The sequence below is a fragment of the Bidens hawaiensis genome, unplaced genomic scaffold (assembly GCF_021521415.1).
Source record: "Bidens hawaiensis isolate Kalapana, Puna unplaced genomic scaffold, B.hawaiensis_p1.1 tig00019721_1, whole genome shotgun sequence".
Classification (NCBI taxonomy): domain Eukaryota; kingdom Viridiplantae; phylum Streptophyta; class Magnoliopsida; order Asterales; family Asteraceae; genus Bidens; species Bidens hawaiensis.
The window spans coordinates 106,061-178,149 of NW_027492997.1; the positions used below are offsets into that span (position 1 = coordinate 106,061).

General features: G+C 34.9%; 6 protein-coding genes and 1 pseudogene across 6 annotated transcripts; 2 read left to right on the plus strand and 5 right to left on the minus strand.

The window, feature by feature from the left end:
• Positions 1–4,966: 4,966 nt before the first annotated feature.
• LOC143559169 (uncharacterized) lies at positions 4,967–11,762 on the plus strand. Its single transcript, XM_077047837.1, has 8 exons — positions 4,967–5,359; positions 6,740–6,831; positions 7,186–7,889; positions 9,386–9,456; positions 9,566–9,655; positions 10,376–10,567; positions 10,871–10,973; positions 11,579–11,762. The coding sequence occupies exons 1-8, from the start codon at positions 4,988–4,990 to the stop codon at positions 11,731–11,733; spliced, it is 1,779 nt and encodes a 592-aa protein (XP_076903952.1). The 5' UTR covers positions 4,967–4,987; the 3' UTR covers positions 11,734–11,762.
• Positions 11,763–12,543: 781 nt separating this feature from the next.
• LOC143559155 (flavin mononucleotide hydrolase 1, chloroplatic-like) lies at positions 12,544–20,037 on the minus strand. The gene is made up of 7 exons (XM_077047824.1): positions 19,796–20,037; positions 14,307–14,382; positions 14,049–14,100; positions 13,698–13,812; positions 13,471–13,541; positions 13,269–13,356; positions 12,544–12,705 (listed from the first exon to the last, which is right to left on the minus strand). Exons 1-7 carry the CDS (start codon positions 20,017–20,019, stop codon positions 12,576–12,578), a joined length of 756 nt encoding a protein of 251 aa, XP_076903939.1. The 5' UTR covers positions 20,020–20,037; the 3' UTR covers positions 12,544–12,575.
• A 2,453-nt stretch (positions 20,038–22,490) lies between these two features.
• On the plus strand, positions 22,491–25,379 carry LOC143559170 (E3 ubiquitin-protein ligase XBAT32-like). The gene is made up of 3 exons (XM_077047838.1): positions 22,491–22,557; positions 23,289–23,774; positions 25,192–25,379. The coding sequence occupies exons 1-3, from the start codon at positions 22,491–22,493 to the stop codon at positions 25,377–25,379; spliced, it is 741 nt and encodes a 246-aa protein (XP_076903953.1).
• A 24,400-nt stretch (positions 25,380–49,779) lies between these two features.
• On the minus strand, positions 49,780–52,684 carry LOC143559171 (uncharacterized). The gene is made up of 3 exons (XM_077047839.1): positions 52,656–52,684; positions 52,449–52,532; positions 49,780–50,635 (listed from the first exon to the last, which is right to left on the minus strand). The coding sequence occupies exons 1-3, from the start codon at positions 52,682–52,684 to the stop codon at positions 49,780–49,782; spliced, it is 969 nt and encodes a 322-aa protein (XP_076903954.1).
• Positions 52,634–56,537, minus strand: LOC143559156 (GDT1-like protein 4). Its single transcript, XM_077047826.1, has 9 exons — positions 56,454–56,537; positions 56,298–56,372; positions 54,566–54,697; positions 54,058–54,156; positions 53,883–53,955; positions 53,651–53,736; positions 53,339–53,422; positions 53,117–53,176; positions 52,634–52,983 (listed from the first exon to the last, which is right to left on the minus strand). Exons 1-9 carry the CDS (start codon positions 56,535–56,537, stop codon positions 52,795–52,797), a joined length of 882 nt encoding a protein of 293 aa, XP_076903941.1. The 3' UTR covers positions 52,634–52,794.
• A 3,612-nt stretch (positions 56,538–60,149) lies between these two features.
• Positions 60,150–63,074, minus strand: LOC143559157 (uncharacterized). Its single transcript, XM_077047827.1, has 2 exons — positions 62,981–63,074; positions 60,150–61,448 (listed from the first exon to the last, which is right to left on the minus strand). The coding sequence occupies exons 1-2, from the start codon at positions 63,020–63,022 to the stop codon at positions 60,297–60,299; spliced, it is 1,194 nt and encodes a 397-aa protein (XP_076903942.1). The 5' UTR covers positions 63,023–63,074; the 3' UTR covers positions 60,150–60,296.
• Positions 63,075–65,394: 2,320 nt separating this feature from the next.
• LOC143559172 (zinc finger BED domain-containing protein DAYSLEEPER-like) lies at positions 65,395–67,771 on the minus strand (annotated as a pseudogene).
• Positions 67,772–72,089: the final 4,318 nt, after the last annotated feature.

The window sequence follows — 72,089 nt, forward strand, 5'->3', positions numbered from 1 at the left end:
AAAGGAAAAAAAAAATACACCTGCTAAAATGGTGGCACCACCTAAGCATAATTATGTTTAAAGAAAACAAGGAAAAATTATAGAAAATTCATGAGATTTCGAAAAGGCTATGATTACATATCATTCTGTATTAATCAAACAATTATTTAACGTAGATTTTGATTATTAAAATGTCAAAAGAAATACATACAATACAAAACTTAAAACGTGTACAACCAAACACCTCCGGATGATTGTTTAAATTAATTAAAAAACAATACACTGCAGTGCTATGAAATAGCAATTTATTATGTGTTGATTTTAGTATAAAATAAAATAAAAAATTATCATTACTTATATATTTAGTTATCATACTTGTCTAATTATATATAGAATATGAGGTTTTTTTTAACAAGATACGAGTTTTATACTGCTATTTTATTGAAAAGACAACCTTATGATGACTCTTCGACTAAAAAGTTTTGGTCATGCCAACAGTGAGTGTAAACTCACTTTTAAGCGATATGATTCAATAAAAGGTAACGCTAAAGTGCTAAGCATATCCCCCTTCAAACATACATTCGTTATTTTTATTATTATTGTTGTTGTTTTTGTTACAAAAAAGTATTTCAAAATTTCTTTATAAATAATGTTTTAAAAATAATGAATTTTGAGGAAAGAATAAAACAATTTTTCATTTGATTTTTTTTTGAAAATTAAAAAAGGGATACAAGTTTAGTCAAATCCTAATTAAAATTGGTTTAACCCCACAGTGTACAAATATTTAGTCTTTCAAAATCAAAAATTAAAGTTAGTTTCAAGCAAATAAAGTTATAAATTCCCAACTAACCGTTGAAGCCTTAAAAAGACATTCATGCTTTAATTAAAAATGTCGGGTAAGTATTATGTAGGTTTGTTGTTCTTAAATAAATCAATTAACCCGATTGATCCAAATCTTAGACATGTAAAACGGGTAGCGGATGAAGTTTAAACGGTTATCGGGTAATCCGATCTTATATGTTTCATTATAGGGTCAATGTTGTAAAACTCTCGAGTAGGCGGCCAAGTACTCCCCGATTACTCCCCGCCTAGATCGAGTACTCCCCGCCGCCTCGGCCGAGTACTCCTTAGGTATTTTCCGAGTAATCCCCGACTACTCCGAGTACGCACAACTCCCCAGTCGACCGCCTAGGACCGCCTAACGACTTTTACAACATTGATTAGGGTACAAAAAACAACATTCGGGTGATATCAAGTTGTCGATCAAATTTTAATTAATTGTCTAGCTTGGGGTGGGATCCAGTGAAAACTTCTCTTAAAGAGAAAACTTAAAAACTCATAATAAACCATTTTTAACTTATAAAAAAAAAAAAATTTAAGTTTCTTTTTTCCCATTATTTTTATATGTTGTTATTGATTTTTTTAAAAAAAGGCTATTGTCGGTAACCTCGTAGGTGTAGTGCACATATGTAATAGTGTGCATTGCATATATGCAAAAGTGTTTGTATTGCATAGAATACAACACTATTGCACATATTTGATACACACTATTGTATATGTGCAATATAAGACTAATACGCACATCGAATACACATTAGTACGTATGTGTAATACAACATTAACGCACATGTGCACTACATTGACTTTTATTTTATTATTATTTTTTTCCATATAATACAACACTATTACACATATACAATACACAAATATTGAATATATGCAATTAAACACTATTAAACTTAAAAATACATAGTAATACACATGTGTAATACAACGGTATCGCACAGTAATACGTATGCGCTTTACAGCGTTTTTTTTTTGTTGTTTTTTTATTTTTTTCGAGTAAAGGGAAAGAAAATATAAGAATAATGGCAAAAACAGAAATTTGAAAATATTTTTTTATTTTTAATTACAAATAATTCTTTAGAAGTTTTTAAGTTTTTCTAAAAATGAGTTTTTCCTTGATTCTCTCCCTGTCTTGCTTAATTGCACAATCATAAAGCAATTAACTGTGCAATCATCCAATTCACATGGTATTTTGTTTACCAAACCCACAAAACATGGGCCAATAAATGGCATCAAACAACAATTTTTATTAAACCAAAACCAGATCTGAACCACCTGAAACCTAATTAAATAGAAACCAGTCAATATGATTGTAACTATGATCGTTTTTGGATAAATTTCAAACAAGAAAATCCGATTAACACGATCCAAATTACTCAAAACCCGATCTAAATAACCGAACAACACCCCTACCATTATGACTCTCAGTGGGTGTTTAGGATTGATTAATGTGTGAGTGTAAAAGTTCAATAAGTCACAAGATTATGGGTTAAGACTTATAGTTAATAGCAAAAAATGAGATCCATATTTAAAAAGACAACACCCCCAAAAGCAAAACTAAAGCAACCCACGAATCTTTGTCTTCTTAATCAACCAAACAATTAATATTCTTTTCTTCCTATTTGTACACACAAATAAATCCCAACAAAATCTTCAAAACCAACATTAAACCCATAACAGTTAGAAGCAGATGAAGTTAATTATTCAGTAAATCATAGTTGCCATTGACAACGAAAGCAAAAACTAGAAGTGTCACCGATAAGAGTACTTGTATAGACTATTATAAGACAATGTAACAAAACTTTACTAAGAGTAAGATCAAATTTGTCTTTTCTTGTATAGACTATTATAAGACAATGTAACAAAACTTTACTAAGAGTAAGATCAAATTTGTCTTATGTTATCTATACTATATTATAATATATTTGTGAATGACATATTAAGAAACTTTTTCTTTTTAAAACTTTCACAAGTTTTATTCATACAATACAACACTTGATGCGTTCATTTTACAAATAATAACTTTTTTAAAAAGGTAAAATTATCTTTTGTAATTGCTAAGAACACGCGTAGTGGTAACTAAGCACATAGGTGCGTTTTCTGACACGTGACGTTCAAGTCAGCAATGACTAGTTTTGCTAAAAGTGGTGTCGTGGTAAAAATTTATAACGCTCTTTCAATCATTACACAGTTATTACTTTTTTAATTTTTTTAATATAGATAAAAAATATAAATTATTATATAACATAAACAAGAACTTTGGTGCCGCCGGCACCGTATTGTTCGATAAATTTTGTTTTTTAGTTCAGTTATCATAATACATGTAATGAGAACCAGCCAAATGTCAATTTTTTTTTGTTTTTGTTCTGGTACCAAAAAACCTGAAAGAAATTGACCGAGTTCACGCAGACTCGTGCCTTATTTAAAGCCCATGACCGACAACGCTAGGGTTTTACCAATGCTCCAAGTTTACCGACCGACCCCCCCCTCAAAATAAATAAATAAAACTGGTCGTTGGTTCACCTCATTTTGTATATTTTTTTTCGTTTTTTAGTTTCGGTACCGTAATGTACGTAATCAATACCGATCGAATTCGTGTCACGTTACCCGCCCCAATGCTCGAGATCACAACGCTTGGATTTAACCACCGCTCAGGTTTGCCAACCAAATAAACATCGAATTAAATATTTTTTTCCTTAATGTTAATTTGACGAATTAATTTTTTTTGGGTTTTCACGCAGTCGATACTGATCGAATTCGTATCGACTCATCGTCGTAAAGCTCGGGTTTTACCAACGCTCATGTTTCAACACTGGAGTTTTACCAGCTGCCCGGCGCAACGCACCAGGCAGAAAATCTAGTTAAAAATAAAAAAGTTCAATTGATCAAGCATTCCCCCCACCATCGCGGTTGCGCCGGCAGAAAATCTAGTTAAAAATAAAAAAGTTCAATTGATCAAGCATTCCCCCCACCATCGCTGTGCTGTGTAACGTGTACACAGAACCAACCCAAAACTAGCGGGGGGGGGGGGGAGGGGGTTTACCTTGGTTTTGTGGGCTCGTTTTCCCCTCCATAGCGACACCATTACGTGTGGTCTAATAATTACCGCAGATTATTATTATTATTATTATTATTATTATTATTATCTAATGATGCACATTTAATTAATTATATTAAGTAATACATATTTAATTCATTACATTAATTTATTTAACGTGACTGACCACTAAGAATAATTATTGCTACTTGCTTCTTAGAGAGGAGGTCACGGGGCAACTGTCTAGTTTAGATTTATTGATGTAATAAAATATGAGTAATTGTTCAAAAAGATACCACGAATTATTATTATTTAAATAATAATAAACCTAAACATTACTACTTGTTTATTTAAATAATAATAATAATAAACCTAAGCAAGTGTCTTAAGGTAAGTCAGATAAGAATTCTGCTAAATTTAAGGTTTTATTTGTTTTTGCTTAAAAGGTTTACAATTAGTTTATGATCGCGGGCACGCAAACATAAGCTTTTGAAGACAGTTTTTTTTTTAAAGATCTGAAAAATGCTTTTATGGTTTTAAAAAATAAGCTATTACCCAATTTCTTCACACTCTACCAACACCCACTGCCCACCACCACCATCACCCATCGTTTGCCATCGCCACCACCACCACCTACCACCCATCGTCTGCCACCACTACCCAGTGGCACCCACCACCACCACCACCGTTCACCACCTAGAACCATCATTTACCACCAATCGTCCACCACCACCACCGTCCACTACCACTATCACCGTCCACCATTACCACCGCCACCCACTACCACAGTTCATACAACACCACCAATTATTTTAGCAGTCTACAACCGTTAAAAAACAAACAGAATTCTTCTTACAAACTACAAAAGTTTAATCAACATCTTATTCTACAAATGTACACAAATATGTTTCGCAAAATACAAACATTTTATCTTTACAAAAACAACAAACACCTTAACTCTTAGAAACCCGTCACAAAACACTGACCACACACCAGTTATTACTTATTAACATTTAATAATAATAATATAACTCCAGAATATTTTGGAAGACATGACATCCACAAAATCTTTGTCTTCTCAACAATCCAAACTCTTCAAAACCCCATGCTTAAACCTTCAAAACCATGCATTGCTCACCAAACTCCTTCACATACAACTCATCTTCACTATGTTCCTGCAACCCAGGCTTCCTGTACACCACAACAACCAACACATGCCATCCATTCACTGTCTCACGCGCTGGCGTGTTCTCAGTGGGTACAGGCGTTGACTATTTGACCAACAACCCAGAAACTGTCTTGTCATTTAACTCCATCAAGAAGTACACACAGGCTCAGGATGTGTTTCTTGGGGTTACCTTTTTGGTTATTGTTGTTTGGCTTTTGGGTTGTGCGGGTGTGAGGTTTGGGAGTGTGGGAGATGGTGGAACAAGGTGGTTTAAAGTTAGGTGGTGGATTAGTAGATTGGATGTGTGTTTTGCTACTAGTCATTGGCTGGTAATGTTTTTTTTTTTTTTTTATTTTTTTAATTTATTTTTAGGTTTTTTTGGTTTTTGAAATTTGGGTGTGCAGGGTTCGGTTTGGGTCGGGTTTGGGCTGAAACCGGACCAAGAATCTAAACTCCGGTTTTTGAGTTTTTGAAAACCGTTCGGTTTCGGTTATTTCGGTTTTGCCAAATGGGCTTGAATTTTTTTAGTCATTGGCTGGTAATGTTTTTTTAAGTTTTTAGGTTTTTTTGGTTTTGAAATTTGGGGTGTGCACTGTTTGGTTTGGGTCGGGTTTGGGCTGAAACCGAACCAAGAATCGAGAATTCGGTTTTTGAGTTTTTGAAAACCGTTTGGTTTCGGTTCGGTTTTGTCAATGAGCTTGAATTTTTTTAGTTGACAAATAAAATTTCGCGCAAAATAATGAATTTGGGCATAAATCATTTTGTTAAGCAATAACAAATGGATTATCATACATTTAAGCTAAAGCCGAACGAAGAATAGGAACTTCAGTTTTTGATTTTTTGAAAACCGTTCGGTTTCGGTTCTTTCGGTATGGTTTAGTTCGGTTTTTTCGGTTTTGCAAATGAGCTTGAATTTTTTTAGTCGTTGGCTGGCAATGTTTTTTTAAGTTTTAGGTTTTTTTGGGTCGGGTGTGCGCGGTTTGTTTTGGGTTTGGGCTACAACCGAACCAAGAATCGAAACTTCGGTTTTGGTTCTTTCGGTTTGGGCTCGGTTCGGTTTTGCCATTTGAGCCTGGAATTATTAGTCGAAAAATAAAATTCGGCCCAAAATAATGGAATTGGGCCTAATTGCCTAAATGATTTTGTTAATTAATAACTAATTGGTTATTATACATTTGAGTTGCATATTTAATATTTTCTTACAAATTACTTAAAATAAAAATCTATAAATTCAATTTGGTTCAATTTGGTGTTTTCGGTTTTTATTATATGCAAAACCAAAGCCGAACAATAAGTTTCAGTTTTACAAAAAACATAAAACCAAACCGTCGGTCTTTTTACAAATTACTTAAAATAAAAATCTATAAATTCAATTTGGTTCAATTTGGTGTTTTCGGTTTTTATTATATGCAAAACCAAAGCCGAACAATAAGTTTCAGTTTTACAAAAAACATAAAACCAAACCGTCGGTCTTTTCGGTTTTGGGTCGTTCAGTTTTTATTGGTTTCATGCATACTCCTACTTAGAAATGTTGATTTGAGCTAAAGTTGGAATTGTTAAATTCTTGGCTGAATGCTTGATGATGAATTATAGGTTTCCTCATTTTAAAATGGTATATTGTTAGAGTAACAATTATATTTTAGATATTTTTGGACTTTAAGAAGTTTTGTAATTTAATTATCTTTAACTGCACTACATTGTTTGTGTAGGATGATCAAAAGGTTGTCAGAAAGAGGAAAACCGAACTCGGGGGAGCGTTGTCAATCGCAAGTATCATTCTTTTTATCGGTTTGTTTGCCGCGTGAGTAATTAAACTTACTCAAATATCTATGATATGCAATGTCTACCCATTTATGTAAAAACAGGTCAATTACTCAGTTTACTCAGGTTGGATTTTATTTATATCTATCGGGTTCAACAGGCCAAACAAAAAGTGTAACTAAAAATGAAAACGGGCCGAACGGTTGGATTATTATTTTCAAAAAAGCATATTTAATACACTAGTTATTTAGGAAATTCAGAAAAAATGGATGAAAAAATGTTAACCCGACCCGTTTCAACTGCCATGAAAAAATTACATTTCTAGCCTTTACATCCATCACTACTGGTGATTAATAAAAAAATGTTAACCCGACCCGCTTTGCTACCATTACAGGGGAATATGCCAAATAATACAAAAAAGAAGCATAGAAGTGCACAGTGTTGTAGCAGCAAACGCACCCGACTTAACTTCGTTTAGCAACGACATGGAGTTCAACATAACCACCATTTCCACAATGAGTTGTTCAAACATTCAAAATCTTGGCACTTTAATAATGGGAAAGCCCGGTTTTTTGGATTTTAGAACCGCCCCGTTATCCGCTTTTGCCAACTTTTCTTGCCAAAACACCACAAACGGGCCGATGGTGACACTTAAATGCAACAACTGTCAACTTATTCGAGACAACTTTTACACTTCATGGCAGTTTATTGATCTTCCAAATGTTCCCGCGAGTGCAGTTGGTTTTGAGTTCAATTTAACATCGAGGGACCGTTTAAACGAAAGGCATACGGGCTTTGTGAGCGGGATTTTGAAAAAGGGAAAGAATATGAATGCAGAGTTGTTTGTTACTTTTAGAGGGAATGATCCGAATATATTGCAGTTTAATCTGTTTCCAAAAATATACCGAAACAAAAATGATTTGAAACTTATTCAGCCTTTGTTGCATGAGTTTCTTCCGGGCTCTTCTTTTGGCGAGATCAATCAGTTGCGGGCCTCGTTACAAAATCCGAGCGACGGGCTTGTTAACATCACTTTAGATGTTAATCTTCTTTCGTCTTATATTGTTGAGATCGATAACCTGAACATATTGGGCCCGGGTGAGTTATTTACCAAGATTATAGTTGTTTATGCTAATATATATATATATATATATATGGGTGGGATCTAGTGAAAACTCCTCTTAAAGAGAAAACCTAAAAACTATTTTTAACTTAAAAATTTTTTTTTTTGAAGTTTCTGTTTTTTCCATTATTCTTATATGTTGTTATTGGTTCCCAAAAAAAAAAAAACACCTTGTCGCTAACCTCGTCGGTGTAGTGCACATGTGTAACGGTGTGCATTGCATGTATGCAAAAGTGTTTGTATTGCATAGTATACGACACTACTACACATATTTAATACACAGTATTGTATATATGCAATATAAGACTAATACGCACATCGATTACACATTAGTACGTATGTGTAATACATCATTAACGCACATGTGCACTACATCGACTTCTATTTTATTATTAATTTTTTTCCATATAATACAACACTACTACACATATACAATACACAAATATTGAATATATACAACTAAACACTATTGAACTTAAAAATACATAGTAATACACATGTGTAATACTACGGTCTCGCATGGTAATACGTATGTGCATTACAGCAGGTTTTTTTTTTATTTTTTTAATTTTTTTCGAGTGAAGGGGACCAAAATATAAGAATAATGGCAAAAACGGAAATTTGAAAATATTTTTTTATATTTAATTAAAAATAATTCTGTAGGAGTTTTTAAGTTTTCTCCCTAAAGATGAGTTTTCTCTTGATCCTCTCCCTATATATATATGTGTGTGTGTCTGTATGTATATATGTATATATATGTGCGTATGTGTGTGTGTGTATATATTAGGTTGCATTTGTTTTCTTTTGTTTGTTTATGCTAATATTTACCAAGATTATAGCATGTTTTTGATACTGGTCGGGTTGAGTTGACCAAAAATACCTTTGGGAATTTAAAATTTTATAATAAAAATTTAGTGTAAACGAGCGGAACTGAGCCCGAGCACCTCTGTTTGGTAAATATAATATTTTATATTTAACATCATATATGCTATTTAGTTATGTTTATCATAATTTTATATACAAATATACAATAGTTATATTTATCATAAAATATATAATTAGTTTATTAAAGGAAGTTATATAAATAATAGGCATGTTTAGGGTCACGAGCCAGCGCGCTAGCTTGGACTTGATAAGTGAAGCTCGGCTGGTTTTATTAAACAAGCTTATTTTTTACGTTAGAGTTCGGGCTCGAGCTCGTTTAAGCTGGGCCGATTTCAAACTTTTAGCAAGCCGATCTCGAGTAGCTCATGAACAACTTGGCAGTATAAAAGAAACACAAAGTTCAACGCTAGACCTCTAAACAACAGAGAAAAAAAAATACAACAAATAAATAGGTAATAATAACAATAGTCATTTTAATAAATAGATAAATATAAATATTGATAATGGTAACAAATATTAAAACATAAAATAATATTAATATATAAATAAAATATTACAATAATATATCTTTTTTCTATGCATGCAGTGGGCTACCTTGCTGATTTAGGTGGCTTATATTGTGTTAGCATTGGGCTTTTCTTCTACTTATTGGTTCAAGTATGCTTCTCATCTATAATGTATTTTCCAAGTTAGTATGAAACCTATATGTGTAAACTATAAATATCTTTTAAATATGTCCTAACTACAATACTACATCCTCTTGTAGCTTGAATATAGATTTAAGCGGTTTCCTCACGAGGATGAAGTAATGAGAAGGATTAGAAACCGTAAGAGAGCACAAGAACGTTGGGACAAGGTAACCGTTATTCAATATATTGAATTTTTTATATAGTTGAGGGAATACGTGGTTTTTACTAGAGGTGGCAGTTTTGACCCAGTTACTTATAAATGGGCCGGTTTGGGCCGTGGTTTATCTCAAACGGGTTAACTAAGAAAAAGTAGCCAAAAAGGGAACGGGTTAAAAGTCGACTAAAGTATGTTTTTATTCAAAGGCTTCAGTTACTTTCATAATAACAATAATAAAACGTGACCTCGTAAATCGTTTTAGTAAAGATTTAGTTTATTATTGTAATCATAATTAACATGATACCTATTTATATATAATTTAAATTGTTCAAGAAAGTGTTTATGGGCCAGCCCAATCCGACCCGACCTGGTCCTTTCCACCCATATTAAAAAAAGACCATTTCAACCCGAACCCATTTCAACACATTAGTTAGCTATAATTTAAAATTAAAAATGGACACAAAAGTATTTTCAAGACTCAAGAGAATCCAACATGGCCTGTTTCGACCCGTACTAAAAATAACCCCTTTCAACCCAAACCTGTTTGGCTTCATTCTTATATATAAATGTCTGAACACATTACTTGTTTATAAACTTTTTAAAATGTTGAACGAAAAGTATTTACGAGCCAACCCAACCCGACCCAGATCGTTTCGGCCCGTACTGAAACTGGCCCGTCACCTCTACAATACTAGTTTCTCTAGTTCATTGATTTGAATGTTTTATATAGTTGAGGGAATACGTGGTTTTTACATGGGGCCGTCGTTCATTGCCTCATGAAGGAAACGTTGTGGTGACATCATGCTGCTCGAGAATATTAACCAAGTCAAACCAAAATGAAGGATTATTGTCTAAAAGAAAACAACATATAAGAAAAGATACCATCAGTTTCAACAAAAAAGTTAGCATACCTGATCATAAGGTAATACTTTATTTTATTTTTGGAATTATGTATATATGCAATAAAACTTGACACAAAATTGTGAGATGACAAAATGTTTCTTAAATCTAAAGCTTTTGTTACATATAGTCTGTCTAGAGGTGTAAAATGACAAAAATGCCCCTGAATCTTCTTGAAATAGAGTTGATTTTGTTGAATAGATTAATGGGCATTTTTGTCATTTTAATAAAAAGTTTTTTGTAACAGATTTTAATTTACCTAATTAGGAACAATAAGTATTTCTAGGAATCCCGGATATGAAAGCTTAAGTTCTTTAATATCCAGGTGGCACAAAAAGTGCGGTCGGATGACGTGGATAACCGAATTGCACATATAAAACAACCAATGAGTTCTGCTGCTAATGACATACCTTTGCCACCTTCATTAGGTAATCACTAATCACTGATTTATCGCAACAATTTTCGCTTTTTTTAATCAAAATTACCCTTTTACCCCTTAGCAACTCTACTTTTAGCTTAAATATTTGCAAAGTTTCAGTTAGGTAAATGTTAGGGCCCATTGAACTACACAATAATATTGTTTCCAACATTTTACTGGAATAATGATGAAAGTTATCATTATGCATTCTAGTACTATAAATGAAAACTAACTCAAAACTTCAAGGGTCTAGTTTGACAAACATTTTATATTTCAACCCAAAAAAAAAGAAAAATTCCAGATTTTCAGTTAAGTACTTGAAGTTTACATTTTATGTCTTGACCATGAAACTAATATAAATCAGGGGCATTTTTGTCATTTTTGGCCGAGTCTAGTGTCAATGAACATAATTGCATGGTTTGGTGGGCTTTTTGAAATTTCTATAATTGAGGGGTCAAAGTTGAAACTTTGTAAATTTGTCTCATATTTCTATAGCTTGGTTTCGCTCGGTATGTGAAACTCAGGCTTGAGCTCGTTTATTAAATAAGCAACAATTTAGGCTTGAGTTTGTTCACGTTCGGCTCGATCATTATCTATTCGTTTTCATGTCAACAGAAACCAAATCCGATTCAGAAGTAAGCGGTTCGGAAATCCAGAAAAACATTCAAGATTTATACGAGTACAACTTGATGCTTCGCGAAGAACTGATTCGTGCTCAATCTATGCTCCGTTCTTTAACCTCAAACGATTCTGCATCGAAGGGACAATAGTGTGCATATGATCACAAGTATTCGAAGCCCGTTTCAGCACGATCTCATTGAAAGAAGATATATAACCATTGTTTTGTGAGTTTGTGTAGGCATGAAATAATGCTGGTTACCGAGTATTGTTGTGTTTCAATTGTATATGGCCTGTGTGTTTTTATGTTGATATGTAACATTGGTTATACATGTATATGAAAGTAATCTTGCTTATTCATTTTTTAAATATAATTTTATTTTCTTTTGTGAATTTTAATATATAATATTATATAATATCAAATGGGCAATTTGGTCAATTCACATGAACTAAAACCGTATTTAATTCGTTAAATTATTATACAAGAAAACCGTAGCAACCTTGAGGAGGTGAATATGTTGTTTACACTCGATTACAACTTTAAAAAAACCTAAAAGAATGCGATCGATATCATATTGATCGTCGTACGCAACACTAGAGCATAAATCAGTAATTCGGTATCGTGCAGATACTTTGACCACCCGAATCGTCCAACACATGAAGCTAAGCTCCTTTAGCATTAATATTATTGGTCCTTTTCTTCTACTCTTTGGTGTTGATCCGATAACAAATGACGGTTTTGTTCATCATGATCATGTTAACGATTACCGCCTTATTGTGTTGCAACTATCAAAACGATATACCAATTTTATATGAACGTATAATAGAGGGCGACTGGCGCGCACATATATCCAACCCTTTTTAAACCTTTTTAATTTTTAGACTATAGAACCACTCGCTGCACCAATTCGGGCTGGCCCCTGTTTATATACTTTAGTCAAGAAACATCAAAAGAATAATGTTCTGACAACAAAAGACAAATTTAAATCCCATTTTATTGCCCTTTTGTGTCGCTGTTTTGAAATGTGACGCCCAAACGAGAGAGATCTTGCTGCAATGAACCTGCATTCTTGAACTGAATACCGTTTATGCCAGCTTCTTTTGCAGCGTCTATGTTCTTCAACCTGGTGCACATTTAACAGGTTAATAGTTAAAGTTTCAAACATACGCCTTATCATTTATTTAACAAAACAGATTGTTATAATAACCGATTTCATTTTATTTACTATACAATCGGTAAAACTAAATACGATAGGTGCTATAGAAGAATATATATGATTTTTATGGGATTTAAAAAATACACAAAGTGTTGAACTTAAATGGAATTAACCATTCATTAAAATAAAATGGACTACTTTGATAAACATACAACTATAAAACAAGATAAATTAATTTAAACTCAAACCCCTTTGAACAATACTATAAACAAAAAACTGATTACTTTTGTTTAGCGATTTGCTAACTATACACACCTTAAAGTTATGGATAACAACTAACTTATGGTTATGTTATTCTATTACGATTGCTTATCAACCAACTTATGGTTATTGTTAACACTATTAACCATAAGTAACCGTAAGATGGTATGTTTAGAATTTTTCATAAATAAAAAGATTATGGAAAAACTAAGTATAGGCACATAACATACATGCTATTTGACATGAAGGATATTAGATAACTAAAATACCTGTCATCGATAAAGACACAATTTTGTGGCTCGGTGTCAAGGTGCTGCAATACTTCAGAATAGAACTGAGGATCTGGCTTTCTTTTTCCTAAATTTAGAGGACAGTTAAATTTAGCATTAAACAAGAAAACAATTAAAGTCTATTTCGACAAAGATATTCAATAAAGCAAATAACTTCACGTGAATCATGTTTTATATTTACCGATTGCGCATGAACAAAACGTCCAAGATAAGTAAGAGGAAAGCTTCAGTTTGTCCTCAATCATTCTATACCTACAAAACAATTAAGTAAAGTGAACCGTCGTGTGAAAACTCAATGAAACTCATCAACAGCTTACGATCACTGGATCATATTCTTTTTTCAATAAAATAATAAAACGGGTTTATATATTTTGACAATATTAGACAAACCTTGATGTTCAGCCATACCATATTGGGTAATTTGTAAAAGCATGCATCTCATAGCCGTTATCTTTCAGTGTACTTAGAAGTTCTTCAACGCCTTCTAGATACTCGTATCCTTGATAAATACAACTTTTGAGGCCTGAAAGGAGGAAGGAATGCCACTATTATAAGATATCAATAGCATCTATTCTTCAGTCCATATGATTCTTTATTCTTATATTTTTCACTAATGAGGGTCCTTCAGATATTTGACTAATAGTCAAACATAGCAGATGTACGATTTGTTATATCAAATGAGCTAAGGTAAACTATGCTGTTAAATAACAGATGTATTGTAATAGATTTCCAGAAAATTGTAACTCTGTTATAACCTACCCTCCAAGTCAAAATGTCTTCCATCTTTGAAAAATATCCTTGCTAGTTCCGTCTGAAAAAAAGAAATATATATCTTTACTATAGAGGGATGTATTCAAATTACATGGTGGTTTATTGTTGATAATGAAACAGAATCAGAAAAAATGTCATTTATAATCCCCAAACCAAGCGTGTTAAGCATCTATACTGTGCCTGTTAAATGCTTTAATTTAAATGAAAAACCGAAAAAATAATAAGATGAACAATGTCAAACTATACCTCATCAATGAGACCCTTTTCAAACTCAATCCAAGCTGTAGGGTGCTTGCAATCTAACAGTTCCTTCATTGACATTCTGAGTAAAACATTTAAATGAAATATATGGATGATATCTTATACTAATCGATAAAAGTGTGACAAAAAGTTAATCTAACAAAAAAGGATCAAGGCTGCATTTGATAATGTTAAGAAGATGGTTGTAGTGAAAGTAATGTTTATTACTTGAAGGTGTGTCTAATACATAAGCCACTACACCTACATATACACAACTAAACCCTAGCTAACAGCCCATAAAAGGCCCATGGGCTCTATCTAACCAAATGGGCTAAAACCCTAACTAAATACAATTAACACTCCTCCTCAAGTTGGTGCATAGATGTTAATCATGCCCAACTTGTTACAAATAAAATCTATCTGAGCTTTCCGGAGCGGTTTAGTTAGAATGTCTGCTAGCTGAAAATTTGTCTTCACATGAACTGGTTGAATGGAAGGAGGATCAATTTGTGTGCCTACTACCCGATCTCTGATAAGGTGGCAGTCGACCTCAATATGTTTTGTCCTCTCATGAAATACTTGATTCTTGGCTATGTGAATAGCTGACTGATTATCACAGTATAGCCTCATCAAGTCATTAGAAACAACCCCGAGCTCTCTGAGAAGACGACGAACCCATGTCATCTCTGATGTTACATCTGCCATGGCTCTATATTCTGATTCGGCACTCGACCGGGAGACCGTGTGTTGCTTCTTACTCTTCCATGATACAAGGTTTCCCCCAACAAACACACAATATCCGGTGGTAGATCGTCGAGAAATTGGACAACCTGCCCAATCTGCATCTGAGAACCCTGATATTCGACCATCTCCTTCTTCCGTGAAGGCACCTACACGACAATGACCCTGATCAGAGTATAATATGCCCAAGCCAGGTGAGGTCTTAAGATATCTTAAGACACGAAGGGCAGCATCCCAGTGACCGGTGTATGGTGTAGCCATAAATTGGCTCAGAACACTGACAGTAAAGGAGATATCCGGTCGTGTGACGGTTAAATAATTAAGTTTACCAACCAGCCGTCTGTATCGCTCAGGATCTTTCATTGGATTTCCTTCCTTTGGGAGGAGTTTCTTTGTAGGAAGCATTGGTGTATCAACAGGTTTACAACCCAGTAAGCCACATTCAGTTAAAATATCAAGAACATACTTTCGTTGGGAGAGAAGTATTCCTTGTGGAGAGCGGGATACTTCTATGCCAAGGAAATACCTCAGTCGACCTAAGTCGCTTACCTGAAACTGAGACTGAAGAAACTGCTTGAGTTCGGAAATCCCGACCTCGTCATCACCTGTGATTATAATGTCATCCACATAAACAACTACGATAATCCTCTTCCCTTTCTGGTGTCTAAAGAAGACAGAGTGATCGTAGGCACTCCGCGTCATCCCAAACTGTCCCATAACACTAGAGAATCGACCAAACCATGCTCTGGGAGACTGTTTAAGACCATATAGAGAACGACGTAGTCTACAAACTTTCGAGGCCTCCTCCTCAACGACGAACCCTGGGGGCTGCTCCATATATACCTCCTCCTCAAGAACACCATTAAGAAAGGCGTTCTTGACATCAAGCTGGTGGAGCGGCCAATGATTAATGGCAGCAAGAGCGATGCAAATACGGACAGATGGCATTTTAGCAACCGGAGAGAAAGTTTCATCGTAATCAATGCCATATGCCTGAGAATACCCTTTTGCAACCAACCGAGCCTTTAAGCGGTGTAGGGAGCCATCCGGGTGTAGTTTAACCGTAAACACCCAACGACAACCAACAATACGCTTCCCTTTAGGAAGTGTTTCAAGATCCCATGTATGATTGGACTTTAGAGCCCCGATTTCATCTTCCATAGCCTGTCTCCATCCTGGGTGAGCGAGAGCGCTCGTCACATTTTTGGGAATCGGGTAGGAATCAAGGGTAGTGGTGTACGCATGAGATTCAGGAGATAGGTGGGTGTAGGCAACATAGTCCTGAATTGGGTAACGAGTACATGTCCGGGGTTCCTTGCGAAAGGAAATAGGTATATCGGGAAGTGGCGCACCAGGAGGATCATAAACAGGTGTGTCAGAGGTTGGTGGATCGGGTAACGATGTAGTAGTGAGAGGTGTGGATTGCTCAGATGTAGGCGGAGTATCGGAGGGTATTTCGGGGTCGTGGCCAGGTTGTGAATCAAGAGTCGCTGATGTTTGACCCCTACCCCGCCTAGCATATGTGAAAAGCAGTGGCGGAGATTCTGTCGGTGGGTCAGAATCAGTAGAGATTGGATCGGTAAAAGGAATTGACACAGGAATGGTGGGGATGAAGGGAGATGTGGGTATATCGAGGTCGGGAAACGGGTCAGAAACAGGAGTGGAACACTCGGGAAAGTAAGGAGACTCGTGAAAAGTGACATCGGCACTGGTAAAGTATCGGTGAAGTGATGGGCTATAGCATCGATACCCTTTTTGAACCCGTGAGTAACCAAGAAAGACACAACGAATGGCTCGAGGATCAAGTTTGATGGTTTTTGGACTATGGTCATGAACATAGGCGACACAACCAAATACTTTAGGTGCGAGAGGAAATGGATCATCGTTGGGAAATAGTATAGAAAACGGTGTTTTACCATGAAGAACGGTTGAGGGCATGCGGTTAATCAGATATGTGGCAGTGAGAACGGCATCTCCCCAAAAACGATGAGGAACACGTGATTGGATCATGATTGTGCGAGCAACATCCAATATGTGACGATTTTTGCGTTCGGACACACCATTTTGTTGAGATGTATAAGCACACGATGATTCATGAATAATGCCGTTGGTTTTTAAGTATGAAGAAAAGTCGGTGGAAAAATATTCTTTAGCATTATCAGATCGTAAAGTTTTAATGGTGGTGTTAAATTGGTTTTGAACATAAGCATTAAATTCTCGAAATATGGAAAATACCTCACTACGAGATTTCAATAAATAAACCCAAGTAGTGCGAGAATAGTCATCAATAAAGGTAATAAAATATTCAAAACCCAACGTAGATTTGATAGGGCAAGGACCCCATACATCAGAATGCAACAGTTCAAAACAAGAACTGACTCGATTGGGCACCCTAGGGGGATAGGGACGCCTGGTATGTTTACCAAGTTGACACGACTCACAATGAAAATTAAAAGACGAAAGTGGTAAATCTGGTCGCATTTGCCTCAGAACTGCTGTAGAGGGATGACCTAACCGACAGTGAGCCTCCCTGACAGCGGAATCACATAAGTTTGCTACAGGATGCGAAAACGGGGATATACGATAGAGACCTCCTGATTCAAAACCAGTACCAATTACCCGATTTGTTCCTAGTTCATGAAAAACGCAGTGATTTGGGTAAAAGGTCACAGAACAGTTGTTTTGTTTGGTAATCTGACTCACTGAACAAAGACTGGTAGGAAATTTAGGAACAAATAGGATAGAAGACAGTTTTAGGTTTTCCGAGTTACTGATGGATCCTATGCCGAGAACGGGACATGAAGATCCATCGGCAAGACGTACTGGTGCATGGGAAACATTTTGAAGACTAGAAAAAATACCCCGATTCCCAGTCATGTGATGTGTGGCTCCAGAATCAATCACCCATGATAAGTCAAGGCTAGAAGGTTTACCTGAATGTGCCGAGCTGGTTTGAGGATGAGGCAACTGGGAGGTAAGAAACCGTTGAATAAGATCATGCTCCTCTTTAGTAAATGTATACATGTATGTATTTTCGCCCATAGTGATACACGAAACTGAAAATTGAATGTGAACAATAACAAGTGCGGGTGGAGGGCAGGAACAGATTCCGGCGTAAACAGTTACTCGTCGTGAACAGTTAATCCCGGCAGCGAACAGTAATTCCGGCAGCGAACAGTAACTTTCCGGCAGCGAACAGTAACTTTCCGGCAGTGAACAGAAATCCCGGCGTGAACAGTGTTTCCGCGCGTGAACAGTACCTGTGAACAGTGATTTCGCGTGAACAGTGCTCGGACAGAACAACAAGGCAGGAGCTTGTTTCAGATCTGAAGGCTGCTGGTGACGGCTGGTCAGACTCAGGTTCGGGTCAGATCGCGGCTAGGGTTTGGATCGAGAGCCGTAGCTCTGATACCATGTTAAGAAGATGGTTGTAGTGAAAGTAATGTTTATTACTTGAAGGTGTGTCTAATACATAAGCCATTACACCTACATATACACAACTAAACCCTAGCTAACAGCCCATAAAAGGCCCATGAGCTCTATCTAACCAAATGGGCTAAAACCCTAACTAAATACAATTAACAGATAATAACCGAACCGAATATCAATAAACTAACTGAACCGAATGACCAAAAACCGATTTATCATAAAAAAAAAATTAACCAATGACTTTGGTTGAAACTAATAACCGAACCGTGCGCGCCCCTATTTAAGGTACTACACGAGCTCGAGCTTGAGCCGAGCTTCGGCTCGTTTAAGGTTTTCCTCAATATATATAAAAATAATTAAAAATGTGCATAAATTAATTAATAAATTATAAACCGGCCCAAGCCCGACCTTGCAAAAACGATTCGCGAGCTGATCTCAAGTAATAGAAAAAGAGCTCGAAATGAGTCGAGCTCGACCTCTCGTAAGTCAAAACAAACCAAACTCGAGTTCTCGTGAGTAAAAACGAGCTCGAGCTCTAGCTCTCTTAGGTAAAAAAATAGCTCGAACTTAAGCTCGAGTTCAAGTTACTCAAAACGAGCTCCAGCTCTCGTAAGTAAAAAACGTGCTTGAGCTCGAGCTCTCGTAAGTAAAAACGAACCTCGAACTCAAGTTACTCAAAACGAGCTCCAGCTCGAGTAAGTAAAAACGAACCTGGAACTCAAGTTGCTCAAAACAAGCTCCAGCTCTCGTACGTAAAAAAACGAGCTCGAGCGAGAGCTCTCGTAAGTAAAAAACGAGCTCGAGCTCCTGTAAGTAAAAACGTAAAAACGAGCTCGAGCTCTCGTAAGTAAAATTGAGCCAGAGCCCTCGTAAGTAAAAATCGAGCCAGAGCTCTCGTAAGTAAAAATCGAGCCAGAACTCTCGTAAGTAAAAAACAAGCTCGAGCTCTTGTAAGTAAAAACGAGCTCGGGCTCTCGTAAGTAAAATCAAGCCAGAGCTCTAGTAAGTCAAAACGAGCTCGAGCTCTCGTAAGTACAAAACGAGCTCGACCTCTTGTAATTAAAATCGAGCCAGAGCTCTCATAAGTCAAAACGAGCTGGAGATTCTTGTAACTCAAAACGAGCCCAAGCTCTCCTAAGTCAAAAAAAACCGAGCTCAAGCTCTCATGAAACAAAACGAGCTCGAGCACTCGGCTCATTTACGGTGTGGCAAAATCCAAATGACCTAATCCTATACCAGTGACAATATCCAAAGGATCTAATCCAACACTAAATAAACTGGTTCAATCATAACAACAACAAATTCAATCTCCTAAAGCAATATACCCGAAAAACGCGGGAATATCGTGGTAAAACGGATCACGAACAATCGTGTCCATAATATCGAATAACAAAACCGGAAGCTTCCGGTCACTAGTAACGGCTGCTGAAGCGGAAGCGTGCAGAGCCATTTTAGTTGTTGCAGGTAATTTTGGTGACGAATGTGAAGATCTGCAGATTAAGGGAATTAATGCTTGATAGGGTTTCAATGGTGGAATTGATGCCGCCATTGAAATCAATTCGGTTTATTTGTTTGTTTGTTATTCCGATTTTGACTTAATTTAATAAGAATCCAATAAAATAAAGTAATGCAAAATCGTCTTTTGACGGGTGACGGGGCACTGACAAGTGATTGATTGGGATTAATCGGATTTAAATTTATGTGTAAATTTTCAAATATAAATATATGATCGATTCTGGATAAATGATTAATCGATGTCTAGTTAGAATTTTTACAGCACTGGTTTGAAATAAGAGCTCATGGGTTCAAACTTATAAAAAAAAGTAAAAAAATAAAATTAATCATTCATTTAGTTGCACAAAAGAAAATAATGCAAAATCACCAAACAACCCTTTTTAGACTGTTCGTAGTAGATGGCGTTTTGGGGAGTTTTGAGGCTAAAACGACGGGGAATGGCTCCCCCTCGACGTTTTTGATGGCATTTTGGGGTGCAAAGTTATGTACATAACGTTGGTGATACACACATTTTGAGGGTTTTGTGAGAAAGAGGTAGAGAGGGGGAGGAGAAAGGCGTTTTGGTTTGTGGGCATTTTCCCACCACACCCACTTTTTGTAAAATGCCCAGAAGTTGTCTAAGTGTCACATGACGCAAAATGTCGGATACCTAGTGTTGACTATGCATGGTCTTAGTGACTAATAGTGTTAGACATGTAGCTCATTTAATCTAATTCTTGTTATATTACTTTTACTTTTAATGACTAGTGAACTGACTGCCGGGTAACCTAATTATAAAAAGCGATACGATACGTCCAAGCCTATCATCTTCAGTTTTGAGGAAATCTGATACCTGAATGTCCACTGCAGTAAAACCAAGTTGGGAACCGGGATCGAATTCAATCTTAAGAGCTTGTAGCTTCTATTCAAAATCTTCACTTATGCTTCGATATCAATTGAGCTAAAGTTTATTGGTTTTTATTAATTAATGATTTACTGGTATGAAAAAATCGAGAAAAATCAAATAAAATAAGTTATTATAAAGTTACTATAAAATCGAGAAAAATCCAACATTTTGAAAAATGTTACACGACTTTAGTGTTGGCACGTAACCAATCTTATCTAATTCTTTTTTCCTTTACTAGAGCGTCCACTCGTCGGGTTTAGAGACAATGGTTTGTTGTTAGGCAGGTTTTGTTGAAGGCAGATCAGAGAAAGTTGTTAAACATGAGAAAGTATATGTTGAGAATCAACATATTTTCATTTCATTTGTTTTTGATACTTTTGAGTTCATTGGCCTCAAACCTGTTGTGTTCTGAAAAGTGTTCAGCGCACGGTAATTCATCGATGGTGAAGAACCGTAGCTTTGTTTTTAGTAAGATCGGTTTTGCCATTTAAAAGGGATTACGACGTAACTTGTTGCCCACTTACCTGCTTTTGTATTATAATTAGAAAATATTAAGATAGGGAAAAACGGAGTCGATAAAATAAAGTATTGCATAATTTACCATATTATCCTTTTTAGTGATTAAAATATGGCGTCTTGCAGATTTTACATGAATTTGGTGTTTAAGACACTACACTTAACCCATTTCATCTATTTCTTTTTATATTTAGTTATGAAATATTATTATTATTATTAGTTATGTGGGTCAAGTTATTATACAAATGGAGACAAAAATGAGAAGGATGAAAATGATTTATAGCAAAAAAAAAAAAAAAAAAAACCTTAAAAAGAATGAAAATAAATAAATAAAAAATCATAACTCAAAATTTAATAAAAAAACAAAAAAATGTTTCCATCGTCTTCCTCGTTCTTAAAAAAAACTCGAAAAAGACACAATGTTGAGTGAAAAAAACCATTGTGTCTTTTTGTTTATCATTGTGTTTATTTTCGTCACTGATTGTGTCTTTTTCCATGGCACTGTGTCTTTTTTCTTGATATTGTGTTATACTACTCAACATTGTGTGATATTTTGTTCGACACTGTGTTATATTTTGTGATTTATTGTGTATTTTTTAGTTATAATTGTGTCTTTTGTTCATTTTCGTCATTGTGTCTTTTTTTTTTGGAACGATAATGACGAGGGAAACATTTTTTGTTTTTTTAATTTTTTATTTATATTTTGAGTTATGATGTTTTCTATTAATTTTTCAGAATTTTTTTTGAGTAATTTTTTGTATGGCCATAAATCCTTCTCACACTTCTCATTTTTGTCTCTTCCTTTGTATTTTAAATTTTCCCGGTTTTTATATTATCCAAGTCTATATATTTAGAGATCATGTCTAGCTCCTCATTGGTCAGTTGGAGATTAAGTTAGACAACTATTATATTACGTGGTTGAAAATACATGATGAGAATTGAAGATTAAGTTATTGGTCAACTGGAGACACCAACTTAGACAACTATTACGATTTCAGGTATTTTCAAATCAAGGTCTTCTTTTGCTGTCATGCCACGGCTTTTAGTTATTAATATTGGTATAAATTGCATGGAAACAATTAAGCAGCCAGCGGAGGCCAGTGATGGCGACCAACAAAGCCGATCCCGAGCTACAAGCGTCACCATATCCTTGTGGAAATCTACTTGATGGTAAGTACGTGCAATCATGCCTGACTTTCTTTTGGTGAAATTTCCCCTTAGTTTAGGTGTCAATTTCCTGACACCTTTCGTTTTCTTAACCAGGTCAACCCGAACCTGACCCGTTAAAAAACGGGTTACAATTTTTGAGAATTTAATATTTTAATTTTAGAGACAAGAAGTTTTAAATTTTAAAGTTAAATACTTAGATTTTTAATTTTTCATATATCAATTAACTTTTAAAAGTAAAACTAATTTCTTTTTACATTACTTTTATCTACAATTTATTTCCAATATTTTTATTTTACTGGTTCTAACCGTCTATTCTCTGGTAATTTCATTCTTTTCTTATCTTGAGCTAAATATGTGGAACCTAAATTTATTTATTGGGAATGAAAGATAAACACACAAAAACAATTAGATTTATCACAAATTATTAACATGCTTTATATGAACAAGAGTAATTAATTATTTAATTTATTGCTAAGTTAGTAGCTATTACTCCTATTCGTTTCGTATATGAACGTAAAGTGGGTGGACCCGAAACATAACCTGAACACCACGGGATTTAAATGGGTACATATAATTATATGGGTTGGGTTAGGGTTGAAGAATCTCAACACGACATATGGATTATTAATATGGGTGTCTGTATTGTTGTAACTTTGCCGTTCGAAAAAAAAAACTCCTCTTTAAGATATGGAACGAACGTTAACTTAATAAATCTTTAAATTGCTTAGAAGGAAGAAGAAATGATTACCTTGATATCGCTATTCCTCTCTATAGAGCATCGATCAAAGGAGATTGGGAAGCTGCTAAACTCATCCTTGATAAGGATGGAATGTTGGTACGATATAGTATCACTGAAAAAAAGGATACACCACTTCACGTTGCAGCAGCGGGACATAGCCTCAAGTTTGTGAAAAATCTTCTAGCCATAATGCAGCCGGTTGATTTGGAACTTCAGAACGCAGATGGCAATACAGCATTTTGTGTTGCAGCTATCTCAGGAAATGTTGATATGGTTAAAAGTATGCTTACACGCAACAGTGCACTGCCAACAATCTGTGGTAGTGACAACAAGTTGCCACTCTATCTGGCTGCACTCCATGGACAACGAGAGGTGGCTGATTTTCTATATAGCAAGTCTGATAAAATGACCGATGAGTGTTGGACAAATGACAACGTGGATGATGTTTTGTTGAAATGCATCCAGTCTGACATCTTTGGTATGCAATGGCTCCTTAATTCTTCAATTTCAATATACCCATTGACCTTTTTTTTCCTCCCAAAAATGTCCACAAAATCCAGGCAGCAGGGCCGTCTCTGAAAATGCATGCTATGCAAGAAAAAAAAATGGGCCGCTGAGTATAAAATGACCAAAGAACGCCCCAAATCAATCTATTTGGGCAAAAATACAAATACGACGTTTATAGGGGTGACAATCTTGACCCAAACAATTTCAAATGGGTCACTTTGGGTTCTTTTAAAAATCATATGGGTTGGTTTGGTCATAGATTTTAATAAGATGGGTCATTTAGTCACTTGAAATTCCACCTTATTTCGGGTCAAAATGGGTCGACAAATTTAAACAAATAGATCGATCTGGGTTAGTGTCTTAAGGAAAAGTGGCAGGTTCAGGTTGAAATGGGTTTTGGATTTGGAACGAGTTCGGTTTAGGTTTTGAATTGGAACGAGTTCGGTTTAGGTTTTGGCTCGGATCAGGTTTCGAGCTGACGCGAGTTTTCGCACTGGACATGTTGGGTTTCGGTTTCTTTTGTTTCTTTTTGGTCGATTTCGGATTCGTTTTTGGTTTTTTGTTTCATTTTGGTCGGTTTGTTTAGTTTCTTTCTGTTCGATTACAGTTTTTTAGTTTCGTTTTGATCGATTTTTCCGGTTTCGATCAATTCGGTTCAGTTTTGGTTTTTAGTTTCGTTTTCGTCGACTTTTCATTTTCGGTTCATTTCTCGGATTTTTTTTGTTTGTTGTTGAACGATGACAATGAAGGAAACGTTTTAGCTTTTTTACTTTTTCATTTTTAGTTATATTTGGAGTTATGATTTTTTTATTAATTTTTTTAGGGGTTTTTGATCTTAATAAAAACCGCTCAAAAAAATTAATAAAAAAATCATAACTCGAAATATAAATCAAAAACAAAAAAAGTAAAAAAGCTAAAAAGATTCCTCCGTTGTCCTCATTAAAAAAAATGACCCGAAACCCGTTCTGACCTTGACCCATTCCGACCCGGACCCGTTCTGGCCCGAACCAAAACAACCCTTTTTTTAATTGACCCATTCCGACCCTAACCCGTTCCACTTTTGAGTATAAACTTTTGAGTATGCGGTTATATATTAATATAATATATTCCACTTTTTCTTAGAAAAAAATCCAATTGGTTCGCCTGGATTTTTTTAACACATAACATTTTCTGGTTGGATTAAAATCCAATCATGTGATGAACTGATGATTAGAACTGGTTTAAGTGTGGACAGTTTGGGAAACCACATTTCAAATGGACATAATGTTTCCTTTATTTAGTCAAATGAACACATACGCCTTTTCACTATTTAATAGCTATTGTGTACTCTAAGGTCGAAACGCTTTTCTTAATATTTATTTGATCGGTGAATGCGACACCTTTTATAGATGTGGCGCTACGTATGTTAAAGGACAATGAAGGACTTCCTCGTTATCAACATCTATGGGATGTGTTGCACGTATTGGCTCGAAAACATAAAGCGTTTTCTGTTAAAAGGCTGCCTGATATCATGCAGATCATGCAGATTATCGCATCAGGCAAGCACCCTTCAATGAACACTCAACACCTAAATTAGTGATTGACCCTTTTGTAATAATAGGCTTTTAATTGTTAGAAATCAGATGCAAAAAGCACCGAGCAAAGAACAAAAGACTAACTCATAAAACTTGATTTGCTGATTCCACATATCCAATTTGTTCAGTACAATCAATGCCCCATTTAAACTTATTGTACGTGTTTCCGAACAACATAACGTTTTAAACGCGGATATAACCTAAATTACACAAGGGGGCGTTCGTTTGACAGAATTCGGGGGAATTCAAAGGAATTGGAATTAAAATCCCATGACATGGCGTGTTCGTTTCGTTGGAATTGGAATCTTAAATCCATTTTGGTGTGTTCGGTTGTCAAGGAATTGGAATTGGAATTGGAATTGGAATTCAATTCCTTCAAATTCCTTTCGATAAAGGATTCTAAATCCTTCCAAAATGTGGAGGATTTTAAGTGAATTCTTTGGAATCTTTTCTCGAAGTTTTTATTTTATTTTATTATATTATTTTTTTAACGAGAACAATGAATAAAACATATTAGTTTTTTTAATTTTTTTGTTTTCAATTTATATTTTGAGTTATGAATTATTATTATTATTTTTGAATATTTTTTAGGGGTTTTTGTTCTTAATAGACAACCCCTAAAAAAATCATAACGCAAAATATAAATAAAAAATAAAAAATCTAAAAAAATCTAAAAAAAACTAAAATGTTTCTGCTGTTATCCTCATTAAAAAAAATAAAAAAAATACCCGGTTCCAATTCATTTGTCAAGCGAATACATCAAGAATGGAATTGGATTTCAATTCCTTCAAATTCCAATTCATATTGGAATGTTCAGATTCCAAATCCAATTCCAAATCCTATGCAAATTCCAATTCCAATTCCATTCCATTCCGTGAAACAAACGTGCCCTTAAGGTGTGTTTGGGATTACATATTTAAGTAAAAAAGGACTTTTTGTTAAAAGAACTTATTAACTTATTGCTTTTTTAAAAGGAGTTTTTAAAAAAGTGTTTATGTGGTGAGGAAAGCTAAAATGACCAAAAATAATACTTTTTTTTAAAAGAAGTGAAATGGGTTTTGAAGGTTTGAGGGTGTAATAGGTAAATCAAACACAAAAAGTTAATAAGTTACATTTTTCCAACTATTAAAAACCTCCTCATTTTGCCTTGTTGATAAGTTAAAATTCATAAGTTCTTTTTATTTGCCAAACAACTTATGTAACTTATTAACTTTTTAAAAAGTTAATAAGTTACAAGGAGACTCAAATAAGCAATCCCAATCACCAGCTAAGTACAATTAGACCCCTATCTAATTACAATTTGAAATTATGACTGTTATACTAATAATACTATAATTTAGTTTACTTTTAAGCACTTGCTCCTGAACTAAATTCCAGTGTTTTCAAAACCGGACCGGTTCCGTCGGTCAGACCGGGATTCTGTCACATGACCGGTCTGGTTCTATGTAGTTCGCTCGGTTCTCTAAAACCCGGCCGGTTCGAACTGGTTCACCGGTTCGACCGGTTGACCGGTTCACTATGGAAAAAATCATTTTTTTTAATTTACAATTTTTTTAACCTTGAATGCCATTTTTGAGATAAAAGTTGCTCGGCTGGTCGGACCGGTTCGACCGGTTACACCGGCAGTTCGTTTGGTTCCCTGTCCGATCCTGTAATGAAAACATTGCTAAATTCAGTTTTAAGAAAGATCTTTAGACTAACCTTTCTTTTCTTCTTTGACCCTGTTCTTCCATCTTTGACTTTTGCCGAACCACCGACCTCTACTTTGACCACGTCCAAAGTCTTCTGGATTGTGCTGCCAAATTTTTATATACCTTTTTTGATGATGTTTGGCCTCTTGCCATCATCGATTCTTCGTTCTCCATTTTTGATGGTGTCTACCCCCTTGCGTGCATCGATTCTTAATCTTTCTCCTTTGACTAGAACAGAAAATCTTACTAACCAAATCGCATAAACTTGCGAGAACATCCTAGTCTTTGGGTCACCACTGAATTTGATCAAACCTCGGCTAAACTATTGTTGATCAATTTTATCCTGGATCGAATTCCTGACCTCCTGTAACTTGTGAGAACAACCCACTGGTGTTTTCCTTAACCCACTAGATTTGATCCAAACCTCTACTAGACTGTTGTTGATCAATTTCTTCCGGGATTGACATTTTAAACCTCTTGTTCTTTAACTGGATTTTGATAGTAAGCCGATTTGAGATGGCTGATCTCCCAAGTGATAGACCCTTTGAGCGGATTAGACTTCAAAGAAATAGAGAGAACAAGACAATAAAACTTTGCTAATTTTCTTCTTAACATTAAACACAGCAAGAAGGCCTTATATAGGCTAACAAACTTGAAGAGATAAACGTGCATGAACTGATGAGAACATGGACTAATATGCAACTAACCCACTACGCTAACTTAAAGGGAAACGTGCAACTTGAATGCAAATATAAATATCAATAAAACTAAACATGGCTTCTTGAACGTGGATAGTTGGTTGTTGATGTGTTCAGCACATATCGGATTTTCTTCCCTATTGTCCTAATTTTTCCTGGAATGATTCCGTGAATTTTACTCTACTAGATTTCACCAAATTCTGATCCGCCTTTGCATAGAACCATTAGACGGTTTCGTTCCAACCTTTGTCTTCACTACCAACCGATGTCTCACTTCCAATTGCTTCTCTTCTGATTGCTCATTCTAGTTGTTAGTAGTTTAAACGTTGTCTATGATTTAAACGAACAAAAACTTCAAAATACAATTTCGTAATCTTCAAATTTAAAAATTTTAATAAAAAAGAAGAAATTTCTTCTAATTCAACCGTGATCGCCTGCTTCTTGATTAAATCATGAAAGCCACTCTCAATTTTTCTTTCGGTTAAATTTTCGCTCTGGTTGATGATGTTCTTGAATTTTAATCGACCCTTTCAATCTCTTCTAATCAATCACTCCTTCCGGTGGCTTCTGGTCTGATCAGTGATTATAAACCGTTGCTCTCTTGATCGATTGCTATTTGAACTGATCTGATACCAATTGTTGGCAATTAGATGCAAAAATGATTGAACAAATATAAGAGATTAACATAATATACCTAAATAGAGATGTTGGCTTAGCCGGTTTTTCTTCTTTAGCCTACTTACTCATACGGCTAAAAGCTGGAATTTGTAAGCTAAATTTAGTTATACTTGAACATGCGTCGTCTTCTCATTGGTCTGAACCTAATATTTATGTTTTTTAAAAGTGCCGGATAAGGCTTAGCCTCCTTAGCTGGTTTCAACAACGTGACGTAATCTAATTGGTTCAGAGGGCATGTCTATTTTTTTTATAAAAAAAAGAGTCAGACATGACTAATTTGGTAATTTCTCCTACATTTAGACCTCTATCTAATTACAACATGGCATTCTGACCCTGATAATAATATTACATATTAAAACAAAATTTTATTTTAGTTCTCAACATTGTTGGTAAATCAAGAACAATCATATACACAATATGATGATAATATGATATGAGAATTGAAGAACAAGAGACTAAAAAAACTTTCATGAATCGATGTATCGATTATATTTTTACAACAAGATGTTGATGGGCTTATATACCCAACCATAATAACTAAACTTCAGTTCTAACTTTCAAATGCACATACTAGACCATTCTACTTTAAACAAATACATAAAACATACTTTCTACTAATGACACATGGGCCCTATATTTAGTTTAACTTCCAATACTCCCCCATTAAACTAAATACAGTTCAGAAGGTCTTCAATCTTTCTTGACTTCCTTTCATATTAGCAATGGTTCATCTTCACATGTGAAATGAGCCTCTTCTTCCTTGTCCCCCTGCTTATCCTTCCATTTAAAGCAATCTCTTGCAAAGTGTCCGTATTCACCACAATCAAAACATCTAAACTTGCTTTGTCTTCGATTTCTCGATTTGTACTTCTTCCACGTCCTCTTCCTCCTCGGAATGATCCTCTTCCTCTTCCACGGTTTTGATCATCACGCCCTCTTCCGTAATTTTGGCTTTCTAAATTACTTGCAATTGATATCAACAACCTTCCTTTATCATTGTACTCCGTTCCTTCTAAAAATTTAAGGTGTTCTTCAAAATCTGTTATTCTTCCCACTGCTTCTTCAAATGGTATCTTATCAATATCCGAGTACTGCTCGATATTTTCCACGACCGGTAGATACCTCTTTGGTACCGAGATAAGCAACTTCCTTACAATTTTCTTGTCTTTTAAGAGTTGCACCAAGACTTTTAAATTTGGACCGTATACTTCCCAACTTTCTTGCAAAGTTACTTACAGCTTTGTTTGTCATTCATCTTTAAGGATTCCAATTCTCTCCTCAAATTTTGTAAGACGCGCTCTTTGAACCATATCCGCTCCAAGGAATTGAGTTTTTATCACATCCCATACTTCCTTTGCACTTTCGAATTGCGCCACTAACATTAGAACATCTCCCGGTAATGTTTGGAAGATCATTGCTTTCGTTGTATTATTTTTCCTTTCATTTACTCCTTCCGTTGATCCAAGCGTTTCCCAAAGATTATATGCCTTCAGGATTGTTTCCATCATAATGAACCATCCGTTGAAATTTGATTATGCCAATTATGGGCCTTGAAGAGATACGTTCCTTGCTCTTGAACCGATGTTGATGGGTTTCAATCTTTATTGCCTTCTTTTCCAACCATACTTTATTGCCTTACTTTCTTGGACGTTTTCTTCCCTATCTTGGGGTTCTTGCTTTAAACTTTCTTTTCTTTCTTGCTTGTACCACAGAGGTTTTGTTTGCCACACATGTCTTTCTTTCTTGCCACACAGGACTTTACCCTAACATAAATTGGATTTTGGTTGTTGGGAAAGTTACATTTGAAAACTACTTAGTTTCTTATTTAATTGTTGCTTGCAGGTTGAGAAATCAAGGAAAGTGATGCTATACTATTATTAAAATTAATTTGGAAAAGGCTACTGAAAAGGTCTAAGTATCTTGTTGATAACATAATCAAAGGCCCAATGATTAGTGTAAATGGAAACAATACATACCCTAGTCAACTTCTATTTGTCGCTGCAAAAATGAATAACGCGGGATTTTTGATTGTGTTGATTCGTGAATATCCTGATCTTATATGGATGAAAAATGATGATGGACAAACTATCTTTCATGTTGCAGTTGCTCATCGTAACCATGATGTATACAATCTATTATATGAGACGGGCTTAATGAGGGATCTTATCACTTCAATCACCGATAAGCAAGGAAATAATATTCTGCATTTAGTTGGAAATGATCCTAAGATAAATGTTGATCATCAACGGGTTGCTTCTCAAATGTTTAGTGAATTGGTATGGTACAAGGTACATCTCTTTCAAAGCTTTCATAGGTTGTTATTCATGTTCACACTTAGAACGTAAATTCACACGTTTCGTACTCCCTCTATTCCAAACAAAAACATTTAAATCGATTTTTGTAATTTTGTATTTGATAGATAGAATTGTGGTTTGGGGGAGATGCCCGGGTGCTTTGGCAGAGTTTGTGGCTTCTGCACCCTAACGTCACTGCTTAAGCCCGACAATGGGGTTAGACCTATTGTTGTAGGCATGGTTTAGAGAAGGCTTGTATCTAAGGTGGCTATGAGGAGTGTTGGGAAAGAGATGACAAAATACCTTGGTGATTTTCAATTCGGGTGGGGATCCCGAGTGGGGCGAAGGCAGTGCTTCATAGCACGAATAGGTTTTTTTAAAATGTTCCACTGTGATAGGTCGTTGACTTTGCTTAAGTAGACTTTTCTAATGCCTACAACCTAATGGATAGGACACGACACTCACGCAAGACGCTTGTGCCAGATGCCTATCTATTTCCTTACTGGTTAATTTTCTTTACGAGCAACCAACTAGGCTATATGTAGGGAACAATGGTATTTTGTCAACTAATGGAGTTCAATAAAGCGATCCTTTAGGGCCCCTCCTCATTGCGTTAACTTTACACCCCCGCATTCATCGATACGGGATGGTTGCAAGCTACTTTTCCATGCATGGTGCTTAGATGATGGCACGATTATAGGAGACGCCATTGAAGAGCCTAAAGCCTTGGATATTATTAAGTGTGATGGGCCATGTTTGGGGCTTGAGCTTAAGATAAAAAGGACTGAAGTCTTTGGCCGTCGTGCAACATGGTAAAGGTAAAAGTAGGTTTATTTCCTAACGAGATTGGGAGGCCAGAGTTGGGTATAAAACTCCTTGGGGTGCGGTTAGTCGGGAGGCCGGTTTTATTAGTAGCTTGGCCATTACCAGAGCTTCAAGAGCAGTGGACCTAATGAGATGTCTTACTCGCTTTTGTAACCCTTAATGTGATCTTCGCTTTCTTCGCTCTTGTATAGTGGGTAGCTAAGTTGTCGGTCTCTGAAAATGTCGGCCTATGTTTGTTAAAGAGGACATCTCTGTTTTGACAAAGAGCTCAGAGGCCATCAAGGATATTGTGGTATGTGGGGGGTCAATGTTTCTCCTTTTCTTTTCAATGTAGACTAGTCTATATTCCAATCCGTTTAGGGGTCTTAAGTTTATATTCAGATAAGGATGTTTCCACCCATGATTTCGTAGTCTCGAGAGCATAATCTCGGTAGTTACAGGACCACATTTTACAAGAGTGTGGTGTTGATGGGCTGAATTCTGATTTTTGGCGTGCGTTAGATTGTTTGCACAGTTTCATTCCCGATCTTGATCTTGGTGGGCTGCTAAAAAGAGCACCCCTTAAAGCCCAAGACGCTTTAGCGAGTGCCCTTTATAGTTAAATCGTCCAAAGTTTGGGAGAGAAGTTTGGCTTATCCACTCGCTGGAAAGCGGTGTTAGAATGTCTTCAAGCTCCTCACGCTCAAGATTTCTTGACCGTCATTCCATCAAAGGATTAGTCCAACGCATGTCAGCAGTGGAGTACTGTGATATTCTTAAATACCGTTTAATGACCCCCTGTTCCCAGTTGATAAGCCTTGCCTGATCTGCCATAAATTTTGTTTTGATAATTTTGATAATCCGGCCCCTGATCCACAAACATGCATTAAGATTTCATGTCTGCAACTTGTCCGTATGCTACCGAATGAACCGAATAAATATTAAGATTTCATCATCACATCGAAAGATTTGTTAATTTTTACTTATTTTCAGTTTTACATCATAATATTTATTGTGATGATGAATAACAGTTAAATTGTAGTTATTTTCCTGACTTTTTATTTTTCAACAAATTAATTGGTTACCAATATGATCACTAAATTACTTCTTTTATTACTTTTAGATTGTTTTCTTTTGAAACCAATCAAATCTATTAGACAAATTATTTAATAAAAACAACCCAAAGGTGACTTAAAAGTGTAAGATACATTTATTTAATAATATGTATAATTTAGACCACATCAATACGAATTCAGAACACGAGTGGAAGTCACCGTGGTGCTTTGTAACAACTTGTCCGTATGCTACCGGAAGAACCAAATGAAATCCTCCTTGGGAATTCGGCCATGTCGTGTTGCATTCGATTCTGAACCTTTTGGACAAGGTTCTTTTATGTGGGATGGATTGATATGCGCCTTCCCTTGTGACCGAATTGCATGTGTTATTATTTAGGTTTATTTATCTAGTAAATCATATTGGAGGTTTCGTAGGTTTATTTTTATTTAATAGTTACATGTTCAATTTGATTTAGTTAAGGATGGGAGTGGATAGGTTAGTGTCCCATGATCAAAACCCTAACCGAAACCGATCGTAACCTGGTTAAGAAACCGGTTTCAATCCGAACCGAAACCGATTAAAAACCAGCCTTGACTTTTGTTGACTAAACACATCCGGTTTCAACCCGAACCGAAACCGATTAAAACCGGTTTTGACTTTTGTTGACTAAACCGAGCCGGTTTCAACCCAAACCGGTTTTGAATTAAAGCAGGCGTGTGCACCTCTAAGTGGAAAGAGTTGTTTGTAATCCTTATTTAAGGAACTTTTATTTTGATTAATGAATATGCAGAAATGAATTAGTAAAAGTCTAGTCTTCTCATCTAAGTGCTATCTGGCTTCGTTCTAATTCTTTAATTTATTTGATTAACGATTCGGTTCGTATCATCTTTGACCAACCACAGTACCACTCATCACCAACGCAGCTTTATCTCTTAAAGCTTGGAAGATCCTCTCCAACACATATGCTTCCCCATCCCTTGGCCATATCAAACAACTCCAACAATGTCTGAAACAATGTTCCAAACCCACAGATCAAGCTATCATAGATTATATGCAATCTGTCAAAACTCCTGTTGATGAGCTTTTTATTCCCGATCAACAAAGCTTGAGTCTCATCATCAAACTTCATTTTAGCATATGATAATCTGGGCATAATTGAGTTCATGTTGTTAATGTGAGTGGTAATTGAGCCTCCCTCGCTCATCCTTGTCATAAATATCTTCCTCATCAAGAATACCTTATTAGTTGTAGTCTGCTTCGCATATATACTTGACAAGGCCAACATCATACGACGAGCAGTGGTTTCATGCATGATGTTAGAAGCAACGCCCCTTGTCAAAGTCAACGTAATAGCCCCTCTAGCTTTCTTGTCATTCAAGTTCAAACAACTTCAACATCTTTACTCTCTTCCAAATCCACATCCAAAAATTCCTTTGACTAACCAACTTGCATCTTCCTCCACGCGAAATCAATACCATTAAACTTGTCAATGACGACATTTCCGTCTTCAGCAATCTTAAGCAAAAAACAAGAATACGAAACGGTATCCCAAAACATGTATGGTAAATCAAGTAGTCAGACCCGAATTCTTAAAACAAACTGAAACAAAACAACCCAAAGAATCCCTAATCAGAAAGAAAACAAGTAACAAGACGACATGTCTATTCCTTACTCATCGGTGACTGAAAAAGTGGTTGTAGAAGGGCGATAGCGGTAATCCAAACGACGGGTGACGAGTACAAATTCGGTATTTCGACAACAGTACGGCCCATGCACATAAGAACATGTACGAGCCATGTAGGATGCGATGATAGCGGCTTCACGGCAGACAAGCGGCGATGGAGAACGAAGGCGGCAACTCCAACAGTGAACTACAACTAGGATATAAACGACGACTCAAGGATTCTCCAAAGCCTAATCGTGAGCCAAGAGAGAAATCAATTGTCTTTAATGTATGATACCACTTGTTAGGTATTTATCAAATCAAGTACACAACGGAAATAAGAATCATGCAGACACAAGCAAATAAGTAAATCAACAACACAAGATTTATGTGGTTCATCCAAGGAGACCTACATCCACGGGCTATAATTAGGGTTTTTCTCTATTAGTTGACTAACACAAGATTACAAATACAATGATAGGGAACATATAGATATTAGATAACAAGAAAACAATTAAATGGGCCTAATTAGAACAGGCCTAAAAGGTAACGAAATAGGGAGAGTTGAGTCTTATCAATTATTATTATAAATTGATTCATTGTAAAGATATCCCTTGAAGCTTGCAAAGTCTAGTCCCTGATCATATTATGCTTATATATATATATATATATATAGGGGAAGGTTTATGTGCATTTTAATCTTTAACATGAGAACGTAGGAAATAATACCAATTTATAAAAAAATGAGAACGTAAGAGACAATATCAACTACAATACCAATTTACATAAACAATGATTTATAATAACAAAGAAAAAACCTAAAAATTACAACAAAAGAATCAAAATCAAGAATACAATAATTACAACAAATACCAGCAAATACTTATAACAGCAAAAGAAAAAATATAATACTAACAACAAAATATAAATCAGCAAATACTTATAATGTCTCATAATCGAAAATTAGCAAATATGAACAAAAAATAACAGCAAACTCTTATAAAAATAAACCTAATAATAACAGCAAATTGGTTCTCACTGTTTTCATGTTAAGAATAAAATGTATTTGATCATATTTCTATATGTGTGTGTGTGTGTGTGGGTGTGTAAAAACTAGTTTTTATAATTGTAATCGTAAAATATAGATATAAAAAGTGATAAAACTCCAATCAAATAACATTAACATACAAAAATATTTATAAAAAACATTAGTTATTAAAAGTATCTTCAAGTTCTTAAATAATTTAAGAGTTCTGTAATGATATATATATATATATATATTCAATTGTAGGAAGTAAAGGATATACTCCCTCCTCCCTGTAGAGAAGTAAAGAATGAAGCAGGCCAAACACCAGAAGAAGTATTCATAGAGAACCATCAAGATCTTTCTCTCCAAAGTGTGGCATGGATAAATGAAGCAATCACTCAAGCCATGGTGGTTGCAGCGCTTGTATGCACGATCGGGTTTTCAGTACTTTTTTCAATTCCTGGCGGGTTTGATCAGAACAACGGATATCCCGTGTTCCTCAACAAGAAGGTTTTCATTGCTTTTGTAATAATGGATGCCATGTCCTTTATCTTTGCCACAATTTCAATGCTCAACTTCCTAACCATCATCATTTCTGGTCACCGACAAAACCTGAATTCATTATACTTAAGCTGGAAGTCTGGCCATGGATTACTTTTCTACTCCGTATTCTTCTTAGTCATGGCTTTTATTCTTGGGTTTTTCGTTCTATATGAAAAGGGCAAGTGGACGTATGTAATCTGCCCATTAGCTTTTGTGCTAATCATTCCATTTGCTCGTAGGCCCCTTTCTATTGTCGTCGATGATATAACACAATTTCTTCCCAGCAAGAAGCGGCAAACACATATGCTCTACGGTGTGAAATGAAAGTTTCAAATGTTGTTGTCATTTACTAGGACTATGTTGAAGTCTATGTGAAGGACTTTCTTTTTTTCTTTAATGAAGTTTGCATCATGTGTTGTAGTACTGGTAATCAATTATGCAAATTACTCTCGTTGCAATATATTCATTTTGGTTCTTATTATCGGTGCAACAAATAATAAGACAGGGATGGTATAGACGTCTCCAAGCGTTTCAAGGATTAAAGGGTTCTGCAAACGAACAAATCGTTAACTCACCGCATGAGGGTTCTCGTGCTGATCAGCCTCCGACATAAGCAGGGGCGGATGTAGCTTGAAGGCAGGGGTAGCACCCACTATCCCTCAACTTTTCTGGTGAAGTGGAATTTTATTTTATTTTTGGCGTATAAAATATTACGTTATCCCTGAAATTATATTACGCTACCCCTCAAAAAAATTTAAAAGCTCAAAACTTCACATTTCAAAGTTTTATTAAAAGCACAAAATGATTAAAAGCCTACTGTTTAATTAAAGTTAAAAGACCAAATAAACGCGCTATCGAGTGCCGATGAGCGCGAAACAGGCAAACAGGCGCCTGGATACGCCAAACGGGTAACCCGGTGCTGGTATGCGTGTAATGTGAAACCAGGCCCGGGACGCGTGAAACGCGTAACCGAGTGCCTGTACAAGTGAAACCCGTTAACAAGCGTCAGCACGCGCGAAACACGCAACCCCCCCCCCCCTACTCGCGAAACAGGTAAAATAAATTTTTTTCTCTAAAGGTACGGTTAAAAAAATTGCTCCCCATGAAATTACGTTCTGGATCCACCATTGGACATAAGAATAAGTTGGATGCTCTTAGGATAGGAGTGAAAGAGACAAAGTTAGAATATGCAAACCTGGGATGCATGGGCATCCTTTATATAGAATGGCTGGACTAATTAAGCCAGCCTCTTGTGGACAACTTAGAGGCTTAAAGCGGTATGGCGATTTCTTTCTTTCCTTGATCACAAACAAGACTTTACCCTTTTGGGTGAGTGGAGGTTTGGTCTGCCAAACAATAGACAACCCTCACTCAACCACGTGCTACATTTGACCTTGGTCCTTGTGTTCGGCGCACAGGCTTTTGAGAGTTATGTAGACGTCCTATCAAAATAGATGCTTTTGAGCCTTTAACCATTTAAGCCTTGGAGCATTCAGAGTTGATCATAGTGAGCTTAAATGCTTATCTTTTCGTGGTGAGCCCACCGACGTCATCATCGATCAGTCAGAGCAAATAATATAGACAATAACTAACACAAAAAATATACATGTTAACATTAGATGTAATATGCACGTCTATATATTTGAAAAGCTCGATCAATGGGCTTGGTATGAATAGTTACAGATGATTTTTTATGCTTGTTGGTTTTAATTGTGATAGCCATGGTTCTTTATGAGGACACTGATAACTGATTTCAGTATAGCTTTGAAAAAGTGGAAGGATTATCCCATTGTTGATTTGACTGAAATACAATAAAAGTTTATGGATACTCTCCAAAATAGGCATTTTTTACTTTTGAATTCTTTAGAAAAAATTATGTCTTCCACAATGGAATCTGATAAGTGAGATTTCGAGTAAGTGTTTCCGTAATCTTCTTCTGTCCGAAGAAATGATTCATCGAAATAATGAGTCACCATTGATATATGTTCAAGAGTTCCTCTATGCAATCATTTTCCTTCTTGTTGTTGCATATCTCGTTTGAACACATCTTCTATGTTTTCGGGGCCTCTAGTGAGTTACAGACAGCGTTCGTAAAGGTTAAATCTTTGATGATTCCATCATCTATGATTGAGTTGCGAAAACTTCTGGATATGTATCCTACATCTTAACCGAATTCTTTCTGGTTAAAGAATCTCTTTCTAGTTGCTATAAACAATTAGAAGCTTCTCTAGACGGCAGCATGCTATTGGGTAGTGGTCCCGCTTATGGGTTCAAATCAAGATGTTTAAGAAGAAATATTTGAATATAAATCTCATTGATATCATTGATCTTATAAGTATCATACCAAATCCCATCAATCGGAACACTTTTTCAAGAAATACGAGACATCTAAGTCATACAAGTAGAGATCTATTCACTGATAAGAAAAAGAAAAAACGTGAACGGGAACTGAATTGATGACTTCTCCATAATAAGCAAACAAATTCAGCATCTAAAAATAGACAAAATGAATAGGAGGTTGGCACATAGCCCCCTTTAGGCGCCATTTCTTCCTAACCCAATTTTCCAAAAACTAATGAAGTGGCACCACCTAAAAAGTGACATGTGACATGAATAGGCTACAAAGAAGGCTAAACAAAAGGATTAAGCTAAGGCGGTGCCATATGCACTTAGGCTAAGACGAAGCCGTAAGCCTCTAGCCGACTCAAGCCAGCAACCAAGTCATAATGCCAAATCACAACCCAAGCTCGCTCAGTTCAACTAAGATGGTGCCTAGTCAGGCTACATTGGCTGAAAAGGTGCAAAATTCTTTAGGATAAAATTTTGTCGGGTTTTAAAATCTTTTCGGTAGGAAAACTACCATTTTGAACACTAAACAATCACGAAATCGATAAAGCGATGACCAGTTTCAAACGGCGTTCGTGGCCAGTCTCTAACTGAAACTTTAACAGGCACCACGATTGCCATTGTCGGAACGTTCGAAGAGAAAATCGCAAGACATATTGTGTTTGGGTTGATGGTGGACCTTCATGGAACTTCCCAAAGGGACTTCAAGTAGGAGAAATTGGCAAAATTAATATTGTGAATAATATTTGCCCATGGGCTTCAAGTTAACAAAAGTTTAGACCCACCAAATCCATTAGTTGGATCAGTGGGCTTAACACCAGCCCAAAGTTTTAAGAGTGGGCCTTCAAGTTGCTTTAGCTTTTAGCTATTTAACCGAACCACCTGCTAGCCCAGACATCTCAACGGGTACATATAGGCCTAATGACTTTCAATAGTAGGTTTCTTACTATGGGCTAACCGTGCCTAGGGGTGTTAAACGGGCCGTGTTCGGTGGTTGGAGGGTTCAACTTGACCCGACCCTGAAAGTTTGACAAGAACCTGAACATGAACCGAGCCCGAAAAAATTGTAAGACACGTGAGCCCAAACACAACCTGCAAGTTCACGCGTTGACCCGAACACAACCTTTGACCTGAAAGTTTTTTTTTTCACATATTAATGCTTTAAGTTTTCATTTTTACAACAAAAGAAAAATACAAGCTTACATAAAACAATTACATTTAGCCTATCATATAATTAATATTCAATTAAAAAAGCTTAGTATTTTTTATGTTAGATATTACTTTATAATTATAAGTGTAAAACTAAATAAAAAACAAAACTCGAATTTTGATATATTTTAACTGAATTACAAGTAATTAAGAAGTCAGACCAAATAACACATACATATAGTCATGAAGCAATTGTAGACATGCATGCCTCCCACCTGTTTTTGAAATTGTCAAATAAAAAAATCAAATGGGTTGTGATCCATGTCCACATCAATGACAATGCATACTGATCTCTTTAAGGCATCTGAAAACAACCCTTATTAATGGTCTTAAATGAAATTTACTTTAGTCATTAAGGCATCTTCATAGTTATCTAAAAGCTTAAGACCATCATAATATATGGAACTACAACACACAAGTGATGTTCGTGACTCTTTTACGTCAAATCATGAGTCAGACCGTTAATGACAGTTTTTAATCAGAAAAAATCAAATCGTTGAAAATTAAAAGTGAACCAAACAAAACAGCTACTAACGGTTTGTCCTTGGGTTGGTTTCATGATTTGGGCTTATTGTGTGTTTATATAAATGCGTAAAAAAGATTAAAATAAAGAATCGGTAATGTTTCAACAAAAAAAGAAAGTTTAAAAAACTAACTACATGTATTATGTTGTTAAGCAAATTCTATTTTTGAATACGACAAACTTAAAAACCGTTATCATTTTATGTAACACGTGACGCGAAATATCGTTTCATTGCCATCTTTAAAAAACCAAATAAGGATTTTAGTTTAGCACACAACAACAATACACATGATATTCAGCAGTGGTGGATTTAAAAGAAAAGTTCAGAGGTAGCATCCGTTACTTCTAAACCAATGCTAGATCCGCCCCTAATGTTTAGTAAAATTTGGTATGGTTATCCTTTATTTAAAAGTAGACTTTCAATTTTTAATTGTGCATTTTGTTTTTTAGCCAATATATGAGTAAATATGGTCGACTGTATTCAATAAAACCATTTTTCCTTGAAAATTACAATGAAAAACATGTTAGAAAATTTGACCAAAATAAATAAATAAATGAGTCTACCCAATAATTGTTGCATATGGTTGGTGGGTTTAATTGCTCATATTGGTCCTGCCAACTTAAAATTTAAGGCACGTATTAATGTTGGGGTAGAGATATATGCCACTAACAACTGGAAATATAAGCATACAAATGCATTAGGCTTGATTTTGGTAGGTAATATCAATCTTTTGTTATAAATTCCATAAAATTTTATTTGATTGTTGATGAACTCAAATTTCAATGATGGCATCGTTCGTGATATTGATAGTTATAAGACCATGCTTAGTGAGGAGTTTTCCCACCTCATGGAGTCCCAAAGCGCCGGAACACCGCCCCCAGGGCACTTTAGACGCTATGGAGGGGGGGGGGTTGGTTTATTTTATTATTTTTAATCCATAATAATAATATTAATAATAAAGATATAATGATTAGCAGGGGCTCCATCCACTACGCCTATTTTAGCAATAAAGCCCATATGATGACGTGGCATCACATGGTACATAACGCCCCATAGGAGCTCTGCCCACTACACATGGTCTAATGTTATACAAAATTTTAAATGGTTGTTTTGTAGTGATTGCATCGAAAGATAAGTTTAAATTCCAAATTATATAACAAAATTACATGTAAAATGTAATACCGAATACATTTTTATGTACTCGGTACTAAGTACTAGTCTTTATTGGATATTGCGCGTTCGATTATGATATACAACATGAAATCCTGTTGATTGTCAAAATTTCCCATATATACTCATTTCTAAACCCTAATAAACATGTCATTTTGTCATATAATTTAATATATAAATTGACAAATCTATACCAAAGGAAATCTTCAAGGATACTAATAACAACTCTCACCTAACCTATTCAATATGCATACATTAACAATAGAAGTTAAGAAACAGCCCACATGCGTTACTAAATATTTTAACAATGAAAATGAAATGACACAATACAACCCATGTCACTAGGACATGTCCATAAATGTTACTAAAAATACGCTATTAGTGTTTATCTCATCCCAAAATGTCAACGTTTTCGATGTTAGGTCATACCAACTAACCCACGAGTTTTAATTTAATGTTTGTTCATACGAGTGATGTGTCACTACTACTTGCGCATAAGAGACTTCATGACCGCTAAAAAGTAATATCATCCTCGTTGACTTTTGAACAACAGTCTAGCGTTGAGACCTAATCCTTAGTATCCAAATCATGACCTAACGTTACATTGTGACAAGAGACTCACCGGATGTCAAATACTGCATTTTAAAACATTATTCTATCAAATCATTTGCGAGTCTTAACTTTTAGGTGAAATACTTAAAATTGATTATATTTTTTCGTTTTAACAACAATTTCAAGATTTTTCTATGATAAATACACAACAATTTGCATTATGCGGGATTTAAACTCTCAACCTTTGACTGAAGTACACATCACTTAACCATCAGAATATTCCTTTAAACACCCTTATAATTGATTATCTGGATGCCAAAACACAATCTCACAAACTCAATCATGCATGATTGTGATGATGTGATCAATTATCCAAAACATAAATACAAACTACATTTTCATAATAATACTAATAATAACAATAATAATAACAACTAAAACCCTAACAATATAAAATACCCACCTCACCACATTATCAAACCCAATCAAAAACTTAATTTTAAGATTTTTCTATGATAAATACACAACAATCTGTATTATGCGAGATTTAAACCCTCGACCTTTTGACTAAAGCACACATCACTTGACCACCAGGATAATCCTTAAACACCCTTAAATTTTGATTATCTAGATGCCAAAACACAATCTCATACACTCAATCTAGCATGATTGTGATCAAATATCCAAAACATAAATACAAACTAGATCTTCATTATAATAATTTTAACAATAATAATAACAAATAAAACCCTAACAATATAAAATACCCACCTCATCACCACACTATCAAACCCAATCAAAAACCCCTAAAAACCAATCCAAAAATCACAAGATTTTAGGGTCTAAAGATGACACACAAAGCAATTACAAGTCTTTGGAGTAAAAGAACAAAACCCAAATGGCCTATTTGGGATATTGCAATTTATTGCATAGCAACAAGGTGAAGGTACACAATATCCCTTGCCAGAGCAACAAGTACACAATGAACATATCTTGAAACTGCCCAGTTTCCGGCGAGTGTCATTTAACACCAAACCCATCATACCCACTTTCTCCGGCACCATCATCTCCGCCGCGGTGCCGCCGCCGGCGCCGGTGAAGTTTTCCGGCGAAGCCCCCAATTCAATCACCTTCAAAATAATAATAATAATAATAATAATAATAATAATAAATTTTTAATTATGGTATTGAAGTTGAAATATTACTGGTGGGATGTGATTGGTACTATACTGAAAACGATATTTACTGGACTCGTTTTTTAACTTTTACTTCTAAAAATACGGAAATCGAAAACATAAATAGAAAATAAAAAATGAATATCGATACCTTACCGATACTAAAATTGAGGGAAACGATACTAAAATTGAGGGAAATGATACCGTACCGATTTTGTTGGTTCGGTGGCGAATGGTATCGGTTGAAAACACTGAAACCGAATGGTACGGATATTGAACACTTGAAAAAAACAAATACGGGTATTGGTATTGTACCGAAAAATATGGATACCGAAAGGTGAAAACTAGTAAAGCCACTTGATGTATCGATTTTGTATCAATTTTTTGTGGTTTGGTATCGGTACCATTGAAAAAAGTGAGACTGAATGGCACAACACCGAAAAGTTTAAAAAAATGAATATCTTACTTGGTACCATACTGAAAAATACCAATACTGAAACGAGTAAAACCGTTACCAACACCGTATCAATTTTTTTGGTTTGGTACAAGTACCATTGAAAAAACACCAAAACCGATACCAAAAAACATGGAAAACCGATACCTATACCGATACCAATACCGATTGTGTTCAGCCGGTACAAGTTCGGTCGATACTGATACAGTACATGCATTTGGTAAAAAAAATGTTCATCCCTCTTATCCGAGAGTAGGTACTTACATCGGATGACTGACTCCAGCGAGGAGAATAAAGATTGTGTAAAGAACTCCATAAACAAACATTTTTTTGATGATATGGATTGGTGTGAATTGGGTGGATTGTTATTATTATTGTTATGGTTTGTGGGTTTGATTGCATCTAAGACATTTGTGAAATTTGTAGAAGATGATGAATGAATGTAGATGGAGAGGTGTACTTTCCGTGGCATAAATGATAGTGTGGGTGAATGCAATAATGTCAACACACCTTATTTTCTTATTATTAATGCCTTACTTGCATTGTAATTTATTATAATTTATTAAATAATAATTTCTACACTACTATAGAATAAAGTACCACACTAGTAACAAAATGTAAGTTTATAAAATTGTCGATCTTGGAGATGTTGAAAGGAGGCTTTTCACGGGATAATGATTATTGCGTCTTGGCGTTTTTGGAAGGCGAGAAACGAAAAGATCGTTGAAGGAAAACAGGTGAAGATGGAAGATTTGATTGGAGAAATTAAATCGCTCAGATTTCTTTGGTACAAGTATAGATCGAAAAATAGGAATATAGATTGGTCAAGGTGGTGTAATTTTTCTTTCATGTAGCTCTTTTCTTTGTTTTGTTGGTGGCTTCTCTACGTCTGTGGAGGTCGCTTTTAGTTGTTCGGTGTTGTTTATGAAAGTCACAGTTCGAAAAAAAAATAACAAATGTAATATAGTTTACTACTATAACAATTTGTTGAGAAAAATTAATATACAAATTAAATTAATTTGCTAATTGCGCGAATCAACTAGGATATTGTCATTGTGTATGCAAATTTTTTTACTGAAAAAATATTCTTGTAACTGAACTGTCAGAACTTCAACTTCTTCCTTTTATTGATCAGATACAAATAATCAAATCATCTTTCTAATGATTTGATACAACAAACTCTCAAGAAACAAATTGAAAGAAAATGATCAAAACCCTAACTCACTGATTGAGATAAAAAAAAAGTATGCAGCCCCTTTTATTGTACGAAAATAAACCCAAGCGATATTGAATGGAACTAATAGCAAATGGGCCTTCACAAGTCTTGGACCTTCAAGTCTTCAGCTACAAGCCCACTATTAAATCCAGGAAACCCAACGTTTATAAATCCAGTCCAAGCTCCAAGTATTTACATGTAATTAGCAAACGACAAGAGAATGTAAAAAAGTCTTTATATGTAAATCAATAATTGAATTGTAAAACAAAGAAAAAGAAAGTGTACATTTTTTACAACCCCCCCCCCCCCCCCACAATTCAAATTATTGAAACAAATCTGCCATTCCTAACAACCTACAAATTAGATCATGTTGAGCAGGAAACAAACCTTTAGTAAAGATGTCTGCCAGCTGGTCTTTAGTATGCGTTTTAAACACCTTCAAAAACCCAGAAGCAATTTCTTCACGCAAAGAAAAAAGATCAATTTCAAAGTGTTTTGTCCTATCATGGAATACAGGATTGGCACTAATAGAGACAGCAGCAGAATTGTCACAGTGCAGTTCAACAGGCAAAGTAACATCCACTTTTAACTCCCTTAGCAGATTTACAACCCAAACAAGCTCGGAAGTAGCAGCACACATTGCTCTATATTTAGCCTCAGCTGAAGATCTAGAGACGGTGGGCTGTTTTTTACTTTTCCAAGCAACTAAAGATTTTCCAACAAACAAGCAATAACCAGAAACCGATCTTCTGGTTAATAAACACTTTCCCCAGTCAGAGTCTGGAAAAGCAGATACACACAAACTACCACTTTTACTTAATAAAACACCTTTTCCAGGTGATTTAAGTATTTTAGTACTCTAAACGCAAGTTTCAAATGTGTATTAGTGGGACTGTGCATAAACTAACTGAGAAACTGAACAGAATAAGATATATCCGGTCTGGTGTGCGACAGATATATCAATTTTCCAATCAATTTTTGGTAAAAGGAAATATCATGCAACAATACCTCGTCTTTTTTACACACACTTGTAACTACATAATTTTGATCTATAGGAGTATTAATTGGTTTACTCGCAGTCAGACCAAACTCAGATAACAATTCAACACAATACTTCCTTTGAGACAAACAAATCCCGTCAGAGTTTCTTAAAACTTCAATACCCAAAAAATATTTTAACAGTCCTAAATCTTTAATCAAAAAAATTACTTTTAATTCATTTTTTATTTTTTCAATTTCATCAACATTATTTCCAGTAATGACTATATCATGAACATACACTAACAAGACAATTAACACATTATTCTTATTTTTTATAAACAAAGAATAATCATATTTACTCTGAACGAATCCCATATTAATTAGGGCACCAACCAGTTTTTTATTCCACATTCTGGGGGCCTGTTTTAATCTATATAAGGATTTTTTCAGTTTTCAAACCCTTTTATCATCCTTAGAAAAATAACCTTCAGGTAATGTCATGTACACATCTTCATGCAATTCACCATACAAAAATGCATTATTAATGTCAAGTTGAAATAAAGGCCAATCATGTTCAACAGCTAAAGTAATAACACACTTAACAGTTACCATTTTAACAACTGGTGAAAAAGTTTCATCAAAGTCTCCCTCCCATTGATTAAAACCTTTTGCAACCAGCCTAGCTTTGTATCTCTCTATCTCGCCAGTGGATTTATACTTAATTCTATAAACCCATTTACTACCGATTGGTTTTCTTCCATTTGAAAGATCTACAATATCTGACGTATTATTTCTATTTAATGCACTCATTTCTTCATTCATGGCTTCAACCTAGTAACTATTGGTTGAAGCTTCCCTAAAATTTCTAGGCTCAATCGTTTTATTTAGGCTAGAAATAAAACAAAAATTTTCATCTGAAAGTTTGGAATAATTCAAAACCTTTTCAAGCCCATATTTAACTTTACCCTCAATTACATAATCTTGTAACTTTTTTGGTAAGCTAGACCCTCTAATAGATCTCCTAACTTCAGTATGTTTGGAACTGTTATCAGCTGAAATTGTACCCTCAGGAGTGTTAGTCTCAGCACTTACTTCAACACTAGGACCTACCTCACAAGAGCTATTCTCATGTCTTGATGATTGCTGAATAATATCAATAGATTGAGAAATGCTACTAGGAAGCTGATCACCGGTCAAAGTATCTTGAGTATCCCCCCTTCATCATCGGGTGTTTTGTCACTTATAGAACACTTAGTATCATCAAAAAAATATTGATCAAAAAAATTTTGATTGTTTACAGAGCTATAGGTAACAATTTCAATTTTCTTAAAAGAGACAGCATCTTTAAAAGGAAAAATATTTTCATAAAACTTAACATCCCTAGATATTAAGACTTGTTGTTTATTTAACTCCCACAATTTATAACCTTTTTTATTGTTTGAATAACCAATGAAAACACATTTATTAGCTCTGTTTGAAAATTTATCTTGATTATTTAAAACTTTACTAAAACATAAACAACCAAATACTCGTAAGTGACTAAGAGAGGGCTTAAAACCAAACAACTGTTCATAAGGAGATCTACCATCTAACACCGAAGAGGGGGTCCTGTTTATCAAGTAAGTTGCAGTTAGAACACACTCAGACCAAAATCTTAATGGAACACAACTTTCAAACAGCAAAAACCTAGCAACATTAAGCAAGTGTTGATGTTTTCTCTCAACAATCCCATTTTGTTGAGGAGTATGGGTACATGATGTTTGATGTATAATACCATGAGCTTTTATAAAATTTTCCATTTGAGAATTAACAAACTAAGATCCATTATCACTTCTAAACATCTTTACATTTACATTAAATTGATTTTTAACCATGTTATAAAAACATTGAATATTAAAAAAAACTTCCCCTTTGTTACTCATCAAGTACACCCATACTGCTCTAGAGAAATCATCAACGACGGTTAGAAAATATCTATAACCTTCCTTACTAACTACTTTATATGGACCCCAAACATCTAAGTGGATTAACTCACCTACACATGTGGATTTATGATCACTTAAAAGAAAAGAATCTCTACGTTGCTTAGCTAGGTGACAAGTTTCACAAGGTATAGACTTATCTACATAACCAATTTTAAGATCTTTTCTTAAGACATTAAGCACTTGATGTGCAGGATGGCCTAACCTAATATGCCACAAATTCATTTGATCAAAACTATTAAAACACACTTTAAAATTCTTAAATGACTCAGCACAAAAATACAAACCATCAATTTGACTACCAGTCACCAGGGTTCTCTTTGTGAGTGAATCCTGAATGTAACAATTTGTTTCATTAAACAAAACAGAAAGTTTGTTATCTCTAGTTAACTTATACACAGACAACAAGTTAACAAAGTATTCAGGAACAACAAACACATCTGTGAGAATAACATCTTTGTTTAATTTTAAGTTTCCAATCTTAGTTACATAAGCATTAGACCCATTTGGATGTTAAACTGAAATATTAAATTCTGAAACATCGACTGAATCGAAAACATCTTTATCATTCATCACCATGTGTTGGTTGGCTCCTGGATCCACAACCCAGCCATAACCGGTTTTACATGAATCTTTACTATTAAAACAGAACACACTTTTAAAAAACGATTGATTTGAGAAACTGCAAAAATTATTACCTCCTACATTGGAGATTTGTTGTCTGTCATCACCTTTCTCATTTAACAATCCTAACAACTTTGTCACTTGTTCAGGAGTTAAAGAATTAGTTTGGAGGTGGAACTTTTTCCAGGATAGGAGTTATTTGAAGAAAATTGTTTAGTTGTAGGTTTAGGTTTATTAGATTGTGGATAACCAACTAACTCAAAACATCTTTCCATTGTATGACCAATTTTACTGCAGTGATCACATTTAAAGTTAGGGTTTGGACCTCTATTGAACTTCTTCCTATTGTTGAGAGTTCTTATGTACAAACCCAACATTTTGGGTTTGTCCCTTAGACGAGCCACTAGAATTCCTATGTGACTCCTCTCTAGAAACAATTGAAAACGCAACTTTGACAATAGGCAAAGGTTCCCTTGTTAGAAGATTTGTTCTAACAGGTTGATAGATATCATCTAACCCCATTAAAAATTGCATAAGTTTTATTAACTGACTGAAATCGTTAAAGCCTTTTGATGCTTGGCAAGAACATGAGGGTAATTGAACCATAGCATCAAACTGTTTCCACATTGAAGTTAACCTGTGGTAATAGTCTGATACTGACGATCCATTTGGTTTAAAACATTTATTTTTTATACAAGTTAAACACCACCGAACCATCTATTTTTTCATAAGTTTCCCTTAGTTCTTCCCAAACCTCATAGACTTGTTGAGAATAAACTTGAGAATCTTGTGAGCTGTTACAAAAATCTGTGGAGGTAAAACCGGGAATTGAGTACCGGTTAGGGGTGTTAAACAAGTCGTGTTTTCGGGTCAAATCTAACATGAACCGGAACACAACCTGAACTAGAACATTTTGTGAAAGACACATGCGCGCGTTGGCGGGTTAAACCTAGCATGAATGAGAACACGACCTGAACCAAAACATTTTTTAAAGACACGTGAGCCTAGACAAAACTCGTATATTCGCAGGTTGGCCGAACACTTTAACCGAAAAGTTTTTTTTTAAATAAAGCATGTTTTAAAAAAATATAATAAAGAAATACATAGGTTAAATGACTCAGCCCATGAACCCGCTGGGTTGACACAAACCAGACCCGTTTAGCTAAATATGTTCACGGATTCGACCTAAAACTGGCCGCAGACTCGTTTATACTAAACTCAAACCCGTAAATTTCATGTTTGGTTCACGTTATGTCAGAAAGTCAAAGCCATAGATAATTTTGAAAATCTAGTCAATGTTCATTTAAGAGGGCAATTAAGTGCTTTTACGTTATTATTTATTAGTTATTATTCCAACAAGTAGTATAAGAAAAATAAAATGTATGAACACTAGAATGTCAATGCGCGTTTCATATAATGTAGTCAGATTCGAATATTGAACACTCCTAGATGATTGGCGTTGAAAAATTAAGATGCGCTCACTAACTTTAATACGATAAAAATGCGAGGAAAATAAAGTCTAAATGAACACGAAATCAAAGTAAACTACTAAATCAACTTAAAACCAAATGCAAAAGCTCTAAATCGGTTTATTGTTCTTCAATGATGGCTGTCTGTCGTCTGAAGTTGGAACCGTGGAATCGGATGCAATACAACACAGTTCAAAAACACAGTGATTTTAGAGTGATTGCTTATGAGATCGATCATTGGTTTGCTTACCTTCTTGATGGCTCACGTTTTGGTACCTTCTTACATTTGTTACGGTTGTCTTGGAAGGGTGGAGGCTTCTTTTTCATATCCCGTTTCATTACAAGGTGAAGAAAATTCACTTTCACTTTGTCGTTACCTTTGCTCTTGTTGTCCCGTGATGTTTGTCCATACTCCACAACATGTGCCTTAGCCGCAGCTGGCAAGAGGGCGCCCTTTTGGGCTATTCTGTTGTCCTCTTCAGTACGAAGACGGACCACAAGCTCATTCATGGTCATTTCCTTTAGCTTATACTTGAGGTAGTTCTTAAAATCCGCCCAACTAGGAGGCAACTTTTCAATCATGGCGGCCACTTGAAAAGTCTCACAAAGGGTCATCCACTCCGCGTGGATATCTTGCAAAATAACTTGTAATTCTTGGATCTGGCTTATCAAAGTCTTGGAATCGACCATTTTGTAGTCTAAGAAACGGGCGACCACAATTTTCATTGTTCCAGTATGCTCTATATTATATTTGCAGTCTAAAGACTCCCATAATTCTTTAGCAGTCTTAATAGAGCAAAACACACCATACAACTCGTCCACTAGGCCATTCAACACGAAGTTGCGACACAAGAATTCCGAATGCTTCCACATATTTACCGCGCTCAAACCTTGGGTATTAGTCCCCCCTTCCGTAACTTGGGGAGGGGATTCAGTCAAAAACCTTGCAAGGTTCAAGGTAGTGAGGTAGAATAGCATCTTTTGTTGCCACATTTTAAAGTGCGACCCCGAGAACTTTTTGGGTTTCTCGGCATGATTTGCAATCGCATTCGCTACCGCTTGACTCACCATCACATTAGCTCCATTAGATGCTGCTATTTTTCTAAAAAGTTAATAAAATTCAGAATATAAGTATTTTTAGTCCCAACATAATATTCATCTCTTTTTTATTACAAAGTAATAATGGTAACCAGAGCTATTTTCAATCAAAGTACTTTAAAAAGATTCGCAGCTTGGGCATGAAGTTTCGGGTATAGAGTTGAGTTGCACGGTTTCTAACCCGACCCGATAATCTACAAATATGTACGTACCTAACGCAGCAATTGCAGCAAATAAGCAGAATTAATATATTAAAATAGTTAAGATAAAATTTTTTATTAACCAACAGAATGTTAAAAGTGAGAATACTCCAAAGTTTTGTTGTGTTTGAAAACAAAAGTTGTGAGTATTCTTAATTTTTAAGTACACAAATTGTTTAATTGAAATAAAATAGAAAGTTGTTAAAAGCATAAATTGTTTGTATCCTTACGATTGGTGTTCTAGAATTTTGTTCCAGCGCTTATAAGGCCCTTCGTTATAGGGCATTTTGGAGGGGGGCAGTTCGAGCGCTTGAAGTTAGAAGATGGGGCCGGAAGATTTTGGCCAATGGAGAAAGAGGGGGGCGCTTCCCCCCTCCACTATTACGTTTGGTCTAAGAGAAGTAATAAAATAATAATAATAACATGAATAATAATAAAAGTCGATTATTTATTTATTGCAATACAAGAATGTAAAAGAAAATAATAAATTACTTACACTTGGAAATAAATAAAACGCAAGATATGTAGAAGAAGATACCTATGAATAAAAAATTGGTTGAGGATCTCGTGTTTAACATGACGCCCTAAAACAGCTTTTAAGTTTTCCGAGTTCGTGTGTTTTTTTAAGGTATAACAATTGAAACAGTTTGTATAGTCAGGGAGGATACAAGAAACCTAATTGTTACCTCAAGAAAAGTAGAAGATCAACGATTGCTAGACGTTCTAGATAAAAATGATTATATCTTGGTATTAAGGTACCCTTGGTATATATATATAGGGAACCCAATTCTATCAAAGAATTTAACACAAAGATGAAACAACTTTGAGAATTAAACAAAGGAATAAATTGTTCTAAACAAAATTTATTCTTTTTTTTAAATACTTGACTTGAAACTCCCATGTTTAAAATTGAGTGGAACTCAAAAGTTTTAAGTTTTAAAACTCATTCATTATCGTATCAATTTTTCTTGATAATACTTCTCTTTTTTTAATCCTTGTTTCACTTGCCTCATGTAATATAATTAATTGTCATTGCGATACCCCAAATAGCTAGACTTTCATTGATGGTTAAAAAAAATACAATTAACAATTAAAATTTAAAATTCCGTCTTGCATTACAAAATCATTTTAACACTACAAATTTTTTATAAGCACTGGTACGCTATTCTCTTTTTTTTTCTTACCAAACTGTGAATAATCAGATTAAGGAAATAACAAATTTGCTAGAAAATAAAATCAGACAAAGATATAAATTAGAAGTTAAAAAAGAGATATAAATTAAATAGCTGATTTAATTTGATGTTGGTAGCATGGGTAAATGCTATAATGTCAAAAGTCATAATTCATAAATAAGGATGACTAGCCTTTAGGCCTTCACTATAAATGAGCACCAAAAATATACGTTAAAGCTAATAAGTACGCTCGTATTATTTCGGGTTTATAATAATGTATTGAGTAGCTTTCATCAAGTCATTCGGGTCAAACTAAGTCGAGTCAAAACCAAGAACAAAGTGGAACAAAACCGAAAACCAAATGAAACTATACTAGAACAAACAAACGTATCAAATATAAACTCACCCAATTTTACACTCAACTGGTCAACAAACCAATCATAACCTGGTCAAGAAACCAGTTTCAAACAGAACCAGTTTGCACTCAATCCAATTTTGACTTTCTGTTGACCAACCCGAACCAGTTTCCCTTTAAAAGAGCACTAAAAAAGTGCACATTATTACTAAAACCTAGGTTAAATTTAAAGACCCAACCCGGTAAAAATCAATCGAAAACCAAAACAAATAAAAAAAATTCTTTGGATTCACTAACCTTTGTTTTGATGGGTCAAAACTATCCATTTAAGATAATGTTTTACACATATTAATACAAAAAGAATACAATAATAAACTTAAAAAGAGAATAATATATATATCAAACATTAATAATGAACCTAACCGTTGTTAATTTGTTATAGAGGAGGGTAGAAATATGACAATAAAGAAAACCCGAGAAATAACAGTCCACCAACTGTTGCAACTGTCCCTTGTGATATTTTTGATGCCAACATACTTCCACCAACTACTGCTACTGATGTGCAGATCGTGTGACCTATTGTCGCCCCCACAGCAACCCCGACGGCGTTTTTATGCGTCGCTAACTGCAAATCCAAGGGTAATTTATCAAATTCATGGTGGTAATGTCGACCCATTTAGTTAATATTGGGTCGGTTTGGGTTGTAATATGTTGTAATAATATGGTCGGATAAAAAAATATAGAAGAATATATCTTACAGCAATTGTTGCAATCTGGCTTCGATCCCCCCACTCGGCTAAAAATGTCAAGATAAACGACTGCACGCAAAATACAACAAGAAAATAAATTATTCCCGTGATTAAATTTTAAGTTTAAAATACTTGGCTTCGTTAACTTTTGTGCATCTTAAATAAATTCATGCGGCGATAAAAAATAAGCAATAATAATAATGAACTTATGAACCATTGTATTAAACGTACCTCCAAGAAAATAGGCGTACAGAACCTAGAAAAAAACCGACGGACAGCAGTTTTTCCTTGTCCTGATTCAAGTTTTTCTTCTACCTGTATACAGTTTGTTGTCAATTTAATCAATAGAAAGCAAAAATACATTTAGGTGATAAACATAATAGAAATTTGACATTTTATGGGACTATATGCACACGAAACTTTGACAGAAATAAAGACAACATGTTATATGAACAAAATGAGGGGTATTTTCGACAATTGTCTTCGTAACATCCACTAAAAGTATGATCTAGTGTTTAGAGTGCAAAATAAATAAAGACTTACTTCTTCCATCTCCTTTTTCTGAGACGCTTTTGAATCTGATCTCCAAGCAATATAGAGCAAACGGAGCCCAAAAAATGCATAAAGAACTGCATTGACAAGCAAAAACTTAATGTCTACCAATCTTCATATTTTATATGCAGTTTAAATACGAGAACCACAAGCAAAAAGTATGAACCCTTAAAAGTATTTATGCATAATAATCAACACTAAAGCAAAAAAGTCAACTACATGCCTGTAGCAGCACTGTTTGTGTGCTTCCTGGATATCAAATTTGGAACAATCCTACCAAGCCCTGTGGAAAGTATCTGCATACCAAGTCAACCAAAATAAATCTTTAATTATTTCAAAACAAACCAACATTTGCAATTAAGGCTCGTAAAGCATGGTATATCTGTATTTGTGTGTACCGTCATCACAAACAGTGCACTGAGGGCACCAGATAAAACAATTGACTTTGGATGACGCATTGCCATAAGAGCTGCTATAATGAAAGTCTCATCTCCAATCTACAAGAAATCAATAAATGGAAAATTGAGTTAGTTATTTAAAAGAAGAAAGGCTCATAGAATCAGAGCAATTAATCACCAAAAAAATATTCAACCAGAAGTCATACATCCGGAAACACTTATAGTGCAAAAAAGTTGATTTTTCTACAAATCGCTGGTCTGCTAAATATGATTTTATATTATTTCAATAACTACATATTTGTTTATTGAAGTGACCCGAGGAAGTTATATGTCAATATAAGCAAGCTTTGGGCTGCTTTTAACCCATTTGACTTATTTTCTATTTAGTTAGAGATAAAACATAGCCCAAATCTGGCATTTGTTTAATAGCGGGTAACAAAAATGTATGTCTTCGTTGTGCAACAATAACTTATACAAGAAGTTGAGAATATGAGGAAACAGCACACACCTCGCTGACAAGGATCATTGAAAAACTAGCAAAGAATGCATCAAAGATTCCCAGACCAGGATCCAAATTTAGTACAACTTTTGGGTCAATCTTGTCACCTAAAACATTGTTTTTAAGTGTCTCCACAACAACCTGCACAATATTAATATACACATTCAGATGAATTATACAAAATTAATGATAGCATGTTGTTCAATACTTCAAAAAACAACATAGACTGTCATACTATATCATATATAAAAATCAAAAACAATTAAAAATAGGAATCTGAAAGGTTAGAATTCTTAATCAAGCTACAAAAATCAGACAGCAACTGTCAACTTAACGATCTCATCATACTGAATTCAGATTTAAGACCAGTGTGAAAATAAGATCAAACATACAAGAAAATACTTTAAAAACAAGTGTAGGGCTTCAAGGATTACAAATTCATGTGGCAAGGGTTATAAGCCACGACGAAGTTTTTAACATGAAACAGACCATATGGTGTAATTTCAACATTAGAATGAAGAAATTTTCGGTGCATAGTGCATACTCTATCTATGCATGTCTCATTGCTGCATTTTGAATCTAAAAAACCAGACAAGATAACATGCTTAGCAGATCCCATCACAAAGCAACACCTCTAACAACTTAAACTCAAGCTAAATGTCACCTCTAAATGCCCAGAGCTAAACAAAAAGAGTTCCAATTCGAGCCGAGCAGCTTGGGAGCTACTTGAGATTAGCTTGATAAAAAGCTCGAAACAAGCTGACCTTTTTCAAGCTCGAACTCAAAACGAGCTGACCTTTTTCAAGCTCGAGCCGAGCCCGAGCCTCAAACAAAGCTCGCTTAGTTATCGAGCCCACGCTCGAGCCTTGTATGTGAAGCTCGTTTAAGCTTGTCGAGCCTATATGAGCCTTGTGTAATTTTAAGTTTTACCTCACTGCACAACCAAGCTTGAGCTGAGCTTAGGCGCGCTTAAAGTTTCTCTCATTTTATATAAAAATATAAGTAACTTAAAGGTTTATATAATTGAATTAATAAGTAACAAACGAGCTGAGCACGAGCCTGAAAAAACGACTCACGTACCGAGCATGACTGCATGAGCTTTAGAAAAAAGCTCTCAACCTAAACCTTTTTGTAAGTCAAAACAAGCCGATCAGTTTGTTTACACCCTTAGTTCCAATGTACCAAAATTTAATCGATCCACAATCAATTAACATAACCTATGCCATCAATCTCGGTGGTATCTTGGTTATCGGTCCTCATGTGAAATATCGGTACCGATAATATAGACGCTATTGACCGATATATCACCGATATTCCCGATATTAGTGTTTCAAGTCTTAATTTTCAACTTTTAGTGTTTATTGTTGGTGTTTTGAGTCTTAATCAGTTCCTACTTGCTACAATTATTAGTGTTTTGCAAGTTACAAAAGGATAATTTGTTAATTGTAGGAGAGTATACTGAATTGTTAGTGTTAAAGTGCTCTATATATGTATAAATTCTGCATGATATTAACATTACCGATATCTCAAATATTGGTCCTCGACTGATATCCGATATTTTTCCGCATTAACTGCTTAGAGCATAACTACGACTAAACCTATATTAGTTTACCTGGCTTATTATCTCCTAGTAGTCTAAATCAATCTCAATAATCATTCATTACATTACATTACAATTAAATACACAAATCAAATCAAAATGAAGCTAAAATAATAAAAACCTAGGGTTTAGTTGACTCACTTTGCCACGTCGGCCTAGATCTATAACAGATCCGGTTGTTGAGTCTTCACCATCGTTCTTCTCACCTTCAACATCCTAAACAAATAATAATAATAATTAATTAATTAATTAAACAATTACTTTGAATCCTACTGAAAGCACAAATCAATAGTGTACCTGTGTGTAAACACGAGACGCAGCGAGTATAACGACGAAGAAGAAAATAATAATAAGAAAACGAAAATTTAGACTCGGATACATGAGATCTGAGATCTGCAGGAAGTAGCGGTAATTTGAAGATCTGGTTGTGGAGATTGTTATTATATATATATGTGTGCGTGTGTGTGTATGAGGGGGGGGGGGGGGGTAGCTGTAGGCGCGTACGATTGAATTGATTTGATTCAATTGATTCACAGGCAGCTTCCGTGGAACGGAGAGTTGACCCGTTTGATCTTATTGGGATTTTACTCAACTCATTAGCTGTGAATACATTTTAAATTGGGCATTATAAAATGTGTTTGGTTAAGTGTCGTTAGTTGGACGGTAGGGTAGGGACTAGCGATTAATCGGATTAGAATTAATATGTAAATTTTCAAGTATGCATATACTAGATTTTATCCTCCGTATTACGGTGGTTATTTTACATTATTCGTTTTTAATATTTATATATGTATATTTGGATTTTAATTTTATTTATTGTAAAAAATTAATAATTAATATACTTGGGTTTAATGATAAATGGTTTCACAAATAAATGATATGTTATAATCCGGTTTAAAAGCTATCTGGGTTTGGTGATACCCATTACCCGTTTATTTTCTTTATTATAAAATTGTTTCTTAATTATAAATAATATCTGTTTTTAAAATAAAATAGGATATTAATTTTTAGTATATTCTAATTTTATAAGATTTTCATATCAAATATTTGATAAGATTATTTTTTAATATAATGAGATGTTATAACCCGTTTAAGAGCTATCTGGGTTTGGTGAGACCTTTACTCGTGAATTCGGGACAAATGCGTGAGAAGCCTTCATTTACAAATAAAGTAATCTGATGACTTGAGAGAATGGTTGTATTACATTTTTCGTTTTTTATATTTATTTTTTGGATTTTAATTTTCTTTATTGTAAAAAAATTAATAATATACTTAGGGTTTAATGATGAAAGAGTTTCATAAATAAATGATATGTTATAACACGTTTAAAAGCTATCTGGATTTGGTGACCCATGACCCGCTTATGTTTTTTACTATAAAATTATTTATTAATTATAAATAATATCTTTTTCTTTTTAAATTGGATATTAAATTTTAGTATATTCTTATTTTATAGGATTTTCATATCAAATAATTGGTAAGATTAATTTTTAATTTAATGAGATATTATAACCCGTTTAAGAGATATCTGGTTTTGGTAAGACTCATACCCATGAATTTGGGTTAAATCAATGTAAGGTCTCCACTTAAAAATCAAGAAATCTGGTGGCTTCTATAAAAAGGATGAACAACCAAATCGCGACACATATGATTTTTGGGTTTTCGTTTATATAGATTATAGATATAAATATCGTCCATACCACATTCATCTTTTACACTGAAATGTATGTATAAATTGATTTAATAAAAAAAGGTAGATATGATTTCATTAAAGATATAAAATATTTTTATTGTACTGACATAAATATCCTTAAATTTTTAATCTCTATAATTTAGGTAATTAGTTATTTGATTAAATGATTGATTGATATGTTTTAATTACACTGACATAAATAAGTTTCCATTAAAAACAGGAAAATAGTTTGAGCGGGAAATTTTGGCTGAAAATGAATCTCCTAGTGACATGTGTCCCAATTATTTTACTTTAGTATAATAGGTAGATATTCCAAATTTTGTGTATAAAAGTTTCAACTTTTGACTGATTTTGGACAAATTGGGATTAATCGGCGACAATTTGGTGGAGTACGGACTAACGATTAATCAGGATTGGTTGGGATTTTACAACACTCGCTAAAACTAGTGTGAGAAGTGTTGTAAAAATCTTGACTATGCGACGATTAATCCTTGATTTATCATTAGTCTCCACCCCGCTGCTTAATTTTGGGCTAATTAGCCAATAATCTATCAGTTGTCAAATCCAATGAGTCTCCACTCCACTAATTAATTCGGCTGAATTCAATATTAATCGGATTTAGTTGGCTGTTTCTGATGAGCATAAGACCAAAATTGACGGTTTCAAATGAGATCCCACAATATCATTGTTATCTACTTGAATATTGATAGAAGGGGTTTTATTCACTTTGATAATGTTTGTTTGAATTAGTAGCATATTTGATGAAAGAGTGAAGTCTCTATACATGCCCAATCAAAGATCTATTAAATTTTGGTAGTAGCCCATATACGAATCCATCTTTGAAGAAGGTATTACATGCGGTGATCCTTACAATGTTGGTACATCTGGAATGCTATGAACGCAACAATATTCAATCATACAAGACATATTCCTAACCGTATTGTTGAAGGCATCAATAGTACAAGTTTTTCTTTTCATCGGTGAAACATCGTGTGAATATTGTCTTTAGACAAAGGATTGATGTAAATTCCATTTTTAGTTTTGCTCTTGCTTTGGTGTTCTTGGGTCAGCTCTACTCGTTTTGACTTGCAAGGGTTCGAGCTCGACTTGTTTCGAGCTATTTTTCTAAAGCTCGGCTTGGGAGTTGTCATTTCAAGCTTAAACTCGGCTTGTTTATTATATATTGATTAATTTATATATGTTTTTATATATTTATATATATCTTTTGAAAAACCTTAAACTAGTGTGTAGTGTGAGATCAATACTAGAAACGAAACTTAAAAACACACAAGGCTCGTTAAGCCTCGACGAGCCTAAATGAGCTCCTTATACAAGGCTCAAGCTGATAACTAAACAAGCTTTATTTGAGACTCGAGTTTGGCTCGAGCTCAAATAAGCTCGGCTCATTGAGTTTCGTTTCTTTTTTAAGTAAAAACATGAAGAGACTAGAGGGAGAGTGGAGTGTGATTTAAAAAGAGTCACATGAACCTTTATGTAATCAACATAAAGTCAAAAGAGACCTTCCAACAATCCAATTGAAAGCAAGTATAAGAAATCCTAAAAGATTTTGAATTAATTGAGATTGCATCTAAGATTTGGCAATCCACGTGGACGTTATTTTTAGCAATTTGAGGTCAAAGACTGACCTAGAAAGTATTTTTTGAAACTAGTGTTGTTTTAAATATGTTTTAAAAACCGGTATTTTACTCGTACCGGATTAGCCTAAAAAATGGTACAACTGGCAAAACCAGGTTGCACCGGAAGGTTCAACCGATTTATGTAATTTATCTTGTAATTTTGATATAAGTGCAACTTCAACTTAAAAAAATAACCAAAAAACATATGATTCCATAGTAAAATATAATCCAAAAGTTAATCCATAATTAAAAAATAATACAACACTACTTATTTTTTAAAAAATAATCGAAAAGTATACTCGTTTCAATCTTAATCGTTAGGTTAAAAGTAATTTTTAAAAAAATATAGGGCACAAAATATCAAAAATCTCTTGGCTTTAAACCCGTATTTTAGAAAACGCAGCAAATTGCCCAAAAATACCACGCTCAAAATACCGGCTTGATATGCGAAACCCGGTATTACCGGTTCAACCGGCCGGTATGAACCAGTATTTAAAACACCGTGCTTTAAATGATTAAATCTCAAACTGTTGGTAAAGTTAGGCTATTATCATCAAATAATAAGATGCTTGAAATGAAGATTATTGCTAAAATGGGTTCTTCATTTCTGACCCGTTTTCGCAATAATCTTCATCACAGTCCTAAGACCTGAAGTATCCGCATCTGAAGACAATGTTTATCGTCTTCGGATTTATTTAAAACGAAGTATAATGTAACCAATTACACAAACAAAAACACAGCAACAAATAGACATAGCATCAAGGCATCCATCAGTCACTACATACCCCTACCCGCGATTACACATAAGCATCACTTACGCACTAGTCGCTCTTTCATTCTTGCAACGGCATTCCTAAGCGTCTCCTCGTCTTTACAAAAAGTAAACCTCACCAGGTTCTTCCCTTCGCTCGGGTCCAAATAGAACACACTCGTCGGGATCGCCACAACACCAACTTCCTTAATCAAATACTCACAAAACGCTACATCATCAGGAAGCCCGAACGGGGTATGATCCACCACGACAAAGTAGGTCCCACTTGACGGGTAAACGTTAAACCCGACACTCTTCAAACCCGCAACCAAAATCTCCTTCTTCGCCTTGTAATCCTTCCTCAACTCCTCGTAATAAGAATCCGGGGCCCGCAAAGCCGTCGCAGCAGCATATTGCATAGGTGTTGACGTGGCAAAAGTCAAGTAAGAATGGGCTTGTTTAACACCCCAGATCAAATGTGTCGGGGCTATGGCCCACCCGATTTTCCAGCCCGTTAGTGAAAACGTTTTTCCTAATGAGTTTAACGTCACGGTTCTTTCGTACATCCCAGGGAGCGATGCAATGGAAATATGATCCATTTCAAATGATAATTTGTCATAAACTTCATCACTAAATACTAAAACATCGTTTTCAATGCATAATGATGCGATTTGATCAAGTTCTTCATGGGTAAACATTTTACCCGTCGGGTTATGTGGAGTGTTCATGAGAATGGCACGGGTATTTTTTGAAACTTTGGATTTTAGTTCTTCAATCGGAAGGGCAAAGTCGGGAGGACGAAGGGTGATGCATGTAATCTTGGCACCCGCCATTGATAATGTTGCTTCATAAGAATCATAAAACGGGGCAAAAACGATTACCTCGTCTCCAGGGTTGATTAATCCTAAAATAGTGGCAGCAATGGCTTCCGTGCAACCAGAAGTGACGGTTATTTCTTTTTCCGGGTCAACTGTGAGCCCGGTGTCTTTATGGAAACGGTATGCGATGGCTGAGTTGAGATCAGGTACACCATACCCGCGCGCGTACTGGTTTTTACCGTCTTTTATGGCTTGAATGGCGGCTTCTTTGACAAACTCGGGCCCGTCAAAGTTCGGGAATCCTTGACCGAGGTTTATTGCTCCGTGTTGTATCGCGAGTGAACTCATTTGTGTGAATATTGTTGTTTTAAATTTCTCCAAGCGTTTTGCAACCTGAAAAATCAATAACAAACCTAACTGTTATAAGGTTTGAGAGAAGACTTTATACCAAGTATACATTCAAAGATCACACAATGAAAATAGTGTGACAAACAATATGACTGAAATCAATGATTGTCATACACCATTACGTATAGTGGCTCAAATTAAACCATAATCTTACAGTTCCCCAGTGTTTGCATTAGGGGTGAGAGCAAAGACCGAACCATAACGGAAAACCAAACGGTTAACCGAAAGAATCAACCATAACCAACAAAACCGATTGGTTATGGTTAAGTGAATCTGGTTAATTGACCATTCGGTTACGAGTTACGGTTAATGTTTCTTTGTCAACTGACTTTAACCCAAACTGAACCGAACCTTGTCTGTTTGTGTTTTTTCCAAATTCTATACTTCAATTTCTAGATTCAAACATTTAAATTCATGCTGCAATTGTCTATAACTGAGCTTGGAACACCATAACCAAACTTGGAATCAGCATATTTCAGTTTAAAAACTTCATAATTGAGCTAGGAAACCGTTTTCAACCAAAACAAAGAGGAAAACCAACGTTGGACAATTTACCGAACTTAACCGAAACCGACCCATAACCGATGGAAACCAACCATTTGGTTGCGATAAAAAAAATACATTGGACAATTAACCGAAGTTGACCGAAACCGACCCATAACCAACCATTTAGTTATGGTTAAGTGATTTTCCATAACCGAAGCTCGGTTATGGTTGTTGTTAAGCCCCATAGGCCATAACCGAAACCGAACCAACTTTGCACACCCCTAGTTTCCATATGGTAGTGTAAACGAGCCGAGCCACTCGAGAACGGCTCACAGAACAGCTCAAATAGAGCCGAGCTTGAGATTGAAAAACTACTCACAAGCTAGCTCAAGCTTTAGAAATCGAGCTCAAAACCGAACCAACTTTGCACAACCCTAGTTTCCATATGGGAGTGTAAACAAGCCGAGCCACTCGAGAACGCTCACAAAAAAGCTCGAATAGAGCCGAGCTTGAGATTGAAAAACTAATCACAATCTAGCTCAAGCTTTAGAAATCGAGCACAAAACCGAACCAACTTTGCACAACCCTAGTTTCCATATGGGAGTGTAAACAAGCCGAGCCACTCGAGAACGCTCACAAAAAAGCTCGAATAGAGCCGAGCTTGAGATTGAAAAACTAATCACAATCTAGCTCGAGCTTTAGAAATCGAGCTCAAAACGAGCCAAGCAAGCTCGAGCTTTCTATAAGTTAAACAAGCCGAGCTCGAGCCTAGTCAAGCTCAGTTTACATCTCTAGTATTCCATACCTAGATCCAAAAAAACCCCCAAATTCAACTTCTAAGTTCAAATTAACCAATTCATATTTCAATAAACCTAATTACTTATTATTTCACAAATTTAATCAAATTCATTCACTCACAAGTCACAACCTAATTCACTTTCCAAAACTAACAGATCACTCAGCCACTAAACAATAAATCAAGCATATACAAATACAAATACAAATACATCGATAACCTAATTAGGTTAAACCTGCAATGGATGCTGACGTGTGGATGATCCATCTTGAGCCATGGTCTGTGGTTCGGTTGAAGCAGCAGTTGAAATTGAAGAAGCCCTAATATTATTAGGAACCGATAAGTGGCGGTGGTGATGACAGCGGTAGGGTTTGTAAAGGTTTATTATTCGAGATGAAGGTTTGATGCATAATGGAAGAAGATGCATTTTAAAGGATAAAGCGTCTAGGTTCGACGAATGTGGCGATGCTGTGAGCAACAACCAAAAGGCATGAGATTCCAGCCACCATGGTAACCAACTGGTCGCATTTGGCATATTGATTATTATTATTATTCCACATGGTTAATTTAATTTTGTATAAGTTAATTTTGTATGGGTTACATTAAAAAGAAAGGAAAAGAGAAGGAAATAAATAAGGGAAGTGAAGTGTTGCGTTATCTGGTTTCATTAAGGAAAGACAGGGAAAAAAGAAACAACGAAATGTGTGATCCTAAGTTTTATTAAAGAAAATAAGAGAAAAGAAGAGTAAAATTAGTGGGTACGTTTTCTTTCCAAACCAGCAGAAGAAAATGGGAAAAGAAAGTTAAAATGAAAAGAAATGATTCATTTCCTTCTCACTTAACTCAACTCGAGAACACAACATAATGGTCGATAAACTATAAACTATGGGAATCAGGTCCAATGGTACAGGGGGTGATGGTAAAGATTTTGGGAGGTTTTCTCATAAAGTCACACCGGTGAGTTTTCTTGATGGTGTTTTTGAGTGAGTCGGGCCTGAAACATTAAAATCAGTATGGACGGTTAATACCTTGTCTTATGACTGTTTTATAATAATAACATATTACTTTTTAAAACAAATTAAAATGTCAATTCAAATTGTCGTTAGAGTGTTAAATTGGTTGGTCCATCTAACCGACTCAAATTTGCCTAGTTAGGTTTGTTGTTTCTCAAAAATGTAGTAGCGGCTAATCAACATTTTTTTTTTATCAAAGCGGGCCAAACTAATTGGCAGTGGTGGAACTATAAGAGGGTTCGGGTGGTCCATGCTAGCCAAAATCTTGGTTTCCCAGATAAAAAAATTCTTATAATTGGGTCCTTTTGAGTGTTTTCTATAGAGCATTAAAGTTAAAAAAAATGTTCAAAGGTTTCTGGATGGCAAGCGATGATCCAGCATCGAAGAACAATGGTTTGTCATGAGAGAGCGATGGTCTAGTGGGTTATTGTGATTTATGAATCCCCTCAAGTTTTAGGACCCCGAAGTATCAATTTTACATTATTATCTAAAAAGTGGGTTCATCAGAGGAAAAATTTATATAAAAAAAACATCTCTATTAATAGAGTATAGTATTAACACACTTCCGTATCACTTTCCGTTATCTACTTCTAATATCTTTTAAAATTTTATAAGGTTAGGAAGGGGAAATATGTAAAAATATCATGGATTCAAATTTATTTAGACCTTAGATGATTCCAAAGACTATTCTAATGCACAATGCTATGGAAACTTTTCATTTTATCAAATTTATTTAGTTTTTAATTTTTTATATAAAACAAATAACTTTATATTTTCTGAAACAGATTACATTTATGTTTTCTATTAATTTTTTTAATTGAAAATTTGATTTGGTTGAGTTGCTAATGGGGTTAAAATTTTGAATCTAGTTGAATTGTATGTGTGGGAGAAAGAGAAATTATATTTATAATAAATAGTTTAGTTAAGTTGTTGGTGTTAGTGTTCCTCAAGTGGTTGAGGTTTTACTTTTAATGTCTTCTATTGTGGACAATGTATATAATTTCGAGCAGGTGTAGAGAGTGTGTGAGTTATCCGCTCTATAAAAATTTAAGCATAACTTAAACACACCAACATTGTTGACTCGTTTAAATAAATAGTGTACATGAGTTATGTACAAATTACACGAGTTTGGATGAGTTTGGATTACACGTTTTTTTTATTTTTCTTCGTCCTTAGTTAACCGGTTAATCTATTAATTCATTATCTTTTTAGCTATTAATTTTTTTAATCTCCTTAGTTAATAAAAATATGTAACATTTAGATCCCAACGAGTAAACTTCAACAAACAAACACGTATATTGTCCGGTGATGAGTAATCGGGTACATATTGGGTACAGGATCAATCCCATTACCATCCCAAAACAAAATGGATTAGTTTGAGTAATTGTGTATTGTCAGAATAGCAAGGAGAAAGTGTAAGATTAACAAGCATAAGAAAGCACAATATTAATAAAAGGTAATTTGATAGCATTAAAACCGGAAATGCAAAGAGAAAACTAAACATTAGTCATACTTAATCGAACCAACACGAACCGAAGATGAAAAACGACATAACCAGAATACGAACCAACACGAACTAAAACTTAAAACCGAACCAACATAAACTAGTCAGTCTAAAACTAAACCTAAACACGTTTTACCCGCTTTCACTAGTAGCACCCTCCAGTTCATAAATACCTACAAAAATGATTGTTATTATACATTTTATATGAAAATTATAACAAATATATGAATAACAGAAACACTAAGGATGTTAGAAGTTAGAACCAAGCAAACCAACCAAACAGCGAAGCAAATTGATCGGTTTGGCAGTTTGACTGTTCGGTTAACGGTTTGGAATTTGAAAACATTAGTGTAAACAAAACCATTTGTGTAACTTTTATTTTGTTCTTTTTGGAACATACCTAATGTATATAATGTATATGCATTATATTATCAATTTATTATAACTCAAAACATTTAATAAAAGCTAAAAAACAGAGAAAACTGTCAAAAACGAATCGTTATGACAGGTTTGACCGCCGCAACCAATCCGGTCAGTTAGGTTGGTCGTTTTCCAAAACCACAGTTAGTGATTCGGCACACAAATTTCATCAAATCCGGATTCAAGCACCCCTAAGAAACACAAAAATAACATTCATGGTAAAAAGGTTATTCAAAAAATTACCTTTCAAGATTTTGTCTGCAAGTTTAGTTGAACCATCCTTCATTATGATTTGCTCTTTTGACTTGTTCATCCAATCTCGAGTGCAGACCAAAGCTTCAGCCATTGAAGGAGACAAAGAACTTTTAAATTCATCTAACAAATTACCATCAACATTAATATCCGACTCCAATGCAACTGCGGATACTGGAATCGCCAAAACATCTTTAGCCATTTCAGACAAAACCGGAAATCTTTCACTATTAACCTTCCACCAAAGTAACACATCAAACCCTTCATAATCTTCAAAATCCTCGTCCTCGTTAAGGTATAGATCGATTTCTGTCAAACGTCCTGCATTACCTCCAAAGCCCACCACCCATCTCTGGAACAAACCTCTTGAGCCTGTGTCATTATACAAGTAGTCCATGTAACCGCTCGTTTTAAAGCTTGCAGTTTGGTGCGGGCCCGCGACCTTACCTGCATACTCGTTGAACAAATCATATGCAGCAGAGACTACCCATTCCGCCTTCTTCTTCCTCCTTCATCATTATAATCATGCTTGTATTTACTGTTCAGGAAATACCCTTCCATACATTCAGTTTTTTGACGTGGATCAAGAATACTCGCGATGTATATTAACATATTTGAATCCTCAACGTCTCCCCAATACTCGGTATATTCCATTTCAACTAAAGTGCCTTAAAGAGACGTTTCTCGCTGCCTCCACACGATTTTCCCCAACTATCCAAATGAGAATCAATAGTGCCAATTTCATCAAGAAAAATATTAGATGTCATATGCGACCCTAATATCTTTTCATGTGACTGATGAAAAACATGTAAGAAGTATACCGCATTCCTCACCTTTTCCCAATCAACATGATTATAGCTTGGATCTTCATTCCTTAAGCGGTCAAAAACTATTTCAAACTTTTGAGCCATCTGCAACATCTCAAAAGTTGAGGTCCATCTAGACGGGCTATCAAGAGTCAAAAAAGATTTAGATGTTATCCGATGTTCTCTAGCATATACTCTACCATATTCTCTGCCATATCTTCTAGCAAATTCTTCAACATCTTCTTTAGCGCACTGTTTAAACATTTTAATCCTATCTGGTGATTCTAGCACGTGTCTAACTGCTGCACGCGCACATGCAATCGGTTTCTCATAATCTTCTAACACCCCTTTGATCATAGTGTTAGTGAGCTCAACAAGACATTTAAGGCGAAGAAACTTACCATCCAACACAGGATTCGCTAATCTTGTGCCCAAATAACTAATGGCAGCATCATACGTGCTTGCATTACCAGCAGAAATAGCCAAAACATTATTAATTCCCCAATCAAATAAACACTTTTCAACCACTTTACCTATCTCCTCTCCATTATCCTTACAAATCATAGTAAAACCGATGACTTTCTTGTATAAATTCCAATTGTCATCAATAGAATGAGCAGTTATGCACAAGTAAGTCACTGATTGGCTTGATGTCCAAGTATCCAAGCTTAAGCAAACCCTTTGCTTTGTTCTTTCAATTAAACTTTTCAACTTCAACTTCTCATCCATGAAAAGTTGGGCACAATCGCTAGAAATTGATTCACTAGACGGAATTTGAAAACCTGGAAATTCAGTTTCCATAGCTGCTCTGACTTCATCTTGTTCAACGACAGAGAACGGAAGTTCATTGATTGCTATCACATTTACCAGAGCTTTTTGCACACTCTCAGGTTCAAACTTTAGATGTTTCACATTCTTAGCAGGCGGTGCCATATTCATCAGCGAGATTCAAGATAAAACCTATGATATAATACAGGTGAAAATGAGTTTAATCTTATAATAGATTCATAATGTAGATTTGCAGACTTCAAGTTACATATATACAGTATTGAAATGACATTTACTTCCATTCTTCCAATACATTATAGGTCTATAAGCAGAGCAGTAAATCGAACAAATATTTGTGTTCATGTTTGTTGAATAAAAAATGAACATGTTCGTGTATGTCCGTTCGTGAATAAAAAATGAACATGTTCGTGTTCGTTTCTGTCCGTTCGTGAAAAATCTAAACCAACAGTTCACGAATATAAATGAACATAAATAAACAAACATAACCGGAACGTATATGAACAAACATAAACAAACAAACAAACATAACCGAACACACTTAAATGAACAAATACAAAACAAACATAATAAAAATACAAATAATATTTAATTATTTTCTATTAATATTTAAACAAACATAAAGGACCAATCGAAGCACGTTCGAACAATTCAGTTTACTGAGCGGTTCACAAACAATTAACTAAATGTTCAGTTCGTTTACAGGCCTACGTGGTACAACCTAATTCAAATCATAGCCAATAAAACAACTCTTATCACACTTAACCATAGTAACAATCAACATTTTAGCCATATTCATCAGCTAGGTTTTACCTATCGAACTATGAGAAATGAAGAAACATAATATCATCATCATCATCGTACTCAGTATATCCCACCAATAGCAAAGCTATGGTAGGGTCTGAGGAGAGTAAGATGTAGACAGCCTTACCTCTACCCCGTAGGAATAGAGAGGCTGCTTCCGGTGAGACCCCGGGCTCGATAGTAGTTTTGCATCAAGCCTTGGACTAAGGCACATAGCACTCAACCATCGGGACACCGGCTGATTGGTGCATGTACCCTTGTCTTTCGACTATCAACGCCACCACATGATGCCTGATTAACCTTCCGCCACTTTTAACGTTATTTTCACGAGATTAGTTAAATAACGCCAAAATTAGTGCAATTTCACTTTTGCCCATCCGAGGGTTCACACACATAATATATATATATATATTAAATTATTATTTAGTTATTCTCATCATCCTTTTATATATAATAAATATATCATATATTTAATACATTAAATAAAAACTACATAAATAATAGTATTTATATGCTCGTCGATAAGTGAAGCTCGGACTCTCGTTTATTAAACAACATTATTTTAAGGCTCGAATTCAAGCTTTTAACGAGCCGATCTCGAGTATATATTTAAAACATTAAATAAAAACTACATAAATAATAGGCTCAAACTCGATAAGTGAAGCTCGGACTCTCATTTATCAAACAACCTTATTCTAAGGCTCGACTTCAAGCTTTTAACAAGCCGATCTCGAGTATATATTTAATACATTAAATAAAAACTACATAAATAATAGGCTCGAACTCGATAACTGAAGCTAGGACACTTGTTTATTAAACAATCTTATTTCTAACGAGCCGATCTCGAGTAACGAGCTGATAAAATGACGGTAGAATCTCGTTAAACACTCAATCGCCGTAACAAAAAATAGGAAATGAATAATATACCTGTTGACGGAGCGTAAACACGCAACGGAAACACGTCGCCGGAGAACAAACGGCCGGCAATCGACGGCCGGAAAACACACAGTGAGTGGTGGTGATGATGATGAGACGGTTATAGGGTTTTGATATATAATATGCGTATGGTAACCGTTTGAAGGCTTAAAGTGCGCCAATTAATATTATATCTATTTAAAATTTAAATTTGCTTAAAGTGCGCCAATAAATATGGTTCCTATTGTTTTGGTTAGTGTTAGTGATTGGATACGTGTTCCGATTAAACCTCTTTAATAATATGGGTTTAAAACTGCTGATATTTTATTTGCTTGTTTGCTTATCCCGTATCGGACCATTTGACAACACCTTACTAGTGGACAATATTTTGTTTTTCTTTTGTTTTTTTATTTTAGTTTCGCTATCGTAACAAACATAACGTAAATCGATCGAATGACAGGTTTGTTTTGTTTTTTTTGTTGGTTTTGGTAACGTGACGTACACCAACCGAATTCACGTAGACTCACCGCATTTTGTTTTAGTTCCAGTATCGTAATGAAAACCGACTAAATGTCTGATTTGTTTCTTTTTTTAGTTACAATACCGTAACAAATGTGACGCGGACCAACCGAATTTGCTTAGACTTACTGCCTCAACGCTCGGGTTTTACCAACGCCCGAGTTTTACCAACAGATGCCACCCATTGTTTTATTTTTGGTTTTAGTTCTGATACCGTAACGCACGTAACCAAAATCAATCGAATTCGCGTCGACTTACCATCTCAATGTTCATGACAGAGAACGCTTAGGTTTTATCACCGTTCATATTTTGCTAATCTGCCCCGACACAACGCGTCGAGTGAAACACTAGTTTAATAATAATACATAGTAAGATCAGCTCAAAAATGCTCAAATTAAAAGCGCTTGAGCCTAAAAATAAACTTGTTTAATAAACAGCTTGAACACAGGCTTTATTTGTCAAGCCCGGGGTGACTCACGAGCCTAAACGAGCTAATATTTATATTATTTTTATTCGAAATATAATATATAATAAGTCAAATAATAAATAATAAGCGAGCTGAGCTCGATCTCTAAAAACTACTCATGAGCGAGCTCGAGCTCTCTGTAAGTCAAGCGAGCCCAGCTTGAGCCTAGTCGAGCTTAGGCTTGGCACGTTTACACCCCTAGTTTTTACTATTTAACAGTTTAGGTTTGAATTGATTCAAAAGTTGAAACCATCCAGTTTGAAATTTTAATACTAATTGGTAACTCAACTAAAAAACAAATTTAAATATTGATTCCTATTGTCGTTAAACTGCAAATCATTAAAATTAACCGGTTCATCCGACACTCAAATTCGCCCGGCTTGGTTTGTTACTTGAAAATAGTCTAAAACTAAGCAACCTTCTCCTCCTTTTTTTACGCACTAATGTAAATTTACTCATTTTCGTCTGAAAATTTAAGACCCCCCCCCCCCCCGGTTCATTTTCATTCAAGTTTCACCACTTAGTATAATAACCATATTTGATTTAAAAGGTCATCAATAACTAAAGATAAAAAAAATATTAGTATTCTCTTGCTTTCTCTTATCATTCTATTTTGAACCAAGGATCTCTAAAATCAAAAAAAATAATAATAATATATTCATTGAAGCTTATAAGATAACGTGATATTTGGAGTGAATCTGCTTTTTTCATCGTTAAGATTTTTGTTCTTGTTTGTTAATTATTGTCCCTTATTAATGTTTATTGTGCTTAGAAGTAGCATTGTTGACTAGCCGAGACAAGGCGAGGTCGAGCTTGGCTCGAATTCGACAGAACATTGATGGAGAGTTGGCTTACAAGATTGAAGGGCTTTCACATGTGCTATAAATGTTAAAAGTTGGTGTATCAAATTGAATAATGCAAATGGGTTCTTTAATATGTCTCTAAATTTTAAGTAGAGAACTGAAAGAATCGTTACAACACTTGTATCTTTTGTTTTGACTGAAATATATAAGACAATTATTTATTTAATCAATCACTTATCCAAATTTCTAACCGCCTCTCATCGTCCATTATATTAGCAAAACCCTACAATGATTATGTGTTTACACATCTAACTAATATATTAAAGCAAAACCAATTTGTTCACTTGTCATTCTCCTAGGGCGTCCACCTAATGTTACATGCCATCCACTTTTCATGCTTATAATTTCAACATAATTAATCAATTAATTTTAATCATAATGTTAATTAACATTTAAACCAATATATAACACAAGCACCGGTCAAACTTAACATTTAAAGTTTGAATTCGTAACTTAACATTGTTTAACTCTATTACATCTAATAATCTAACTAATATATTAAAGCAAAATCAATTTGTCTACTTGTCCTTCTCCTAGGGTGTCCACCTAATGTTCCATGTCATCCACTTTCCATGCCTATAATTTTCACATAATTAATCAATTAATTTTAATCATAATGCTAGCTAACATTTAAACCAATGTATAACAAAAGCATTTGTCAAACTTAACATTTAAAGTTTGAATTCATAACTTAACATTTACTTTGACTGTATTACATCTAACAATCTAACTAATATATTAAAGGAAAACAATTTGTCCACTTGTCCTTCTTCTAAGGTGTCCACCTAATATTCTATGTCATCAACTTTTCCATGCTTATAATTTCCACATAATTAATAAATTAATTTTAATCCTAATGCTTGTTTTCTTACTATACTATTAAAGCATAACAAGATATCCACATGGCCTTCAAATAGGATGTCCACATAAGCTTACAAGGTTTACATCTCTAGAATTGCCACATAATTCACTAATTAATATTTTCTATAATCATAA

Bases quoted from the DNA above. Each gene is read 5' to 3' on its own strand.
- LOC143559169 (XM_077047837.1), top strand. From the start codon at position 4,988: ATGCATTGCTCACCAAACTCCTTCACATACAACTCATCTTCACTATGT. The intron at 9,457-9,565 runs GTATGCTTCTCA...ATCCTCTTGTAG, and splicing joins TCTTCTACTTATTGGTTCAA to CTTGAATATAGATTTAAGCG. The intron at 10,568-10,870 runs GTAATACTTTAT...TTTAATATCCAG, and splicing joins TTAGCATACCTGATCATAAG to GTGGCACAAAAAGTGCGGTC.
- LOC143559155 (XM_077047824.1), bottom strand. From the start codon at position 20,019: ATGGCGGCATCAATTCCACCATTGAAACCCTATCAAGCATTAATTCCC. The intron at 13,542-13,697 runs GTATGGCTGAAC...ATTGTTTTGTAG, and splicing joins TTTACAAATTACCCAATATG to GTATAGAATGATTGAGGACA. The intron at 13,357-13,470 runs GTAAATATAAAA...CTCTAAATTTAG, and splicing joins GTTTTGTTCATGCGCAATCG to GAAAAAGAAAGCCAGATCCT.
- LOC143559170 (XM_077047838.1), top strand. From the start codon at position 22,491: ATGGCGACCAACAAAGCCGATCCCGAGCTACAAGCGTCACCATATCCT. The intron at 22,558-23,288 runs GTAAGTACGTGC...ATTGCTTAGAAG, and splicing joins TTGTGGAAATCTACTTGATG to GAAGAAGAAATGATTACCTT. The intron at 23,775-25,191 runs GTATGCAATGGC...CACCTTTTATAG, and splicing joins CATCCAGTCTGACATCTTTG to ATGTGGCGCTACGTATGTTA.
- LOC143559171 (XM_077047839.1), bottom strand. From the start codon at position 52,684: ATGGATAGTTTTGACCCATCAAAACAAAG. The intron at 52,533-52,655 runs GTTAGTGAATCC...GCTCTTTTAAAG, and splicing joins TTTGACCCATCAAAACAAAG to GGAAACTGGTTCGGGTTGGT. The intron at 50,636-52,448 runs GTTATGATTGGT...TTAACTTTTTAG, and splicing joins GAAACTGGTTTCTTGACCAG to AAAAATAGCAGCATCTAATG.
- LOC143559156 (XM_077047826.1), bottom strand. From the start codon at position 56,537: ATGTATCCGAGTCTAAATTTTCGTTTTCTTATTATTATTTTCTTCTTC. The intron at 53,956-54,057 runs GTACACACAAAT...CTTGGTATGCAG, and splicing joins GTGCACTGTTTGTGATGACG to ATACTTTCCACAGGGCTTGG. The intron at 53,423-53,650 runs GTAAGTCTTTAT...AACTGTATACAG, and splicing joins AGAAAAAGGAGATGGAAGAA to GTAGAAGAAAAACTTGAATC.
- LOC143559157 (XM_077047827.1), bottom strand. From the start codon at position 63,022: ATGGCTCAAGATGGATCATCCACACGTCAGCATCCATTGCAG. The intron at 61,449-62,980 runs GTTTAACCTAAT...TTGATTTTTCAG, and splicing joins CACGTCAGCATCCATTGCAG to GTTGCAAAACGCTTGGAGAA.